This window comes from Triticum aestivum, chromosome 7D (assembly GCF_018294505.1).
Source record: "Triticum aestivum cultivar Chinese Spring chromosome 7D, IWGSC CS RefSeq v2.1, whole genome shotgun sequence".
Taxonomy (NCBI): Eukaryota; Viridiplantae; Streptophyta; class Magnoliopsida; order Poales; family Poaceae; genus Triticum; species Triticum aestivum.
Window position 1 is genome coordinate 585,236,262 of NC_057814.1, and position 72,089 is coordinate 585,308,350.

Here is a 72,089-nt window from a genome sequence, read left to right on the forward strand (position 1 = left end):
ACGATCTCACGATCGTCCAGTGGTTCTACACCCGCATCACCACCGAGATCTTCAACATGCTCGATCACGACGGCGCCACCGCTGCCAACATCTGGCACTCCCTCTGTCAGCTCTTCCAAAGCAACACCGACGCTCGGAAAAACGCTCTCCACACCGAGCTTCGCAATATGGTGCAAGGAGACGCCCCGGTGAACCTGTTCTACCAGCGCGTTAAGACCATTGGTGATGAGCTCCGCGAACTCGGCGATATAGTTAGCGACTCGCAGCTAATCAATATCGTCGTCGGCGGCCTCAGCGAAGACTTTGACAAGCAAGCCTCGTTCATACCGATGATACGGCCCCCTCCTACCTTCGCTGAAGTTCGTTCCTTGCTACAACTCGCGGCGGAAACACAAGCTCGCAAGGACTCTCGCCCCAAGGTCTTTCATGCTGCGGCTCGTCCTCCTCTGTCGTCTACACCAGCGCCGCCTTCCATGCCGGCTCCTGCCGCTGGGCCGTCCGCATCGTCATCTGTTCAACCGCCCCAGGCTGGCGTCCTAGTCCGAACTACCGCGGCAAAAACCCTATCTACAGGCCGCCGTCGACTCGTTCGGTTCCGCCTACGACATCACCAGCACCGAGTCCTGCACCACCCACCAGTGCTCCATCTGCGGTTGCATGGCGGCCTCCTCATGATCCTTGGACGGGGCTTGTTCAAGCATGGCCCATGCCCTGGTCCGCTCCATCCACCCTCGGTGCTCCGCCGGCATACTCAGGTGCCTGGCAACCCGGCCTATCACGCCGCCCCGACGTATGCTCCTTATGTTCATTATAGCACCGACGGCGGCGCCTACTACACACCTCAGCCGGCCCTGCTCCCGACGCCACCCCCACCACAGCCGGTCAATGCCTACTACACTCCCCAGCCGGCCCTACTGCCTTCACCATCGTATCCGCCGGCACTGCTTCCGACGCCACCCTCACCTGCGACGCCGAGCTGGAATCAAGCTGCCTTTCTCCAGGCCATGAATAACTTTGCTGCACAAGGAAACTCAGGTACGGATTGGATCTTTGATTCAGGGGCCTCTAGTCATATGTCTGCATCTAGTAATTGGTTATCTTCTTGCACTAAATCTCCTTTCCCTTCCATTATCCTTGGAGATGGATCATCTATTCCTATATATTGTGTTGGTCAGGCTCAACTTCCCTCTTCCACCAAACCTCTTTTACTTCGCGATGTTCTAGTCGCACCCGCCCTCATTAAAAATCTTATCTCTGTTCGCCAATTTACTTGCGACAATCTAGTTTCGGCTGAATTTGACCCTTTTGGTTTATCTGTGAAGGATTACCTGACCAAGGCCGAGATCGCTCGCTTCAATAGCTCCGGTGATCTTTATTCTCTTAATGGAGTTCCTGCCGCCACCCCTCCAACATCCATGCTGGCCTCCGTCAATCTCTGGCATCGTCGCTTGGGCCATCCCAACCCCGCCGTCTTAGCTTCTATGCTTAGTGAATTTACCATACCATGTAATAGGGACTCTCATAATTCTGTGTTTTGCGAGTCTTGTCAATTAGGCAAACATGTGCGTCTTCCCTTTAGTTCCTCTAGTTCTTGTAGCACTTATCCCTTTGAATTAATACATTGTGATTTATGGACCTCTCCCATTGCAAGTGTTTCGGGTTTTAAATACTACCTTGTTATCCTAGATGATTTCACCCACTTTGTCTGGACTTTTCCTCTACGCAACAAATCCGAGGTCCATTCTCTTTTCCTTAATTTTCAACGATATGTGTCTGTTCACTTCTTCCTCCCAATTCGCTTTATCCAATGTGACAATGGTCGCGAGTTTGATAACATTAAAAATCGTACTTTCTTCTTACAACATGGCATCCTGCTTAGGTTCTCATGTCCCTACACCTCCCCTCAAAATGGTAAAGCAGAACGCTCTCTTCGCACCCTCAATGATATAGTTCGCACTCTCCTCATTCAATCATCTATGCCTCCCAAGTTTTGGGCTGAAGCCCTACACATGGCCACCTTCCTTCTAAATATTCGACCTTCTAAAACTAAACCCAACACTACTCCCTATTATTCCCTCTTTCTTTCCCACCCCGACTACTCCGCGGTTCGTGTTTTCGGCTGTCTCTGTTTTCCCAATGCCTACGCCACTTCTGCAAATAAATTGTCACCACGCTCTATCCCATGTGCTTTTCTTGGCTTCTCTGACGAGCACAAAGGCTATCGCTGTCTCGACCTTCACACCGGACACGTTCATGTCTCTCGTCATGTCACGTTTGCTGAGCACATTTTTCCTTTCTCACAACGCACTACTACACCATCCAACACCCCTAGCTCCGCAAACACCCCCTCTCCCCGTCCTTTCCAACTATATACTCCCCTACCTGCCGAACACAACTTATCACCACCACCATTAACACCCACCATAGCCAATCCCAACCATACACTCACCCCACCCGAGACGTCCCCAACACCCCCGACCCCTGCTCCCTCCCCAACACCCCCGGCCCCTACTCCCACTCCACCACCCAGCCCTGCTCCCACTCCACCACCCAGCCCTACTCCTTTGTCCGACTCTTCCGCTGCGCCGGACTCACCAGTACCCACCTTACCCCCTCGTGCTATTCCTACAGCAGCCACGATTAATGATCATCGCATGCGTACTAGGGCCAAATCAGGATTTCATCAACCCCAAGACCGCCTAAACCTTCATACCTCCGTATCTCTCACTTCTCTTCCAAAGAATTACAAAACTGCTCTACTTGATCCCAATTGGGCCGCTGCCATGCAAGAAGAATATAATGCTTTACTTCAAAACAACACCTGGCAACTTGTTCCTCGTCCTCCCAATACAAATATTGTTTCTGCCAAATGGATTTTTCGCCAAAAGTTCCACTCCGATGGGAGCCTCTCACAATATAAAGCCAGGTGGGTTTGTCGTGGCTTTTCTCAGCAACAAGGAATTGATTACAAAGAAACCTTCTCTCCTGTTGTTAAACCTAGCACCATTCGCACCGTTCTTAGTGTTGCTGTCTCCTCTTCATGGCCGATTCACCAACTTGATGTTAAAAATGCTTTCCTCCATGGTTCCCTTCAAGAAACTGTCTACTGCCAGCAACCTCTGGGTTTTGAAAATCCATCCTTTCCAACTCATGTATGTCTTCTTCAGAAATCTCTCTACGGTCTTAAACAGGCCCCACGAGCTTGGTTTCAACGCTTCTCCTCCTTCATTCAAACAATAGGCTTCACTCCATCTCTCTCCGACACCTCTCTTTTTGTGTATCATCAAACTTCTGACACTGCCTATTTACTTCTCTATGTAGATGATATCATTCTTACCACCTCCTCTCAAAAGTTCTTAGATCATATTGTCTCTCTTCTTAGATCTGAATTTTCTATGACTGACCTAGGACTCCTTCATCATTTCTTAGGCATTGCTGTTGTTCGAGATTCCTCCAGCCTTTTTCTTTCCCAACGCTAGTATATTCTTGATCTTCTTAATCGTGCTGGTATGCTTGACTGTCAATCATCTCGCACTCCTGTGATACTAGTTTTAAACTTTCGGCTACCGGTGAACCCTTTTCCGATCCTACTCTCTATCGTAGCCTAACAGGTGCTCTCCAATATCTCACCATTACTCGTCCTGAAATCTCTTTTGCTGTTCAACAAGCATGTCTCTATATGCATGATCCCCGGGTTCCTCACTATAATCATGTTAAACGCATTCTTCGGTATTTAAAAGGAACTCTCAATCATGGTCTCCACCTCAATAATTCTTCTCCAAACTCGCTTACCGCATACTCTGATGCAGACTGGGCTGGTTGTCCTGACACTCGAAGGTCCACTTCCGCTTTTTGTGTTTTTCTTGGTAACAATTTGATTTCTTGGTCTTCGAAAAGACAGGTTACAGTCTCACGTTCGTCGGCCGAGGCTGAGTATCGCGCTGTGGCACATGCCGTTGCAGATACAATCTGGATTCGGCAGTTACTCTCCGAGCTACACAGGCCTATTGAGCAGGCCACTATTGTCTACTGTGACAACATATCAGCAGTCTACATGACCAGCAATCCAGTTCAACACCGACGCACAAAGCATATTGAGATTGATATTCATTTTGTTCGTGAAAAGGTTGCTCTTGGTCAGGTTCGGGTGCTTCATGTTCCCTCTACGGCTCAGTTTGCTGACATTTTCACCAAGGCACTGCCTACTAAGCCGTTTCAAGATATCTGTTTTAGTCTCAACGTCGTCGAGCCTGCCGTTGATACTGCGGGGGGATGTTAGAGTAGTCATTATGGTATACGACTTCTAGTCCAAGTCAGTTTTCTACCCCTACCCCAAGTCGGTTTGTACCCTCTTATATACTCTTGTATGCCGCACCAAATCATCAATAAGCAACAGTTTTATTCAGCTTTCAGTCCCCTACGTGGTGCCCCTTGCCGGCCTCGCTCTGCTCCGGCCGAGTGCCCCCAACTGCATCGACGTGTCGTCCATAGAATTACTAGGAATTTATCAGCCACCGTCACTGTTGTACAATGTCCAGCTACACGAGTAGCCATGAGCAAATGGATTGTTGCCTTCTATGATGGGGCCAAGCGACGCGGCGTGGCTAGGGGTGCAAAGCGGCCTTCCGCTAAGACCCGCCAAATTGCTGAATTAGTACAACTTAGCCTAGCAGCACCACATCGTAGCTAGAACTAACTTTTTTAATGGACGGCGATAACTGCCACACGTGTGGCATATTCGATATGCGCCCACACACCGTGTGTGATGTGAGCAGGAGGCAGCCCACACGGGCTGTGTGTGGGCGCACATTAGAATTGCCCACACGTGTGGGCGCGGCTACTTCGTGCCACACGCCCAACAAGTACTACTCATCTCCACCCCGTGCGTGTGCCACGAAGCAAAAATGCCCACACGTCCTGGCGCAGCTACGTTAGGTACCCCGCGGGATGACGATTTAGTTGCCATCATGGTTGGCAGATGTAGTTATCCGGGATGGCAAATGTAGTTGTAAAAGCATGGCAACTCTATCTGTTTTGGTTAACTATAGTTGCCATGTCTAATTTATGGTACTTGCCGCGTGTAATCAAACCGTAGTTGCCGTGTGTGATTAACTACTTGCCACATATGGTCAAAACAGTAGTTGCCATGTGTGTTTACCTAGTTGCCACGTGTGGTCCAACCATAGTTGACATGTATTGTTAATCACAGTTGTCATGTGTGTTTATCTGGTTGCCACGTACGCGCAACTGCAGTTGCCGTGTAGCAAAGAATCACAGTTGTCATGTGTGTGTACCGAGTTGCCACGTTCGCGTAACTGCAGTTGCCGAGTAGCAAAGAATCACAGTTGCCATGTGTGTGTACCGAGTTGCCACATTTGCGTAGCTGCAGCTGCCGTGTAGCAAAGAATTACAATTGCCATGTGTGTGTACCGAGTTGCCACGTTCGCGTAACTGCAGTTGCCATCCACAAGGTAGGAGTGTCGTGTGGGCGAAAAGTAGTTCGCCCACATGCGCATGACCTAGGTGGTGGCTGTGTGGGCGAAAAGCAGTTCGCCCACACAGCGCAGCTGGCAAACAGCGTGGTGCGGGTGTGTGAGCAAACTCTTCAACGCCCACACACCAGCCCCGTTCTATGTGGCACACCAAATCCACCTTTTCGTGTCAAGATTCGTGCAAAAGACAGTGAACAACAATCCAGACGTGTGGGCGAGTTGGGTAACGCCCACACGTGTGAGCGTTAGTGTTTCTGTTTTTAATTTGTATACGTAGCGGGCTGGGATTCGACCTCGCCCTGCATCCCTAGGCGTGGCGCCTCCGCTCGCGCCCAACACCCTCCTATAGTCAGGGTGTGGAATGCGGCTCCCTGGTCAAACCTAGACACCTCAAGAGAAAAAAAAGTCAAGCCTAGAAAGTCGGGAACCTGCCTAGTTCTCGCATAAATCCATTTTCTGTTTTAAGTCGAGGGAGTCTAAGATTTGACAAGGTTTGCCAATTTTTTATATTTAAATCTTGCCCAGTTTTAGGTAAAACTGTGGTCTGGGGCGTGCCTGGTCATATGTGTTTATGAATTAATTAAGTGTAACCCGCAAAAAAAAAAGAATTAATTAAGTGTAACTGATTCAGATAATCACCTCTTTGTAATTGACACACATGGTAACCGTCCCATCCCCTAATTTCACCTCTTGTAAGCGTCGTGGCGACGCTTAGGGCATGTCCAATGCGGCGCTTAAACACAGGCGTTAGGGTCTAAATCCCGGCCAATTAGCGGTTACTTTCTTTAATCCTGGTGTCAGGTGAAGCGTCGACGCAAAAGTGTGCATCGAGCGTCAGGCACTTTTCCTTCCTGCTGTAAGCGCCAAGGCTGTTTGATTAGTCCATGTAATTAGCATCTGCCGTTGTAAGCCCGGGCGCTTAGATGTGTTTTTATTTTTTTCATCTTTATTTTTTCCTTCATTAGCATCTATACAAGCGGCTCCCATTGGAGATGCCCTTACAAGATGTGGAATCCTAATTCGCGCTCCGTGTACCCCCTCCTTAGTGCCGCTACGTACAGTGTTTTTTCTCATTTTTCTATTCTTTTTCCTGGTTTGTTTTCTTATTTCACATCCACAAATATATTTTCAATTTCACAAATAAACTTGAATTCACAAAAAAAGCAATTTTCTTCAGAAATAAATTATATATTTTTTTCAATTTCATGAACATTTTTTAACCAGAGGATATGTTTTAAAATTTGTGTGCATGTTTTAAATTCACAAACTGTTTTTCAAATTAAAGAACATTATTTCAATTTCATGGACATTTTAGAACTTGCAAACATATTGTTCAAATTTGTGAACATGTTTTAAATTCGCAAATTGTTTTTCAGTTTCACAATTTGTTTTTAAAAATCATGATTTTTTTCTAATTTTATGATAATTTTTTGAATTCACATTTTTTTCAATTTCAAGTATTTTCCCAGAATTCTTGGGTATTTTTCAATTTTGTGAACATTTTTAGCTCGCAAACATTTTTAAATTGATGAAACAATTTTTGAAACTGTGGTTGGATAGTTAGAAGGGCAGTGATATCACCGGCCCACCAGGATTCAAGTCCTAGACTTAACACTGGTGCTCGCACTTTTTTCGATTTATTTCAGGCATTTCGGCGATGTGCGTTCAGTGGAAGGAGACGTTCCCGTCGACTATGAAGATGTATGCAGCGACTTTGTCAATCTCAAGGTGATGTCGGCTCAGTCTCTGGCGGTGCTCATTGGGTAGGGTGTACGTGCGTGCGTTCATAGGGGTGAGTGTACGTGCGTATGTATGAGCGTCCGCAACCCCTGTGTACTTTTTTTTTCAAAAAATGAATTTGTGAACTTTTTCATATCACAACATTTTTCAAGTTCGTGAACATTTTTTAGTCACAAACAATTTTTGAATTCATGGACATTATCAAAATTCAAAACATTGTTTGAAAAAAAGACAAAAATCAAAAGGAAAAGGGAGAAATTTAGAAAAGTATAATCGCACCTAATCCCAGCCCTGTCACGCATTTGGAGATTTTGGCCGTCAGATAAAATCTGGGTCATCCTGACCTTATGATTTCAACGTCTCGCTAAGTGGGCGGCTGTCCTAAGGGGCAGCTATTCTGGTGGAAAATTCGGTGCACCCTATTAACTGGACATGGTCGCCACACAAAGCCCACTAAGATGCGCAGCCGAATTTGATCTGTTGAAAAGGGCAGCGGCGGTGCTAGTCCTGTCGTGAAACCTAAGAGCAACTCCAAAAGGCCCGACCCATTTCGTCTGTCTGCGTCCGTTTGGATTGGTGCGGACAAAAGTGACGGCCCAACGCGCCAACCCAAACCTAAATCACGTCCGCGTCGCGTCCGCCGACGCATTTGCAGCCTAAATTTGCGCCCCAAATGCGTCGGCGCGGATGCCGAACGGACGCTTCGCGCGCCTTCTCGCTATCCGCCGCGTTCCCACATGGCGGCCGTCCAACTACCCGCTGCCCATGCGGTCAGCTTAATTTATGACGACGGGCCCACGCGTCAGCGACGGCGCTCGTCCTTTTTTAAGCCGACCGTGCGGCGGGGGCGTCCTCATCCAAACTCACCGTCCACATCTGCCAACCTCTGCTCCCTCGTCGCCGGCAAACCCTAGCCACCACAACCACAGCGAGATGGGCTTCTTCTCCGGCGCCAGCGGCAGCAAGGCCAAGGGCAAGTCCCCCGCCACCCCTTTCCCCTCAGAGTTCCTCCCGCCGGCGCCTCGCCGGCAGAGGCATCGCGTGAACGTGCCAGTGCACCAGGCGGAGTGGCACTGGCAGCACCGCCAGCCTCTGCCGTATCCCGACGTGACATTGCCGCACGACTGGCATCTGGATCCAGATAGGATCCCAGTGCCGGCGGCGCCGCGGACGGCTCGTGCTCACGCGGAGGAGGTGCGGCGCCGGCGGGCGCTGCTGACGCCGGAGCAGCGCCGCGACCCCGCCTACGCAACCGACTCGCCCAAATGGGCGAGGTGGTTCGAGCACGAGGAGGCGGGGCGACGGGGCGTGCGCGAGGTCGACCGGAGGTCGCCGCCACCGGCGCTCGCCGTCCGCGAGGAGGACCAGGCGGCGGAGGACGCCTACCAGGCGGCTCTTGCGGCCATCTACCGGGAGAGCGAGGAGGACGAGCGGCACAGGGCGGAGGCGGCGGAGGCGGAAGAGGAGGCTCGGTACGAGGCGGCAATGGCGCAGGCCCTTGCCCTCTCCGCGGCGGGCGACAGCGTGGTGCCGCCAGTGGCCCCGCCGTCCCCCATCAAGCCGGAGCCAGAGCGGGAGTCGTCCCCCATCGAGCGCTACTCCTGGACGGGAGTAGTGCACGAGTGGGTACGCGCGCCGCCGGTCTGGATGGGAGCGACGCCGGCGCAGGAGCAGCCGTACCTCGAGCACTGGCGCACGATCAGGGTGGCCGAGGAGCGCCGCTGTTGGGGATATTACTACTGGGCGTAAACCGGCCAGGAGAGGCCGGGTTAACCCCATAGTGGTTCACTATATCTGAAGCCCATGAAGACAAAGACGGTGACGCTTTGTGAAGGCCCAGGGCCCAAAGCCGGTTTAAGGCCTGTAGACATAAACCGGCATTGATATGTAAACTTGTGTTGTAATATAGAAAGAGCAGAGACCGAGCCGGACACGTTTATGAGCCGGCCTCGGGATTCTGTAAACTGACGGGTGTCAACCCATGTATATAAAGGGACGACCCAACGGCGGTTCAAGACAAGAAACGACAGATCGAGAGCCAGGCAAAGTGTATTCGCTCCCTGGTCATCGAAATCCTAGTAATTCCACCTCAACTGGATTAGGCTTTTACCTTCACCGCAAGGGGCCGAACCTCAACTGGATTAGGATGCCCTCTAAGAACTCCTTGCGTCCTTTGTCCCGCTTTAACCCCTTTAAGCTAACCCGTCGCGATGGCTCCATGACTAAGTATTCACGCTAGGACATCCTGCCGTGACAAAACCACGACAGTTGGCGCCCACCGTGGGCTATCACATGATGGTTTCGAGTTCTTAGAGGGCAGCTTTGAAGGGCTTAAGGGATACGCTGTAGGCGAATGACCAAGAGTCGTCGCGGCAAGCTCTACATCGACGATGCAGGCTGGGGCCCCGAGGCTGGCTCAATTGAGTATGGGTACCGGGTCCCCTTCGGCGGTATTCACGTCTTCATTGGCAAGATTGGCGAACCGGGCCCTGAGCCGGACATCTGCATCCTTATCGTCGAAACGGCTCAGCGTGCGAGATCCGCCCGGGTTCAGCCTGTCATGAAGCGTGCCTTCGTGGGAGTCATCCACGTAGCGGAATCTAAGGATAGATCGGCATCTGGTGGTGAAACCGTCATTTACTCTGATGACGAGTCATCTACCGGAGAGGACCGAGTCATTGTACCAACTGCAAGACGGCCAGCTTGAGGGCTGTTCCGATGGCGACAGTATTCCGGACCCCTTCAATCCGCCGAGTCGGGTTGTGATTTTCATGGCCGGTACACAACCAGTGCAGCACTCTTCGACTGCAGCGGCGATGATCTCCGGGTCAGCAGCGGTGACAGCAGCTGGGGCAGAAGGCCCTGCGCGACCGCCGGCTCAGGTTTTGTCCGACTTATTTGACGCTTTGGCAACGCTACTGGCGGCAGAAGTTAACCCGGCGAATCAGGATGAGCATAACATGGAAGTTGCGAAAGTGAAGGATCATATAGATCAAGCCAAGGCAGACCTGGCAGCTGAGGACACCAGGATGGCTGCAGAGCTGGCCGAGTTGGATGCACAGGCTTACCGGCTTATGTTGGATCAGAACGCGTCAAATGAAGTCATGAGGAGAAGGTACCGGTCTCACCTGCCTCCGGTTTATGAGGCAAGGAATCTCTTTAGCACGCGAGGAGCAGGGACCAGCAACCAGCCAGTGGTAAACCGGCTGGAGGCACCTGGAATGGGGGCGCCAGTTCAGCTGCGCACGATGGATCCGCCTCGTTAGAACAATGTCCTATCACAACACATATCAACGCCTCCGGGTCATTACTCTAACCCTTTGGATAACATAGTCGCCGCCGCTTCACGATTGGCGGCTCTCCCAGTCAAAGGCGAGTCCCCTGTAGCGGTTGAGACACGACGGGCTAGAGAGCTCCTTCAGACAGCCTTGACTCAGCAGCAGGCTTATTCGTACAGCCGTGAGAGGATTCATTCCACCCACCGCCCAAGCCGGAGTTACAACAGGCATATTGATGAACCGGCTGTGTCAAGCAGTGCGCGGAACCGTAACCCGCCTCGAGGGCATAACCCGGCGGGCGGTGGTGCTAACGCCCAAGACATGGTGGATCATGGTAGGGCACGTCAGATTACCCCGGTTCGTCCAACGACTTTAGTAGAACCAGGTGTTGCTTTCAGTTCATTGGGGGGTACCGTGTCTCATCCCGGCTCTACGTAATGTGTGGCTACCAAGGATTTGAAAGGTCCTCGCAAAGTGCCCAATTACACTGCCGACTTACCCCCCGAATCATGGATTGAGAGCTATGAGATGGCAATGGAAATGTTGGACGTTAACGATGGTGCATGTGCTAATATTTCACCATGATGTTGGAAGGAACATCTTGTACTTGGCTGAGAAGTTTGCCAGCTAATTCCATTGGATCATGGGCCGAGTTAAAGGCCCGGTTTATCCAGAATTTCAAAGACACGTGCAAGCAGCCCATGTCAATTGTGGACTTAGCCGCCTGTATCCAAGAAGAAGGTGAATCGACAACCCATTGGGTGCGCCGGGTCTCAGCGATCCTGCATTCGTCGGACCGCATCAACGCCGATTCAGCAGTCTTAACATTGGAAGGCAATTGCTGGTTCACGCCTCTGAAGCTGAAGTTAGGGCGGGCTCAAGAATCACTGCAATGACATGGGGACACTTATGGCGGCTCTGGTTAAATATGCTGACTCTGATGGTACCAAGGACCCTGAGTCTGACGATGAAAAGCCGAGGAAGGGAAAGAAGAGCAGCGGCACCAGAGGGCAACAGCATAACCCGGCAGGCCATGGAAACAACGATAAGTGCAAAGCGGATAACAGTTTGGATTTTGGGGCTACCACCAACACACAGAACAATGGTCAGCGTCGTAAGGGTAAACCGCCCCCGCGGAGTGGAGGATCAGGTATCAATCTTGAGCACCTGTTAAACCAGCCTTGCCCAAGACACGGGACGCGAGAGAGGCCGGCTACGCACCTTTGGAAGGATTGCTTTATCACGAGGGAGTTCAAAAACTCAAATCTTTTCCAAGATGGTCATGGTCCGGGGTGGCGGTTCAGGACCTGGTTTTCATGGACCGGGTTACGGTGGAGGCGGTTCTGGCTTAGGATTTCAAGGCAATCAAGGCAATCACGACAACCAAGGTGGTCATAATCAGCAGCATCATCAGGGGAGTCAACAACAGCAACAGTAGGGTTATCAGAGCAACCCGAAGTAGTTGAATAGTGGGCAGTATCATGTTTTCACCACTAGCCTATGCAAGCGCGACCATAAGCTTCATAAGAGAGCAGTGAACTCCGTTGAACCGGCAATTCCCCGTTATTTGTGCTGGTCTGAGCAGCCCATTGTATGGAGTCGGGAAGACCACCCGCCCCGGGTTGATAATCCGGGTCACCTGGTGCTGGTGGTGGCACCTCAGGTTGGAGGGTATAAGTTTACCAAGGTACTCATGGACGGGGGAGCAGCATCAATATTCTTTATTATGAAACCTTCCGTCGCATGGGGTTGACAGATAAGAATCTTAAACCATCGAACACTATTTTTCATGGTGTGGTGCCTGGTAAGTCGGCGTATCCGGTCGGTAAGATAGCCCTAGAGGTTGCTTTTGGAGATGATCACGACTCTAGATCAGAGACATTGACATTTGAAGTGGTGAAAATCAAGAGCCCTTATCATGCCTTGTTTGGACGACCGGCTTATGCTAAGTTCATGGCAAGGCCCTGTTATGTTTATCTGCAGCTCATAATGCCGGGTCATAAGGGGACTATCACGGTACATGGGGGCCGTAGGATTTCTTTGGACAATGTTGATCCGGCGGATATGACTTCTTTGAAAAAGCCAACTACAGAGCATGATCCGGCCTTGAAGTTTAAATCGGCTGATGAGACTAAGCTAGTTGACTTCGTTCCTGGCAATTCATCCAAGTAGTTCAGCATCAGTGCTAATCTGGATCCGAAATAGGAAGGCACGCTCATCGAGTTCATCCATGAGAACCAGGACATCTTCGCATGGAAACCTTCTGACATGCCGGGTGTACCGAGGGAACTCGCTGAGCACACTCTTAACATCGATTCCAAGTTTAAACCGGTCAAGCATTTTCTCCGCCGCTTCAATGAAGAAAGGCGTAAAGCTATTGGTGAGGAGGTAGCCCGGCTCTTGGCGGCCGGGTTTATCATTGAAGTATTTCATCCTGAGTGGTTGGCTAACCCGGTGCTGGTACTTAAAAAGAATGGCACCTGGCGCATGTGTGTGGACTACACGGATTTAAACAAGGCTTGTCCGGCTGATCCTTTTGCTCTTCCTCGTATTGATCAGATTATTGATGCGACGGCGGGTTGTGAGCGTCTGAGCTTTCTGGATGCTTATTATGGTTATCATCAGATCAAGATGGCAGTTAAGGACCAGGAGAAGACACCTTTTATAACTCCCTTTGGAGCCTTCTGCTATGTGTCTATGCCTTTTGGGCTCAAGAGTGCCCAGGCGACTTATCAGCGCTGTGTGCAGAATTGTCTTCATAATCAGATTGGGCGCAATGTTCATGCTTATGTGGATGATAGTGTGGTGAAGTCCAGGAAGGAGGAGACATTAATAGATGATTTGAAGGAAACTTTTGATAATCTCTGGGTTTATAAGATGATGCTTAATCCGGCCAAATGTGTTTTTGGTGTACCGGCAGGCAAGGTCTTTGGTTTTCTGGTGTCTAACAGGGGCATTGAAGCTAATCCGAAAAAGATCAAAGCTATTACGTCTCTGGCTAAACCGGCGTGTATCAACGATGTTCAGTGTCTGGCGGGTCGTATTGCAGCGCTGAGCCGGTTTATCAGCCGGTTGGGAGAGAAAGCTATCCCTCTATATCAGATGATGAAAAAGACAGACAATTTTGTTTGGAGTGATGCTGCTAATGCGGCGTTTGAGGACTTGAAGAAGCAGTTAGCTGAGCCACATGTCCTTGCTGCTCCGGTTGATAAAGAGCCGCTGTTGTTATATGTGGCTGCCAATGCCTGGGCTGTCAGTGTGGCCATTGTGGTAGAACGTAAGGAGGATGGCTAGGAGTATCCGGTTCAACGGCCGGTTTATTATATCAGTGAGGTGCTTATTGAGTCCAAGAAGAGGTACCCACATTGGCAGAAGCTGGTGTATGGAGTTTTCATGGCAAGCCGGAAGCTTAAGCAGTATTTTCAGGGTCATCCCATCACTGTGGTCAGTTCTGCCCCTTTGGGAGATATAATCCAAAACAGGGAAGCGACTGGCCGGGTTGCTAAGTGGGCCATTGAGCTTGGACCTCACGGGTTAACGTATATGCCTCGTACGGCAATCAAGTCCCAAGCGCTGGTGGATTTCATCAATGACTGGACGGAGTTGCAGGCGCCGGAAGAAAAGCCGGATAATACTTATTGGACTATTCATTTTGATGGGTCCAGGCAATTGGAGGGCTCGGGGGCTGGAGTCGTGTTAACTTCCCCACGAGATGAATTTAAGCCGGGTTAAGTGCTTTGGTGACTCGGACCTGGTAGCTCAACAAGTGTCTGGTACTTGGGATTCCAAGGATCCGCTCATGGCAGCGTATCGAAGAGAGGTGGATATGGTTGCTGGGCACTTCAAAGGTTATCAGGTTGATCATGTGGACCAGCGCAAGAACGAAGCGGCGGACGCTTTAAGCCGTTTGGGTCCCCAATGTAAACCGGTGCCGCCGAATGTTTTTCTGGATGTCTTGCATAACCCGTCGGTCAAGCTATCTACAGAGGAGGATTTGGCTATTCCTGACCCAGAGGCTCAGTTGGTGGCGGCTCTTCATGTTATCCTAGATTGGACAGTCCCATATTTGGCGTATATGAACCGGGGCGAGTTACCTGAGGATGAAACTTTGGCCACGCAGATAATCCGGCGATCCAAGTCAATGACCACTGTCAACGGAGAGTTGCATCATTGCAGTGTAACAGGGGCGTTTCAGCGTTGCGTATCTCCTGAAGAAGGCTGTGAGATTTTGCGTGAGATCCACGAAGGAGATTGTGGTCACCACGTCGGTTCAAAGTCCCTGGTAGCCAAGGCTTTTCATCACGGCTTCTATTGGCTGACGGCTCATGCTGATGCTGAAGACTTGGTCAAAAAGTGTGATGGTTGTCAGAAGTTTTCACGTCGAGCTCATGTTCCGGCTCAGGAATTGAGGATGATTCCAATCACTTGGCCGTTTATAACTTGGGGGCTGGATATGGTTGGACCCTTTAAGAGGTCCAAGGATCAAAAGACCCACCTTTTGGTGGCGGTTGATAAGTTCACTAAGTGAGTGGAGGCAGAGCCAGTCAGTAACTGTGATGCAGCTACGGCGGTTCAATTCATCAAAAAGGTGATATTCCGGTTTGGCTTTCCACACAGCATTATAACAGATAATGGTACCAATCTGTCAAAAGGTGCCATGAAGGAATTCTGCCAACGTGAGCACATCCGTCTTGACGTATCATCAGTGGCTCACCCCCAGTCCAATGGTCAAGCGGAGAGGGCCAACCAAGAGATCCTGAGAGGCATCAAACCCCGGCTTATGGTTCCTTTGCAACGGACGCTGGATTGTTGGGTTGAGGAGTTGCCTTCTGTGTTATGGAGCATCAATACCACACCCAACAGATCGACGGGGTACACGCCTTTTTTCATGGTTTATGGAGCGGAGGCGGTTCTTCCTAGTGACATCCGTCATGACTCGCCCCGTGTGGCGGCATATGTCGAAGCTGACAATGAGAAGGCGCGGCAGGAAGCTCTCGACCTGTTAGATGAGGAGCGTGACATGGCAGCAGCCCGTTCGGCAATTTACCAGCAAGATCTGCGTCGTTATCACAGCCGCCGGGTTAGAACCAGAACCTTTCAAGAAGGTGATTTGGTACTCCGACTCATCCAGGATCAGACAGATGTGCACAAGTTATCACCCCCTTGGGAAGGACCCTTTGTGGTCAGCAAGAATCTACACAACGGGTCATACTACCTAATCGATGTTCGAGAGCGCAAAGACTCACGTAAATCGGAGGAGGAGACCCACCGGCCGTGGAATATCGCTCATCTTCGGCCTACTATACTTCAGCCATAGGCTCTGCTTTTTGTACATAGTTATGACAATGTATATATTATGATCAATAAAATAAACCGGAACCTCAGCTAAAGCGGGGTATCTGTTGTTTTTCTTACATCATGTGTGGTTACATGGGGCTCCTGTTTATAAAGCGGCGTCCGGTTTATCCCTTGATTCAACTTATAAAAGCTTTATACAATATCACTTGGGGGCTTAGTCGTATCCGAACCATAGCTACACCTCTTGATCGGCGCAATGCCACAACGTCACTTGGGGGCTTGGTCGTATCCGAACCATAGTCAAACCTGTTGATCGGCTCAAAGCCAAATTACTCCGGGGCCAAAAAGAGTGTTGTAAAACAACAACTCAAACATAGGCACCCACTGAGCACAGCTCAAAATGTTACTTGGGTATTCTTTGCTATCGCAATGAACAAAGAATCTACACTTGTAACAGGCTATCAAGCTATGGCTTGGAAGCCTGGTGTATACACCTTAAACCCCGGGTTAGCCTGCCTTTTTAAGTAAGTCACTCCGCCCAGGTAAACCTGGTATGACCTATCGAACTTTGACAAGTTACTCTGATAAGACCCTGAACTTATCAAGTTAAATTGATGATTGGTTAAGGATTGAGGACCATCTTAAAAGGCTTTGTAAAATGGTTTAACTTAGTGGCCTGGCAGCCCATGAAAAGCCTCGAGATGCTCGAGCGCGACCTCGAGGAGGAGCAGCGCGAGGCCGAGGAGGAGGCGCGGCTGCACAGGCGGCCGCACACCCACCCCCCCCCACCCCCCCGCGCGCCGGCACTGCCTGCGCCGGCACAGCGCGACATGACGGCGCTCTGGAACACGGCGTTCGCCTGGGACGGGCCGGGGCCGACGCTCATCGACCTCACGGACCCCGAGGACGATGACGACGACGCCTAGGGCAGCGCGCCGCCTCGTAGTTTAGGTTGTTTTTATTTTTTTAAATGCAAATGTGGACGCGTGGACTCTCGCCGGCCTTCGTGGCCGGCTTTAATGTTTTCTCTTTTTAAATATGCATGCGTTCATTTTTTGCGCCGTCAAAATGGGTTCAGGCTAGCGTTGGGCGCACGCGCCGACCCAAATGCGGAAGCGGACATCCGTGTCCGTCTGGCCGACCCAAACGGACAAAAGGCGGATGAAATCGCCGTCCGTTTGGGTCGGCCCGTTGGAGTTGCTCTAAGGCACACCTCCGCCGCCACCACCACTCACCTGTCACCTCCTCTGTCGATCTCTTATTCCTTTTAGTGTCGACGCAACTGAGGGCCATGACCCGCACACAGCAACTCAATACACCATGGTGGTCTGGAGGCATCAACACAGTAGACGAAAAAATGTGCTGGTGAAATTCTGCTGCGCTTCACCTTCCTCCACGCCCGCCCCTTCTTGCATCTCCTTTGTAGCTTTATCTTGCGTGTCAAACTATTCCTCTCTATTTGTTTGATTTGATGGTATCATGGATGGGGTGCCCCACGCCCCCGCTTTGGGCCGCCCCGCATGGGGTTATGTGTTATGTGCTGCAGATGCAGGGCAAACTCATAGGGCGTGTTTGGTTGCCGGCATCGAGCCCAACCAGGCCCGCGCGGGAAGGAATAAGCCTGTTTGGTTGCCTGGTTTCACTATTGGGCCTGCATCACACGCTTCTCAAAGCAATCCAGAGCCTGGCTCGCTGGAAACGCTCGGATCGGTAGTTTCTCGCGAGCCAGGCTGAGTGCGGCGCGAGGTCGTACGGGCGGGGTGCGACGCGAGGGCGAGGGGGATGGCGGGAGATGAAAATCTGGTGCGCCGTCCCGGCGCCAAATCTAGCTTCACCCCCCTTTCACTCGCTCACCCATAGCCACTACCCCCCTTTCTTCCCTACTGCCTCACCACCGGCAGCGGCGGTTAAGGCGGAAGAGGCGGCGGCGTTTGCGGCGGATCTAGTGCTCCCCTTGCTGTTGGCCACCGTCTGGTCGATCTTGTCTGTGCCATGGCTCCCCCTACACCGTCCTCGTCTCCGATGCCGGTAAGCAACACCCCCTCCCCCCTTTGTTAGGTCGGTGGTTAGGCCGTTAGGCAAGGTGTAGGATCGATTTCCCACTGAACAACCGTCGATGTCGACTAGGTTATGGACGCACGGATGAGGCTGATAATTCAGGCAGCAGCACTGATTCGTGTGATTCAGGCACGGGTCATGTTCATGCACCAGAGAGCTGCTCGTCGTGCTGGGAGACCTTTGATCTGTAGGAGATATGCCCTAGAGGCAATAATAAATGTTATTGATTATCTCCCTGTTCATAATTATGTTTATGTTCCATGCTATAACTGCTGTGGTTCCCGAGCCCGTATATCCATAAAGGCTCTGGGGAGAACCCATATGCACGTGTGGAATAATAAACGGTAAAATGTATTCCTAGTCGTGCCTCTAAGACTAGCTCAAGTGTTGCATGATGATTATGTTTTCCCAATCATGGGTATGTCTATGCCAAGCAACTTTGAGGGCACAATGTCAGGAAGGACATTTGTGTTGAATCGACCCGAATTGATGTTATGCTATGAGATACATTCATCACAAGTTAATGGTTTATAACACAGAGATAGTTAATGTTTGCATAATTCCTTAGACCATGAGAGTATCGAGTTTCTTCATGCTTGCTTCATGAACTTTGGGGTTTGTTAAACGTCATCCGTAACTGGATGGCTATTACGGCGGCTTACGGGTTCATGGGAAAGTGTGTCAAGTAACTTGACAGCTCGAGATTGGGATTTGCTCCTCCGACGATGGAGAGATATACTCGGGCCCTCTCGGTGTTACGGTATCCATCATCGTCTGGCCAGACACTTTGTGATTTGATCACGGGGATGCCGGAACACGATAACGAGAAAAGAGAACAATACCGGTAACGAGGTAACTAGCATAGTGGACAAGTTGTTGATCCACGGGAATGCCAACATGTCTCACCTCGGGTATTTGTAACATATCGCGAAGCAACAGGAATAGCACACGGCAACTGGAGGTTCACTCGAATATTTATTCGTGTGGGTATAGGGGTCAATATGGGTGTCCACGGCTCCGATGTTGATCATTGATCGGAAGGGGTTCCGGGTCATGTCTATACTTCACCGAACCTATAGGGTCACACGCTTAAGGGTCATCTATCTGCTGAATACTAGACAGGGAGTCTGAGAGAAAATCACCGAAAAAGTTTCGGACACCGAAAAGTTTCGGACAGCGGAATCGTACCGCAGAGAGAGGTCATCGGATAAGTTTCAATGATACCGAAAAGTTGTTTCGGGATACACCATTAAGTCAAATTGGTTTCGGCACATGCCTGATAATTCTTGGAGGATGCCAGAATCATTCTGGAAGCTTTTTGGAATTTTCTGAGATAAAAACCGGAAATGTTCCGGAGCTGCCGGAGCCACTTCAGATGCGTTTCGCAGATGAAAATCACTAAAACCGGAATTGTTTCGGAACGCGTTGAAAATCATTTTAGTGGGTACTGGAAATGTTCTTAGCCCACATAAATATTTTCAGTTCGATCAGACGCTGAAAAATGTCGTCGTGAATAGTGAAAATCAGCTTTATGGTTACTTTATGGAAAGCCACCTTTTGGGGCTTTGCTCCAAAAGATCTTGGGGATGACATGGATGGATAGGAGCCATTTTTTGGGCCCCTCATGGGGGTGTGGCCGGCCACATGGGGTATCCCCCTTGGGGACCCTCTTGTTCCTTGGTTTCACTCCTAGGTCCTTGTGGAAGGACTTCATTCATGTGCATTTTGGGTTTTTATTGAAACTACCCTACCCCCTTGGGATTTCCTATAAATAGAGGTGGAGGGGCAGCCCTCCACACTCATCCCTTGCTCTCATACACATGCCATGCATTATCTGGCTTCTTCTCTCCCTCCCACGAAAAGAGTTTCGTAGAGCCGTAAGGCTGTCTGGGTTCCGGCAGGAACTAGTTCTGGACGGTGAAGCCCTGCCGGATAGATGACACCGTATGTGTGCAACTCTGTAGAGAGATCGTAGTTTCGGTCTTAGTTCGTGAGTGCCTCCCGAAGGGCTGTCCGTGTGACCGTCCGAGTTTCGAAGGTCCTCCCGAAGGGCTGTCCGAGTGACCGTTCGAGTTTCGAAGGTCCTCCCGAAGGGCTGTCCGCGACACCGTCCGGGGGGCTGTTCGACCGCCTCCCGGAGGGCTGTCTGAGGAGCAGATGAGGGTATACATCCTCGCGGTTGGGAGGTTGTAAATCCTAGCTGCGGGGATCTGCACCGCCGATCGTCATCGACTCTACTTCCCGCTGCGCTACGAGTCGGTAACGAAAAAGATCAAACCATGTATGCAGTCTCCATAGTGGTCCTGGGCTGGTGCGTAGGTCGGAAATTTTTGTTTTCTGCTGCGTTCCCCTACAGTGGCATCAAGAGCCGTGCTATGCGTAGATGCAGGTTTCGATCTAGAATACATGGAGATGTATGGGTATTGCATAATATAATTAGGTAGTAGATGAGATCTATTGCTGAAAATTATTTATGCGGGTGACAGATGAAATCTGTTACCCGAGGTTCTTGTTGCTTCCCTAGAATTTGCGTTTGCTCAATCTCGAGACAGCATGGTGGAATTTGACAAAGTTCTGGCAATCCGTGATCCTGATTGATCATGGAAGTGCTATCAGTTCTTTGGGTTCTGCCGTAGTCAAAAGAAAGATGAAATTCGCAGATGAAAGGGCATTGCAGATATGATCTGCACGGGGGTCATGCGTATGACGAAGTTTAGTATGGGGCTCGAGATTTAGTTATCTCGTGTTTCATACACCCCAAGATGTTAATCTAGCAACTTGAATAATCATACTTGATGATAAAACGTTGGTAGCTGCGGTTTAAGTCAAAACCTTAGAAGCCACGTAAAATAAATTTTTGCATAAACCGATTAGAGGCGTCTAACTTGGTTTTGCAGGATGTGCATGTGATGTGGTATAGCAGTGCTCATACTAATTCGATTATGTATGAGATGACTATATGATGTAATTTGATTAACATGACCTGCGTGTCATGATTCGGCATGATGGCTGGAGCCATATGATTGCACTTTAATGACCTGCATGTCAACCTTGTTGTAATGCATTATTTTGTTAGCTATAGAGATAGCAATATTATCTGGTGCATCGACAAGGTGGTGGCAATCTTCGCGAAGGTGAACACCGACGCGAATGCCGAAGACGAAGAAATGAAATACTTCTCCGTCAGAAAGGGCTATACCATATCATGCTATTATGAATTGCCTGAGATGTTTATCCCTTATGATGCACCCTTCTTGATTGCGCGGTAGTCGCTTTTATTAGGGTGATCTCTCACTTAAAATATCAAGTAGTTAGTGTTCTCCCAAGTGTAGCACCGTCACGGCACCTATCTTTTCGGGGTGCGCCATGGATGCATGGGTACGAACGATTAGAGAAGTGTGAGGCGGGTGAGGTCAGACCTCGCAGCAAGATCACTTGGTTGTCTTGACGTTCATGGCAGGATCGTCCTGAGCTCGGAACACACGCATCGAAAGATGAGCAAGAGTCACATAGAGATGTGATCGGCAAGTTGGCCTACCGATTAAAATTCCCGTTATGAGATGATGATTCTATGGCGATGAATTGAAGTCTGGATCTTGTATCACTCAAAATTAATTGTGAGAGATATTGATTTGAGTGGGAGCGCACTGTTGAATTAACATGTTTAATTCTCAGTGCAATTAATTATGAACACTGTCTAAGTGTTTCTTGCATAATAGTTGTAGAATAATGGCTCGCATTTCCACCTTCCCTATTAAAATTGAATAGCTGTTAAATATCTGGTTAAAACTTTACGATTGGTAACGTAATATGAGGATTGTCCTCAAAAGTGCCGAGAAGGACTTTGTCCTATCGCATGCTTTCCGTATCCTCCCGCTAATGCTATGGATCATGTGACTCTCGTCCTTCGATCCAAAAGCTAGAATTCTGTTACGGTCAAGTGGAATATGTTTGCTTCCATGAAACCCAAACTTCGAAAGTTGGGATAGTTATATGATATTCATGGAACTGAAAATTATTTTCAGATACAAACAAAGCAATGTTTGTTTGCAAGTATTAGTAAAAGTGTTTACTATGCATTTGACTGTTGGGAAAGGGATCCAGAAGAACGCCTGTCATATAATGAAAGGTGAATAAAACAACAACTTAAAGAGAAAGGAAGTGTCCAAAGGGTGTTAGTATGACTTACACGCCTAGGAAGTCCGGGGCTAATGCCACTCTTAAGTTGGGTGCTTCTTCTGAGAGTAGGAGAAATACTAAAAGTTAAACTGCTAGAAGTATAAAGGCAAAAGGAAAGAAGACTGGAATATCCAGCTCATGTATGAATGTCATACAAGTTTTTGATGTATAGAAGGCTGGTCAAAGATATAGTTCTTGCGAATTATGGTTAAACATGTTAATCACTAATTCTTGGGTATTGTGAGTTCATCACAAAAATGCCCGCTCGATTGCATTCTGTTGCAACTCGATGTAAGAACTACTATGGCCTGAAAGACTAGCTAGAAATGAGGTTAAGGTATACACAGGGAACATAGTAAATGTTACTATACCTTCCATCGGTGTATTGCCGTCTGTATTTATTTTCATAATTCATTTAGAGTTTTACAAACTCTATCCCATTGCATAAGGTATCTTGCAAGAAGGTTGTTCATAAGAGAACTTTTTATGTTCGATGTTATGAATAACACAAGGGCCATACTTTCATTATGAATGAGATGTATGTTATGAATATTGATAATAATACAATACCTCTGGGTTTACTTTCATAATTCATTTTAGAGTTTCATACACTCTAGCCCATTGCACAATGTTTGTTGCAAAAGAGTTGTTCATAAAAACAACAATTGTTGTTAAGTATTATGAATAACATAAGGGCCATACTTCCATCATCGATGGGACGTATGTTATGAATATTGAGGGTAATATGATACATCCATAACACTGACGCTAAATGTCGCAAGACTAAAAGAATACCACACAAGTGTGGCACTACATTTGGTCACATTGGAGAAACCCGCATGGAAAATTCCATTATGATGGATTTTGAAGTCTTTTTGATTTTGAATCATCTGACACTTGCAACTTTCCTCTGAAAAGTGAAGTGACTAAAATACCGTTCACAGGCCATAAGGAACGAACAACAAACTTATTAGTGATCATACATTTGATGTGTGTAGTCCGATAAGTGTTGTTAGTGGTGGATTTATTTATCTTCAGAAATGACTCAAGTAGATATATGGATATTTACTTGATGAGACGTAAGTCTGGATCTTTTGAAATCATTCGAAAGGTTCTCAAAAATGAAGTAGAAGTTATTGTAACAAGAAAATTATGTTTCTGCAATTTGATTGCACAAAGGAATATTTGAGTTACATGTTTAGCGAATGTCTGATGAGTTGTGAAAGGGGTTTCATAACTTGCACCTCCCGGAACACCACTGCAAGTGGAAAGTCCGTGGAGATGTAATCAAACCATTTATGACATGGTAAGGTCAAAGATGACATAAATAAATTTGCCATTATCCCTTTTAAAGTGATGCTTTAGAGACTGCGGCTTTTACACTGAAAAGAGCTACATCGGGTCTGTTGAAATGAAGCCATGGTATGGTACGCCCAACCATGTTATATCTTTTCTTAACATTTGGAATATGGGGCTTGTGTAAAAGGTTACAAACCTATTCCAAATCAGACAAGTGCTACTTTGTAGGTTATACCAAATGTTGGGTATTCCTCCCTCACTATACCGAGGCAAATAGTTTTGCCGCGAAACGGTGTGCTTTTAAAGAGAATGGTTCTTTCAAAAAGGTGAGTGGGAGAATAGTGCAACTCGACGAGATAAACAGTATCTACGTCATCAGATCAAAGGAAAGAGACCTTGGAAGTAATTCCAGAGTTTCCTACTGCGACTGATACGGAAGTCTCTACAATAAAATGTATGAACTTCGGTCGAACTTGCAGCTGAACCACGTAGGCAAGGCTCGTGCAAACCTCTCAGGTGCGCAAACGAGATATTGTTGTTAGACAACATTATACCTACGATACACAAGGAAGCGTTGATGGGCCCTGACTCCGGAATTGGCTAAATGCCAATACAACCCGAGTTAGTTTCCATATAAATGATTCAAGATTAAAACCTTGATACACCTTTCGGAAGACTTAGAGTCTAACGAATATTTATGGAACTTAAAACTGATACGGATAAAATGTTTTATCCATAAAGCTCGACTTGTTGAAATAACAAGTTCAAGAGTTGACTACGATGAGGTTGTTTTCATCGTAGCGATGCTTAAAGTCGGTTCGGGTTGAACTAGCAATTAATACATATTTCAATCATGAGATATGAAATATGGATGATAAAAGGATTTCCATCTGATGGAAATGAAAGCCAGGACTTGTATATGATACAATCCAAAGTAATTTGTCGATCCAGAGGATGCTAGTAGGTATGCAAACTTCAGAGTTCCAGCAATGGACAGAAGAGAGCAAAATGGAGTTGGAATCTTCGTGTTTTGATGAAATGGTCAAAGGGGTTTTGACTTCATCAATGGGTAACGAAGATGCTTGTAATTCAAGAAAGTAAGTGGGAGCGTAATAATATTTCTAAAAACCTTATGTGCTTGGCACATTGGTAATTGTAAATAAATTTCTTGACACAAATTAGGACTTCATTTGAAAATAGTTTTTCAATGAAGTGCTTAGGCTAAATAGCCTCAATATTAGGCATGATGATCTATGGAGATAGATTTACCTAATGAGGCTAAGCCATGAATACATATTGACAAGATGCTAAAACCTTTTAGCATTTAAAACGCCAAGGAGTGATTCTTGCCAAAGTCACATGGAAAGAGTTTTTGCAAGACTCGGTGTCCCAAAACACTGATGAGTAAAATACATGATGCAGATTCCACACACTTTTGTGTTTGGATTAATCATGTATTCCATGGTATGTAAAACAACTAGATATGTCCGATACTCCCAAGGTGTTGCGAGTATGGATACCAAAGTGATCAAATTACTGATCATGGGACAACAGTAAAAGATGTCACATAGTACTAGAGTAAGTACTGATGACATGGTTTTCTCACAAGCAGAGATCATGAAGAGTTCGTTGTAAAATGTTACATCGATACAGTCTTCATCTTTTCTCCATGCGATTTTCGATTTAAATTAAGGGTTTTGTGTAACACACAATGTGGTGGCACAGTTAGTTGGAATTTGTTCAAACTAGTTACTGTGGCGAATTCTATAACAAGGGCTAAGTATGTTGACGCTTTAGAAGCGACAAAGAAGATGTTGAATCATATAGTTCATTCATGAACTTAGTATAGTTCCAAGATGGCTTTTGACAATGGGACACTACTGCAGGTAGTTGCTCCATAACTCAGTCTGAGGAATCCAGGTTCGACCTGTGATTCACATACATACAAAGCCAAGTCCACACAAAATATGAATTTTGTGAAAACGTGGAAACGCGAGGACATGCAAAGATACACACGGAACTGAAGTCGTCAGATCCGTTGGACATCAGGCTATACCACAAGCGAAGCATATTTACACCGGTGTGCCACAGGTGTGAAGTGCATTAGCATAAGCTAGATTATTGTCTCTAGTGCAAGTGGGAGTCTGTAGGAGATATGCCCTAGAGGCAATAATAAATGTTATTGATTATCTCCCTGTTCATAATTATGTTTATGTTCCATGCTATAACTGCTGTGGTTCCCGAGCCCGTATATCCATAAAGGCTCTGGGGAGAACCCATATGCACGTGTGGAATAATAAACGGTAAAATGTATTCCTAGTCGTGCCTCTAAGACTAGCTCAAGTGTTGCATGATGATTATGTTTTCCCAATCATGGGTATGTCTATGCCAAGCAACTTTGAGGGCACAATGTCAGGAAGGACATTTGTGTTGAATCGACCCGAATTGATGTTATGCTATGAGATACATTCATCACAAGTTAATGGTTTATAACACAGAGATAGTTAATGTTTGCATAATTCCTTAGACCATGAGAGTATCGAGTTTCTTCATGCTTGCTTCATGAACTTTGGGGTTTGTTAAACGTCATCCGTAACTGGATGGCTATTAGGGCGGCTTACGGGTTCATGGGAAAGTATGTTAAGTAACTTGACAGCTCGAGATTGGGATTTGCTCCTCCGACGATTGAGAGATATACTCGGGCCCTCTCGGTGTTACGGTATCCATCATCGTCTGGCCAGACACTTTGTGATTTGATCACGGGGATGCCGGAACACGATAACGAGAAAAGAGAACAATACCGGTAACGAGGTAACTAGCATAGTGGACAAGTTGTTGATCCACGGGAATGCCAACATGTCTCACCTCGGGTATTTGTAACATATCGCGAAGCAACAAGAATAGCACACGGCAACTGGAGGTTCACTCGAATATTTATTTGTGTGGGTATAGGGGTCAATATGGGTGTCCACGGCTCCGATGTTGATCATTGATCGGAAGGGGTTCCGGGTCATGTCTATACTTCACCGAACCTATAGGGTCACACGCTTAAGGGTCATCTATCTGCTGAATACTAGACAGGGAGTCTGAGAGAAAATCACCGAAAAAGTTCCGGACACCGAAAAGTTTCGGACAGCGGAATCGTACCGCAGAGAGAGGTCATCGGATAAGTTTCAATGATACCGAAAAGTTGTTTCGGGATACACCATTAAGTCAAATTGGTTTCGGCACATGCCTGATAATTCTTGGAGATGCCAGAATCATTCTGGAAGCTTTTTGGAATTTTCTGAGATAAAAACCGGAAATGTTCCGGAGCTGCCGGAGCCACTTCAGATGCGTTTCGCAGATGAAAATCACTAAAACCGGAATTGTTTCGGAACGCGTTGAAAATCATTTTAGTGGGTACTGGAAATGTTCTTAGCCCACATAAATATTTTCAGTTCGATCAGACGCTGAAAAATGTCGTCGTGAATAGTGAAAATCAGCTTTATGGTTACTTTATGGAAAGCCACCTTTTGGGGCTTTGCTCCAAAAGATCTTGGGGATGACATGGATGGATAGGAGCCATTTTTTGGGCCCCTCATGGGGGTGTGGCCGGCCACATGGGGTATCCCCCTTGGGGACCCTCTTGTTCCTTGGTTTCACTCCTAGGTCCTTGTGGAAGGACTTCATTCATGTGCATTTTGGGTTTTTGTGAAACTACCCTACCCCCTTGGGATTTCCTATAAATAGAGGTGGAGGGGCAGCCCTCCACACTCATCCCTTGCTCTCATACACATGCCATGCATTATCTGGCTTCTTCTCTCCCTCCCACGAAAAGAGTTTCGTAGAGCCGTAAGGCTGTCTGGTTCCGGCAGGAACTAGTTCTGGACGGCGAAGCCCTGCCGGATAGATGACACCGTATGTGTGCAACTCTGTAGAGAGATCGTAGTTTCGGTCTTAGTTCGTGAGTGCCTCCCGAAGGGCTGTCCGTGTGACCGTCCGAGTTTCGAAGGTCCTCCCGAAGGGCTGTCCGAGTGACCGTTCGAGTTTCGAAGGTCCTCCCGAAGGGCTGTCCGTGACACCGTCCGGGGGGCTGTTCGACCGCCTCCCGGAGGGCTGTCTGAGGGGCAGATGAGGGTATATATCCTCGCTGTTGGGAGGTTGTAAATCCTAGCTGCGGGGATCTGCACCACCGATCGTCATCGACTCTACTTCCCGCTGCGCTACGAGTCGGTAACGAAAAAGATCAAACCTTGTATGCAGTCTCCATAGTGGTCCTGGGCTGGTGCGTAGGTCGGAAAATTTTTGTTTTCTGCTGCGTTCCCCTACATGATCCGCTATGGTCCATTGTTTATCCGGGAACAGGAGAGGATCCAAAATCTGAACTACATCTACAACTGCAATGACGTCGAGGCTATGTGGATGATTCGAATAAAAAGAGCACCATTTGCCAGGCTTGTCGAGACCTTCAGGAGCAGGGGGCTGCTACAAGATAACATCAACACGAGTGTGGAAGAGCAAGTGGCCATGTTCCTCCATGTTGTTGGCCATAACCAGAGGTTCAGGGTCATTCACAACACGTTCAGGAGATCAATGAAGACCATCTCTAGGTAGTTCAAGCAAGTACTTTTTGCTGTTGGGGAGCTTAGAGGAGAGATGACCAGGAGACCATCTGGCCAGGCTCCACCCAAGATTCGCGGAATCCCAAGATGGCATCCATACTTCAAGGTGAGCATTGGCAATATACATTTTTCATGGCTTGGTATGCTTGTATTGTTCAAGTTTAGCACTAACGCAGGCTTGTGATGCCATTTTCAGGATTGCATTGGGGCAATAGATGGTACTTATGTCACTGCCAGAGTTCTTAGGTCACAGTCTGCAGCATACAGGGGGAGGAAGCACTACACAAGCCAGAATGTGCTTGCTGTTATTGACTTTGATCTGAAGTTCACATATGTGCTGGCTGGCTGGGAGGGGTCAGCGCATGATGCTAACATTTTCAGTGACAGCATGAGTCGACCTGATGGGATCAACATCCCCGACGGCAAGTTCTACCTTGAAGATGCTGGCTATGCATGTCGGCAAGGTATTCTTCTACCCTTCAGGAAAACCAGGTACCATCTCAACGAGTTCTCTGGTAGGAACTATCCTAGGACCGCACAGGAGCTATCTAATCTCAAACACTCCAGCCTTAGAGTAACTGTTGAGAGGGCATTTGGAGCTCTGAAGAATATGTTTAAGATCCTGGATCAGAAGCCGTTCAACCCATACTCCACTCAGGTTAAGCTTGTTCTTGCTTGTTGCATTCTGCATAACTGGATACTCCGGTGGGGCTTTGATGAACACGTGCCTGAGGAGGAAGAGGTCGAGCCTGACGATGTTGTTAGCTCCGGCCATGATGTGGAGGCATTTGACAATGACGCTTGGAAGAACAAAAGGTTGGAGTGGGCAGAGGCAATGTGGCTTAACAGAGGTCAGTGCAGGATTTGAAGAAGAGGAGAAAGAAGAAGAAGCAGCATCAGAAGCAGAGGAAGATGAAGAGTAAGATCTGGTAGCAGCAACCCCGACGAATTATCCCCTATTTAGCCAATGGCTCTTAATAATTTGAACTGTCATTTGATAGTAGTTAGGATGAACTGTCATTTGTTTAACTAGCTGGCACTACATGTTTAGATTGTGTGGTAAGCTCACCACTAGTTAGAAATAGTGACAACACCTTATGCAGATTGCAACACCATATCATATATGCGCCTAATGCAACGCGGGGAACCAAACGTGGGGTCAAAAATGGTTGCTCATGCAACTAGGTACATGCAGGCAACCAAACTATATGCATCTGGGGTCTTTGTGCCTGCATCCCCTCAAACCGGCTCACTAGAGTCAGGCCAGGCTCGATTGGCAATGTAACCAAACATGCCCATATTAATTCTGCCTGTCCTTGAAGCAAACAGATGAATGTAGCCAAGGGATTCCTCTCACATTGTTGTTGAAATGCTTTGAACCAATGTGGTAGCAGCTTAAACACGTTGGTGAAAAATTCGCCATGTGACAGTGCAGTTTGGTTTTATGTCTGAACGGTTCACAGGAAAGCCCGGTTTGCTACGACTCTATCTTAGAAAATCAACACAGTTGTAGCCTTACTCAAAGGATGTAATCGTATTGCTAAACAAACAAAGTGGACAAAAATGATATCAGAACATAATCTGCACCACACAGCATCAGATAAACAGATTTATCTTCAGGCATGCAGCCTTTTCCTTTTTTGATTGACAGCCAAGTGCATGGTAATAATAACATTACCGATTAGATTTGACAACTAAGGTTACTAGAAGGTGCAACCTTTAGGTACATCTTGCAGGTTCTACCAACAGGTAAGCTTAACAGCTGACAGTCCAGGGGTGGGGGTGAGTGACAACAGCTACAAAGTCACTGTTCAGTTCTCCCCAGGATTAGGTCACTACACATACAACGTGCTAACACAGGAAAGGAAGGTCTCACAGATTTACATACTAGGGGCTCGAGGCCCAACATAGCTCGATAACATCATATCGAGTGGCATCGAGGAGGGGTTTCGCAACTCTGGTGGTCATCGAAGATCTTCGCCTTGGCTATTGGAGAGAGGATCTTGTAAAGGACATAATGTGTCTCCCAACAATGTTGCTGATAGGAAGAGGTCCCCTGTCACCAGAAGCTTCACAATGGTTAGTACTAGTTCCCAAACGATTTCTAGGAAAGAACAATTGGAAGTAGTCATACAGCCAAAATAAACATAAACAAGCAACCAAAAGTCTGAACTGATGGAATGGGCTAGGCAATCCACATATATACTTCAACATAAGCAAGCAAATTTTCCTAGCAACTAAAAACATATTTGGGCATTCTAATCGTCATTACAGATTGTATGTTCATCACGGAAAATGCATCTCCAACCATACTGGATCTCTGGTCCAAAAGAACAGATTTAATATGAATAGCACAAGATTTCCTCAATCGTAAAGCCATAGTAAAGCAACTGCAACTGAGCAAATACTTGAGAGTGCATTCTGGCAGCTCAAACACATGTGCATTGACTGCATTCTACTTCTACGTTGTTACAGATCGAATGACTATTATGGCCATGCAAATCTGCAGTCATGCTGGACCTAGTCCAAAGCAGATATCTAAAATAGGACTGATATCAGATTTCGTCGACAGTTGAAACATTTAATCTAGGATAATCTTGGCATGAGCATTCAGTTATAATGCATGTACAAGAGGATTGGCCTAGCGTCGGAATGGATGTGTTCACTTACCAGGCACGAGAATCGCAGCTGTTATTGCGGTTATCACCCATGACGAATACATGGTCTTCAGGGAGGCGCTGCAGGACGATGGATTGTTTTAGTATCAGATTGATCCGGGAATAGGTCGATCAGATAACAGGGATGGGATGGGAGGGAGAGATCATCCACCATCTGAGGCCCGTCATCTCGAAAGAATAACAGGGCAGTCAAGAAGTCAACAACACGGAGCAGCCATGCCACTTTTGGTCCTCCTCTTGCAATGGTAAAGTCATTTGTTTGTGTAGTAGTGACCCATAGGAGTTTGGGTATACAAGTATCTCTGGACCTGGCAATAGCAACTCCTCAATGTTGTTCAAGCAGACTATGCTCACAGATAGAAAGAGATTCAACAAACCATGGCTTCCATCATGTACGACCCACCATGGGGTGCGGTGTAATGTTCATTCTGTGCAACACCATTAACAATAAGCTGGCCTTGTCGGACCTGTAAAAATAAAATGTCTGTGCGTAAGCATCGGCATCCGGATTTAGGGAGAATGTATAACGCATCTTGATATATATTTGGCCATTGCTGAAGCAGCATATATGTCAATCGGCAGGGTGAACAAATCAAAGAATCACAGTACTTTGCATGCATCTGAAGATATGTGTTGTCTGAATTTGTTGAAGCAGCATATATCAATCAGTAGGATGAATGAATGATACTAGCAATATTGTGGGTGGAAGCAAGGCAACGTTAGCATCGCCTTTGCTCAATTGGCAGCATGAATAAATGATAGTAGTACTACAGCAGATTTAGTAGTATTTATTTATTACCTCGATGAAATCTCCAGGGGTGGCAACAACCCTCTTAATAAATACAACATCTTTATTTATGCCGCAATTCTGTAATAAGAAGTGGCAAAAACAGTGCAATGCAGCATCAGATTGTGAAGCCGAGAGATGTTAAAAATGGAAGGGGAAAAGCAGAGCTACGTACCTGCAGGGCGGCGGGCACCCTGAAGAAGACTATGTCCCCGGCAGATGGCTTCCGGAACATGTAGGTGACCTGAGCAAAATCAAAGCATTCCCCATTTTTGGTTAACGAACGAATCATGGCAGATCCAAGACGGGCAGGCATAATGCAAGAGAGAAGCGAGCGGAATGGAAGAGATCTACTACATAGCAGCTAGGTTAGGGAGGGGGAGGGGGAGGAGGGGAGGCGATTTACTTTTTCTGCGACGGCGCGGTCGCCCGGGCGGAGGGTGGGGGCCATGGAGGCGGAGGCGACGAAGCGGACCTCGGCGAGGGCGGCGGAGAAGAGGAGCAGGACGAGGAAGAGCTTGAATCCGTCGGAGCAGGAGGGGCAGCGGAGGCGCGCGAGCGAGGGGAGCCACCAGCGGTGCAGGAGCGAGGCGGACGAGGCCAGCAGCTGCAGGTGGCAGGGCAGCCAGTCGGCCGGCGACATCGGCGCGATGAGGCCCCGCAGCAGACGCGGCGGCGCCATCGCCATCGGACGGAGTGGATCCCCCTCCTTGGCCTCTCTCTCTCTCTGTCCGCCAATAGAGGGAGGAGTGGGGGTCCGGAATGGGGTGGGGTGGGGTGTGGAGGAAGACTGGCTGGCTACTTGACCAGTAGGAGTAATGGCTTCCTTCCACAGCAAGACTCCACCTTGGCCTCCACCGGTGTAGTAACCGAGGAAGAAAGACCAGACCGGTCGTGTACACACACTGTAGTGGGCGCTCTTCGGGTTAGGGAGGGAAATGACAGATCTGCCCCCCGCATACACAAAATTTGACAGTTTTTGAAAATTTGAAGACAAAGAACATTCATGCTGTATGGAGGGATAGTATATTGAGTCAACTGGTATAACGCGCACTATTATTTGTCGAGAACCAACATGTGGTTCAAACCACTTGTTTGAAGCTTTGGTGTCTGATAGGGCCATAGGGGCGGAATGTTCTTTGAGTGGGAGTCGATGTTCCTATCAACAGTGAGCCACCTGTGATGACTTCGTCAATCTCAAAACCCACCAGCCCAGTCTCTCGAAAGTGATCATATAGCTAGGATGTGCGTGTGTACGTTAATGGAGTGAATGTATGTACATGTTTGTGTCTGTGTTGTGTTTCTAAAAAATTAAATTGTCTACATGGTATAATTGGGAGCAACTTTTCAGAGTCGTCACATCGGGGATCGTCATCCGTCGAATGGATATGAAGGTCGTGACTGTTGTATGCAAACATAGAGTCTCCATAATACGACATTCATATCTTTTTATTTTCATTTTCTAAAAAACGTAGGGGCAATTTAAGCTCGGATTAGACATGTCAAACACATGTTTGAACACAATAAAATAATAAAAATTATAACAACGGCCAAAATATGTCGCTTTATATGTTATTAGCAACTATACATGATGGTTAACGACATTTTTAAAATAAGCAATGTCGCTAGCGACATTGCAACCTAGACTATCTACACTACTTGGTGGTCGGCATTGTCTAGTCGTGCCCTCGTCGCCGTCCACGTCAGCATAGGTGTCCTCCTCTTCCTCTTAGGACGAGATGTCCTTGAGGTAGGCATGGTGGTCGGACTCACAAGCGACAGTCACGATTTGTCGGTGCTCCTCTTGTCGGTGAGTGTGGGGTCGTACTCACAGATGATGCACGCATGTGCGAGCTTGAATAAGTTACTTTAGCAAGTATAAATTTTTTTCATGTTCTTTAGCCTCCTTAGTTTAGTTCGATACAAATAAATTGGTGATTAAAGGAACCATTCCAAGTTCCCATGCTGATTTGCTATTATAATTGTTAAAAAACACTTGAATACAAACAAACACCCTTAGATAAACTTAGATGTAGTATATTTCTCTGCTTGTCGGACTCAGGGGTTGCATCACGCATCGTGGACCTCTCTGCGGTCGACACAAAGGCTGCATTGTGCGCTCATTCTATTTGTCTAGAATCGAAGTTGTTTCGCTCTTAGGGCATGGCCAATGCTCCAGCTTGGACCAGTGCCCCGCAGGCACACGTCGCTTGCAGAGGGAGACGAGCTCTTGCAGAAGAGTCTGCTTCCTCACTGTAATAAACTGTTAAAAGGGCAAAAAAGGGGAAGGAAAGGATGAAAGAGAAGGACAAGACTGTGTACAGGTGAGAAAAGCAAGGGTTGTGGGAAAGATGCGGGGCCCTGAGGAGACGCTGCTTCCGTTGGATAGGTAATTGCATATACGGTGGTCTCGCAGAAAAAAAATCATACGTGGAGGTTGAAACCACACCATACCAGCGCCACCATAGTGAAGGAAATATGTGCTAGAGGCAATAATAAAGTTGTTATTTTATATTTCTTTATATCACGATAAATGTTTATTATCCATGCTAGAATTGTATTAACCGGAAACTTGATACATGTGTGAATACATAGATAAAACACCGTGTCCCTAGTAAGCCTCTACTAGACTAGCTCGTTAATCAAAGATGGTTAAGTTTCCTAACCATGGACATGTGTTGTCATTTGATGAACGGGATCCCATCATTAGGAGAATGATGTGATGGACAAGACCCATCCGTTAGCATAGCATATTGATCGTTCAGTTTTATTGCTATTGCTTTCTTCATGACATATACATATTCCTTTGGCTATGAGATTATGCAACTCCCGGATACCGGAGGAATACCTTGTGTGCTATCAAACGTCACAATGTAACTGGGTGATTATAAAGATGCTCTACAGGTATCTCCGAAGGTGTTTGTTGGGTTGGCATAGATCGAGATTAGGATTTGTCACTCCGAGTATCGGAGAGGTATCTCTGGGCCCTCTCGGTAATACACATCATAATAAGCCTTGCAAGCAATGTGACTAATGAGTTAGTTGCAGGATGATGTATTACGGAACGAGTAAAGAGACTTGCCGGTAACGAGATTGAACTAGGTATGAAGATACCGACGATCAAATCTCGGGCAAGTAACATACCGATGACAAAGGGAACAACGTATGTTGTCATTATGGTACGACCGATAAAGATCTTCATAGAATATGTAGGAACCAATATGAGCATCCAGGTTCCGCTGTTGGTTATTGACCAGAGAGGTGTCTCGGTCATTCAACATAGTTCTCGAACCCGTAGGGTCCGCATGCTTAACGTTCGATGATGATTTTGTATTATATGAGTTATGTGATTTGGTGACCGAATGTTGTTCGGAGTCCCGGATAACATCACGGACATGAAGAGGAGTCTCGAAATGGTCGAGAGGTAAAGATTGATATATAGGACGATGGTATTCGGACACCGGAAGTGTTCTGGAGGGTACTGGGTACATATCGGGTCACCGGAAGGGGTTTCGGGCACCCCCGGCAAAAGATATGGGCCTTATGGGCCAAGAGGGGAAACACACCAGCCACAAAGGGGCTGGTGTGCCCCCCATATGGGCTGGCAAAATTGGAGTAGAAAAGGGGAAGGAGGAAAGGAAAAAAGGGAATAGGATTCCCCCTTCCCCCTCTTCCCTTCCTACTCCGAATAGGAATAGGAAAGGGGGGAGGCCGAATTGGGAGGACCCCAAGTAGGATTCCTCCTACTTGGGGCGCCCCCTTGTCTGCCTCTCCTCCCCTCTAACATATATATGAGGGGGGGGCACCGCTAGAACACACACCAACAATTGTTAGCCGTGTGCGGCGCCCCCCTCCATAGTTTACGCCTCCGGTCATATTCACGTAGTGCTTAGGCGAAGCCTTGCGCGGATCACTTCACCATCACCGTCACCACACCATCGTGCTGACGTAACTCTCCCTCGACACTTTGCTGGATCAAGAGTTCGAGGGACATCATCGAGCTGAACGTGTGCAGAACTCAGGGGTGTCGTACGTTCGGTGCTTGATCGGTACGAACGAGAAGAAGTTCGACTACATCAACCGCGTTAACAAACGCTTCCGCTTTCGGTCTATGAGGGTACATGGACACACGCTCCCCCTCTCATTGCTATGCATCTTTGTCGTGGAATTGTCACGGCAGATGTCCTAGCAGAAGGACTTAGTCGTGGAGCCATCGCACTAGGTTAGCTTAAAGGGGTTAAACGGGACAAAGGACACAGGAATTTATACTGGTTCGGCCCCTTGCTGTGAAGGTAAAAGCCTAATCCAGTTTGAGGTGGTATTGCTTGGGTTTCGATTACCAGGGAGTGAATACGCTTGACCTAGTTCTCGATCTGTTCTTTCTTGTCCCTAAACCGCCGCCGGGTCGTCCCTTTATATACACAGGTTGACGCCCAACGGCTTACAGAGTCCCGGCCGGCTCATAAACAACGTGTCCGGCTCGGTGACTAACTACGCTTGCCTTACGATGCAAGTCATATATATGGATGGCGGTTTACACCTATGGGCCTTAAGCCACCCTTGGGCTTTGGGCCCTTTAGTAAGTCTGCCTCATGAACCGCCATCTTCAACATCTTCATGGGCTTCGTCTTGACGAATCACCATTGGTACAACCCGGCCTTTCCTGGGTGGGCCATACCCAATAGTTATATCCCCAACATTAGGCCCCAGGTTGATTTGAACTTGTTCATGTCAATCTTCAACACTTAGAAAAAAATCCTTCTTCACTTGTTCTTGCAAGATATTGTAACCCACCATGACGTCGTCTCCTGGAATTATGGAAACCCGGCATGACGTCATCTGTCATTAGTTTCGCACAATGCCCAGCATATCTTAATAGATCCTTATCTTTAATAACCATCCCGAAGATCGAGGCGTCCGAGCAGCTAGATAATCATTCTTTGGCCTCCTCGATTTTCACGCCCACCTGTTACCTCTTTCCTTATAAATAGGGTCAGGCAGTCTTTTCATTTCCCCCCATCTCCTCTTCATCTCTTTCTTCTTCCTTGCGTCGACTCAGCGCCCGAGCTCTGCCGCCGTCGTCAACCTTCGCCACTACCTCAACAACGGCCGCTGCATCAACCTGACTTGACCAGAATTCATCCGCACTTCTCCGCTGTTCAACAGCTCCGGTACATTCTCCTCTTCCCTTTTCCCACAGATCTCGTTAGGGTTTCAAACGAGTTCGTCGGAGTTCATCTCTGCTCCTGTGATCTTGTGATTTGATTCAACTTGAAGCTTCTCCTGCACTACGGTGGTAGTTGTAGCACTTATTTTTGTTACTAGGGCATCCCCTTTCACATAAAAAATCCGATCTGGATATATGAACTGCTCAAACACCGTCATTTAGGTCTAGATATTTTCCATTATCTGAAGTGCCACATATCCCAAATTATAGTATCAATCTGCAAAACCTGTTTTTCAACACTTAGCAATTTTCCCTTTCTCTGATATGTACTCTAATGACTGTGTGGGCGACTTAACGTCAAAAAAACCGTAACCCGCCAGGTACCATTAGTCCCCTCTTAAGCCGCCAACAGTTCATGTTTATACCTTAATGCTGTCCCCCGGCTTAGAACTTACGCATGCTTCATTGTCATTCACCCTTTAACTCACCAGCCGGCTTAACCATATAATCTTAAACCGGCCAATGTTCTTTCTTTTAGGCTTTCTCCTCTACGATGCCGAAGGTAGTTACTTCGTGTAATTGGGTTCCTTCCATTGTCACCGAAGACATGCTCAAAGATTTTGTCAAAATCGGCTATTTACCAGCAAAAAATATCATGCATTGGCGCGCCCCCAAACCAGGTGAAGAAAGACCTCAGCCAAAGGATGTCGAGGTCATTGTTTTTAATGATCACATGAATCGGGGCTTCTCACCGCCCTGATCCAAATTTTTCTGAGATGTTCTGCACTTCTTTCAACTCCATCCTCAAGACATCGGACCCAATTCCGTGTCAAACATCTGCAATTTTCAAGTTTCCTATGAAGTGTACCTTAACCCAGTGTTGAACTCTTCAGAGTATATTTTTATCTGAACCGGCAAAACGAGTTTACTAACGGACCCAGTTTAGAACTTGGCGGGGTCTCAATTCAACGAAGAAGAGATGCTATCTTCCCCTATGCTCGTCTGCCGAGTCACCCGAAAGATTGGAACCAAACATGGTTCTATTGTAAAGATACTTCTCCGGCTGATGAAAATCCACTGCCGGGTTATCGTGTCCAGCGGCTCGACTCAAAGCATCATCTTCCCGAAAAGCTTGCCACTGCTGAATGTGCAAAGCTTGCACCTACTATTGCAAAGGTCAAGGCCCTGCTGGGAAATGGGTTAACCGATATTGACTTGGTTCGGTGTTGGGTTTCTTGGCGAATCATACCCCCGAGCCGCCGATCCGGCTTAATGTGCACTTACACGGGTGGTGCAAAAGATCCACTGCACCACAGCTCTGTGCGCCTAACTGATAATGCAGTCAATGAAATGACAAAGACCCTTCTGAACGAGAGCCTGGAAAGCTGCAGCAAAGTGGGACTGAACCCTTTCTGCAAACTTAACCCGCCACGAGATGTGAGTCTCCAAATTATTCATTTTACCTTATCATTCAAATGTTTCGTTAACTCCACTTTGATATCTTTCATAGGCTGAATCCGCTTTTTGGAGCAAGGAGTATGACCACGAAGCTGCTAAGAAAGCCAGGGCCAGAAAACGAAAGCCGCCAAGAAGAATAAGAAGAAATTAACTGCTTCCGAGATGTTTAAACTGGACGACAGTTCTGAGTCGGAGGTAGCCCTTGACTCCCTTGGCTCCTTTTTCAATCATCTTATTGACAATGATTATCATCAGGATGATACGGGGGCCAGCCAAGCGGTTGAAGAAGAGGTAACTATTATTTCCTCCGACTCAGCGCCTTTGCCAAGACAGAAAATTCGACGAGTAACCCGGAAAGTAAGCTTTTCACACCCCTTAGCTCATTTAGATCCTCACTTTCTTTTGAAGCAACAACAACACGAGAGCCGGCGACAAACCCGGAGCAGCGGAGGTGAAGAGTTATCCTCCGGCTTACCATATACTCCAGCTCCACGGAAACGTCAAAACGAGGTCCTTCCAAATTTAAACTCTTTTTATCAACTGGCGGGTCTCATTTGTTAGCCGCTTAATTCTTCCGATTCAAACTATCAGGAGGCTTCTCGCTCTTCTTCCGGCGACTCATCACAGACCCAGCTGCCGGCTTTCAAAACTGCCCCTGGGTAACAACAATTACTTTTTATTCTCTACCTCCTTATGCTCTTATATTTGTACTGACCTCTCATAATCCATGGAGTGGAAAAGCAAAGCCTAGCAAGAAGCCAAAGGTGATCAAGCCGGCTGAAGACCCCAAAGTCCATGAACTGGAACAGCAAATTCCAGCATCTGACACCTCCGTGCCACAACCCGAAGAGCCTGTTCATGATGTTTCACCAGAAATTCCTGAGCTCCCCAGTGACCATACAAACCTCAATCCTTTGAGCACTGAATCATCAATCCCAATTAAACCGTCAGGAACACATGCCGACGATGTTGTGATCACTGGCACCGGCTTCAAAGATCCTGGACAACTTACTTTCTTGGCCAAGCACTCCGCCAAAGAGGAGTTCATTGAAAGGCGGAAAGTGAGATTTGATATCGCCAATTATTCTCAATTAAACATCAGTGAAGTACTCTCTGGTTATCTCAACCAAGTGCATACCAGCCGTGATCTTGAAATTGACATGGTGAAGCAGATGCATCAGAAATATGAGGCATGAACTCCGGCTTGATACATTATGCATATCTTGTCAGCCCCCAAGTCTACTTTGTATGATAAGATTGAATCTGTTGTAGACCTAGAATAACTATGAGTATAAAAATCATCTTTGGTAGGATCCTTCAAAGGCCGGCTTTCACCTTCAGAGTTAAACCGGGTCTTGAACAATTAACATTGCATCCGTAGCCCCCAAGGACCGGTTTAATCATCATGAATGAACCGGTACTATTCACCATTGTTTATAAATGAATGCTTACTTGTGTAGCCCCCATGGGCCGGTTGTGTTGTTTATAGCACAACCGGGTGCTACCTCTTGAGCATGCATTGGTTTTCCCTTGAAGAGGAAAGGGTGATGCAACAAAGTAGCGTAAGTATTTCCCTCAGTTTTTGAGAACCAAGGTATCAATCCAGTAGGAGACTACACGCAAGTCCCTCGTACCTGCACAAACAATCAAGAACCTTGCAACCAACACGATAAAGGGGTTGTCAATCCCTTCACAGCCACTTGCAAAAGTGAGATCTGATAAAGATAATAAGATAAATATTTTTGGTATTTTTTTGTATAGATTGGAAAGTAAAGATTGCAAAATAAACGGCGGCAAAAATAGCTAGTTGACGGGAGATTAATATGATGGAAAATAGACCCGGGGGCCATAGGTTTCACTAGTGGCTTCTCTCAAGATAGCATGTATTACGGTGGGTGAACAAATTACTGTCGAGCAATTGATAGAAAAGCGCATAGTTATGAGAATATCTAGGCATGCTCATGTATATAGGCATCACGTCCACGACAAGTAGACCGAAACGATTCTGCATCTACTACTATTACTCCACACATCGACCACTATCCAGCATGCATCTAGAGTATTAAGTTCATAAGAACAGAGTAACGCATTAGGCAAGATGACATGATGTAGAGGGATAAACTCAAGCAATATGACATAAAACCCATCTTTTTATCCTCGATGGCAACAATACAATACGTGCCTTGCTGCCCCTGCTGTCACTAGGAAAGGACACTGCAAGATTCAACCCAAAGCTAAGCACTTCTCGCATTGCAAGAAAGGTCAATCTAGTAGGCCAAACCAAACTGATAATTCGAAGAGACTTGCAAAGATATTTAAATCATGCATATAAGAATTCAGAGAAGAATCAAATATTGTTCATAGATAATCTTGATCATAAACCCACAATTCATCGGATCTCGACAAACACACCGCAAAAAGAGTTACATCGAATAGATCTCCAAGAAGACCGAGGAGAACTTTGTATTGAGATCCAAAGGGAGAGAAGAAGCCATCTAGCTAATAACTATGGACCCGAAGGCTGTGGTAAACTACTCACACATCATCGGAGAGGCTATGGTGTTGATGTAGAAGCCCTCCGTGATCGACTCCCTCTCCGGCGGAGCGCCGGAAAAGGCCCAAAGATGGGATCTCACGGGTACAGAAGGTTGCGGAAGTGGAAATAGGGTTTCGTGGTGCTCCTGGATGTTTTCAGGGTATATGAGTATATATAGGCGAAGGAAGTAGGTCGGTGGAGCCACGAGGGGCCCATGAGGGTGGGGGGCACGCCTACCCCCTGGGCGCGCCTCCCTACCTCGTGGCCGACTCGTTGCTTCCTTGACGTCCACTTCAAGTCTCCTGGATTGCGTTTGTTCCAAAAACGATCCTCGCGAAGGTTTCATTCCGTTTGGATTCCGTTTGATATTCCTTTTCTGCGAAACACTGAAATAGGCAAAAAAACAGCAATTTGCACTGGGCCTTCGGTTAATAGGTTAGTCCCAAAAATAATATAAAAGTGCATACTAAAGCCCATTAAACATCCAAAAGAGATAATATAATAGCATGGAACAATAAAAAATTATAGATACGTTGGAGACGTATCAAGCATCCCCAAGCTTAATTCCTGCTCGTCCTCGAGTAGGTAAATGATAAAAAACTGAATTTTTGATGTGGAATGCTACCTAGCATAATTCTCAATGTAACTTTCTTTATTGTGGCATGAATGTTCAGATCGGAAAGATTCAAGATAAAAGTTTAATATTGACATAAAAATAATAATACTTCAAGCATACTAACAAAGCAATCATGTCTTCTCAAAATAACATGGCCAAAGAAAGTTATCCCTACAAAACCATATAGTCTGGCTATGCTCTATCTTCATCACACAAAATATTTAAATCATGCACAACCCCGATGACAAGCCAAGCAATTGTTTCATACTTTTGATGTTCTCAAACTTTTTCAATTTTCATGCAATACATGAGCGTGAGCCATGGACATAGCACTATATGTGGAATAGAATGGTGGTTGTGGAGAAGACAAAAAGGAGAAGATAGTCTCACATCAACTAGGCGTATCAACGGGCTATGGAGATGCCCATCAATAGATATCAATGTGAGTGAGTAGGGATTTCCATGCAACAGACGCACTAGATCTATAAGTGTATGAAAGATCAAAAAAAGAAACTAAGTGGGTGTGCATCCAACTTGCTTGCTCACGAAGACCTAGGGCATTTTGAGGAAGCCCATCATTGGAATATACAAGCCAAGTTCTATAGTGTAAAATTAACACTAGTATATGAAAGTGACAACATAGGAGACTCTCTATCATGAAGATCACGGTGCTACTTTGAAGCACAAGTGTGGAAAAAGGATAGTAACATTGTCCCTTCTCTCTTTTTCTCTCATTTTTTTGTTTGGGCCTTTTTCTCTCTTTTTTATGGCCTCTTTTTTTCGTCCGAAGTCTCATCCCGACTTGTGGGGGAATCATAGTCTCCATCATCCTTTCCTCACTTGGGACAATGCTCTAATAATGATGATCATCACACTTTTATTTACTTACAACTCAAGAATTACAACTCAATACTTAGAACAAAATATGACTCTATGTGAATGCCTCCGGCGGTGTACCGAGATATGCAATGAATCAAGAGTGACATGTATGAAATAATTATGAAGGTGGCCTTGCCACAAATACGATGTCAACTACATGATCATGCAAAGAAATATGACAACGATGGAGCACGCCATAATAAACGGAACAGTGGAAAGTTGCATGGCAATATATCTCGGAATGGCTATGGAAATGCCATAATAGGTAGGTATGCTGGCTGTTTTGAGGAAGGTATATGGTGGGTGTATGATACCGGCGAAAGGTGCGCGGTATTACAGAGGCTAGCAATGGTGGAAGGATGAGAGTGCGTATAATCCATGGACTCAACATTAGTCATAAAGAACTCACATACTTATTGCAAAAATCTATTAGTTATCGAAACGAAGTACTACACGCATGCTCCTAGGGGGATAGATTGGTAGGAATAAAACACCATCGCTCGTCCCCGACCACCACTCATAAGGAAGAAAATTAATAAATAAATCATGCTCCGACTTCATCACATAACGGTTCACCATACGTGCATGTTACGGGAATCACAAACTTTAACACAAGTATTTCTCAAATTCACAACTACTCAACTAGGATGACTCTAATATCACCATCTTCATATCTCAAAACAATCATAAAGAATCAAACTTCTCATAGTATTCAATGCACTTTATATGATAGTTTTCATTATACCTATCTTGGATGCTCATCATATTAGGACTAATTTTATAGCCAAAGCAAACTACCATGCTGTTATAAAAGACTCTCAAAATAATATAAGTGAAGCATGAGAGATCAATAATTTCTATAAGATAAAACCACCACCGTGCTCTAAAAGATAGAAGTGAAGCCCTAGAGCAAAATTATCTAGCTCAAAAGATATAAGTGAAGAACATAGAGTATTCTAATAAATTCCGATTCATGTGTGTCTCTCTCAAAAGGTGTGTACAACAAGGATGATTGTGGTAAACTAACAAGCAAAGACTCATATCATACAAGACACTCCAAGCAAAACACATATCATGTGGTGAATAAAAATATAGCCTCAAGTAAAGTTACCGATGGACGAAGATGAAAGAGGGGATGCCTTCCGGGGCATCCGCAAGCTTAGGCTTTTTGTTGTCCTTGAATTTCACCTTGGGGTGCCTTGGGCATCCCCTAGCTTAGGCTCTTGCCACTCCTTATTCCAAAATCCATCAAAACTTTACCCAAAACTTGAAAACTTAACAACACACACTACAAAAAAAAGACACATCTGTGACATTTTGGGCCGAACGAATTTTTTTATGTCATACTTATGACACTTCTATGACGATAATTGTGACAAAACCCGGTATCATCGTAGATGTGGTGGGGTCCTACTTCTATGACAAAAAATAATGACAGAAAATGGGCTTTTCGTCCTGGGTGGGCCGGAGACGCAGCTGCATGACATTCTTTGGGCCGTCCATGATGGGAAAAACCATGGTAGAAGCGAGGGCGAGGAAAATATCGGGGTGTTCCCGGTTACGGTGGGTGGTCGGGGCCGAGCGATGCACGTTTCTCTCGTACACGCACGCGCGTGGGTGCGAGGCGTTGGGCTCTAACTGAACCCGAGCGAGGCATTGGGCTCTAACTGAACCCGAGCGATTGCACTGCAGGCTATGCGTTACTGAACCCGAGCGATCGATCGATGGCTGTTAACTGAACCCGATTGAGCGATTCCTTCGCTACTACTACTAACTGAAGCCGATCGATGCTGCCTCTGGATGAACAGTGAGCGTTGCTGGGGGGGGGGGTTGGATGAACAGTTCCCAATGGGGGTGGATGAACAGGACCCCGTGGTGTTGCCTCTGGATGAACAGGACCCTGATCGATCGAGCCGGTTGGGGCTGGATGAACAGGACCCCATGGAGGGCTAGATGAACAGGACCACCCCGTGGAGGGCTGGATGAACAGTAGACGGTGGAGGGCTGGATGAACAGTAGCCCATGGAGGGGTGGTTGAACAGGAGCCCGTGGAGAGGGCTGGTTGAACAGTAGCCGGTGAGTAGCGCGCGGTGGAGGCTGGATGAACAGGAGCCCGTGGATGAACAGTCGCTGGTGGAGGCTGGAGGAGGTCGACGGTGGATGAACAGTAGCCCGTGGAGGCTGGAGGGGGTCGACGGTGGAGATGAACAGTATCCCATGGAGTCCCGTTTTGTGGTACGCCACACCCCTCCCGATGAACAGGACCCCCGTTTCAACCGTAGCACTCCAACACAAGTCCGTTTCCTCCGTTTTGCGGTACGCCACACCCCTCACGATCAACAGGACCCCCGTTTCGACCGTAGGAGGTCCGTTTCCTCCGTTTTGCGGTACGCTAGACCCCTCCCGATGAACAGGATCCCGTTTCGACCGTGGCCGGTCGAACACAAGGCCATTTTCTCTGTTCTGCGGTACGCGAGGCCTCGTTTCCATCGGCTGTTCCATCCAAGCCCTCCCGATGAACATAACGACGCATTCCGTTCCGACCCAGTCGGTTGGCTCCCCATGAACACGACGACGACGCAGTTTCTCTGTTCCGACCCAGCCATGTACACGAGCCCTGGCTGTACGTATGCGCGAGTAGGCGTTCGAGACCCTGCCCATATGTACGTACGTGGCCGTATTTTCTTTCTTGCACACTGGCCGCTGTACGTACGTGTACATGCTACGTGCGCGCCTCTACTATGACATGCGCGCGCCTCTACATCGGCCAGTATGTACGTACACGTTTTCGCGACCAGAATGACAACGCTACGTACGCTTCAACCAGGTGGGTCCCGACTGTCAGGCACTTCCTTGCGTGCGAAGATGTAGGTGGTGGGTCCCAGCAGTCAGGGGGGCGAATCGTTTTTTTTTCGGACGCACTTCCTTGCGTGCGAAGATGTAGCTGGTGAGTCCCAGGAGTCAGGGGGAAACGTTTTTTTCGTGAAATACGGTGGCCCGTCCGGTGGGTCCCCGCTGTCAGGTGGAGGAATAATTATTTTGCGCGTAATAAGGAGGCACTTCCTTACTGCGGCTGTGGACCCAGCTGTCAGCCTCTCCACATACAGTACTCTTCCGATGGAAGTCGTTCCTTGACCACGTTGACCACGCCGCGCCGAGAGCACCAGGGCGGTGGACGACGGCTAGGCCTAGGAAGGGGACGACGCGGAGCCGGGGAAGACGCGGCAGTGGAAGCCCACGCGGAGAGGAGTACGAGGGTTCACTGGTTCGGCTACGGTGTGAGGCTGCCATCGCCGAAGGGCCTGGCCAACGGTGGGAATAGTAGGGGCGGTGAGGCCTCCACGGCAGCACAGCCTGCCACGGGAGGCAGGAGCATGCGGCACGACCGGCGCTGCTTTGGGCGGCTGGAGCAAGAAGACCAGAGGTTGAAGAAGCACTACGGCCGTTGGATGGACTTCGTACGGTTACTTGAGCTAGAATCGTTCATTTTGAATAAGTTGACAAACCACTCCATCCTCATCAACTTAGTAGGCCCACAAGTCAGCCACCCACCAAGGTGGGTCCCAACTAGCAGGGGGAGTATTCATTTTTTTGTGTAATAAGGAGGCACTTCCGGTGGGTCTGAGCTGACAACGGGGGGAACGTTTTTTTCTCGAAATACGGTGGCCCGTCCAGTGGGTCCCAGCAGTCTGGGGGGAACGTTTTTTTCGCCAAATACGGTGGCCCGTCCGGTGGGTCCCTGCTGTCAGGTGGAGGAATAATTATTTTCCGCGTAATAAGGAGGCACTTCCTTGTAGCTGCCGTGGACCCAGCTGTCAGTCTCTCCACGTACAATACTCTTCTGATGGAAGTCGTTCCTTGACCACGTTGACCAAGCCGCGTCGAGAGCACCAGGGCGGTGGACGACGGCGAGGCCTAGGAAGGGGACGACGCGGAGCCGGGGAAGATGCGACAGTGGATGCCCACGCGTAGAGGAGTATGAGGGTTCACTGGTTCGCTGCAGTGTGAGGCTGCCATCGCCGTAGAATAACAGGGGGTGTGGGTGAGTAGAGGGATGGCCTGGCCAGCGGTGGGAGTAGTAGGGGCGGTGAGGCCTCCGCCGCATCGCAGCCGGCCACGGGAGGCAGGAGCACGAGGCACGACTGGCGCTGGTTTGGGCGGCTGGAGCAAGAAGACCAGAGGTTGAAGAAGCACTACGACCGTTGGATGGACATCGTACGGTCACTGGAGCTAGAATCGTGCAGATTGACTAAGTTGACAAAGCGGTGGGAGTAGTAGGGAGCTGTCAGGTGGAGGAATAATTATACGAAATTTTGCATATTTTGGTGCGGTCCGAACTGTTTTTAATCCCGAAATTTCGAGTCACATTCAAACTGATTTTAAAAATAAATGTATATCAATATAAAATCCAACAAATTGTCCATGCATAAAAATTAATGCAATTTAAAATCTCGAAATGAAGAAAAGAAATTTGAAACTAATTGCCGGTTTGATGTGTTTTAAAAATGTACAACCCATTTCTCATTACCGATTGGCCATTTTCTCGGCCAGCCGAATGAAGCTCTCCTCGTCTTGAAAGATTTGCAGCCCAACAGGCCTGACAAAGCGACTTACTTGGCAAATCACAAAAAAACCGGGCTAGCCATTTTCAGAAAGAAAAAAAAACTACTGGGCTGGTCTGTGGTAAACATAAAAGAGAAGGCTGTCTAGACAGGCCAGAGTGCCCCGCACAGCCCAGTTGACACCCTGCTTCCGTCTCAAAAACAAATTAGATAAATGCCACTCCAATTATGGCGATTCATAAAAATGCCACTGCAATTTCCAAACTTTGAAAAATGCCACTGCAATTTTTGCAAACTTTGGAAAACGCCACTGCAATTTGCAAACTTTGAAAAACGCTAGTCCAGACTTGGAAAAATGCCACTGGAAATGGCATGAAATGGCATTTTTCAAAATTTCGAAATTGCAGTGGCATTTCTCAGAAACACCAGATTTGGAGTGGCATTTATCAAATTAACCCAAAACAAAAATAACTGGGCGAGCTGCTGGGTCCCTGGTGTCAGCCGCTCATTGTGCAATTCTCTCGTTTACTGACTACATTGACAATGGCATGGGACCCAGATGTCAGAAATCCATTAGGAGGAGCAATTTTTTATTGGCTTGAAATAAGGAGGCACTTTCTTGCGTACTGCCATGACCTTGGAGGGTCCCTGCTGTCATCCTCTCCACGTACAATCATCTCCTGATTGTGTACGCGTCAACTTGGTAGGCCCACAAGTCAGCCTCTAAACCCGTGGAGGACAAATACAACCCATTTAAAAAAATAACAGCCCATTCCATATGTTCAAACAGAAAGTTCAACATTCAGAGCAAAGTAACAGGTCTGATCCACATATATAGTACTGAACTTCCATGTTGACAACCATCATAGATACTCTAGTAGCGTACAAGTACTAACTTACTCTTAGCTAACTAGACGATGCCGGCCGCCATCTGCGGTACATGCTAAACGCCGGCACCGGTGTCCTCCGCCTCGCCTCAGACTTGCCAGAGGTGCGATAGGGCGTGTTGCTCGCGCGCGTTGGCCCTTTCCATGCCGGCGTGGTCCACCGAAGCTTCGGCTTCTAAGGGGGAAACCCACTTGACGAGATGGTAGTAAAAATTGGCGTCGTGAACGCGTGCGTGCCCGACACCCTCCAGGGCTATTTGCCGGGCGCCGGCCTCCACGTAGTCGGCCCAGTTGTGGGCGCTCTGCTTGCGACTCAGAGCGTCGGTGCGTTGCTGCTCCATGTCCCGCTGGCGGCGCAAATCGGCGATACGTTGCTCCTCCGCCAAGCGGTCGCGCTCCAACAACTCCTGCTCCTCCACCAGGCGGTCGCGCTCCAACAAGTCCTTGATCTCTGCATTGCCATCCAAAGACCGATAGAATGCCTCCTCCCTCCGTCTGCCTTCCGATGAAAAACCAAACACTAGTTCCGGCGGTGACCGCCTCCGGCCTCGCCTATCGCGGATGGGCGGGGGCATGGAGGACGTGGCGAGAGCGAGGATAAGTGGCGAGCGACGTCGGGCCAGTGGGGGCTTATGAGGATAGGGCGAGTTGGGTCACGGTGCCACCATAGAAGTCCGGGAAACAGTACTTATAGGCGGAAGGTAGCGCGACGGTCATCGGAATTCAATGGATAATTAAGCAGGCATGGCTTAGCGCGCCAGCTTGCCGTGGAAAACTAGAGAAACTGAAATTATGACTGTGACGTCCCGTCCCGTCTGTGCTGGGTCGCACGCCGGCATGACGGTCAAACGAGTGCACTCGAATCATCTCCCTCCTTGTCAATAATGATTCCATGGATTTAAAAGGCCCGCAACAATTAAAGCGCATCTTTTTCGCATCAGTTAGCTGCCTTAATTACGGCCAGCTACATGCAGGCACTCAAAATTGCTCGCAGCCAGTACGCGGAGCAGCATGCAACGAGTCGTAGCCGAGGGCATTAGTTGATGAACTTTAGCTGGGAGATAAGGTATTTGCGAACGTTTTCGCTGGCAGTTTCTTCAGATTCGCATGGCATTTTCTTCAGAGCAGCTTGTCAGTTTCTTCAGAGGTAGGCATTTTTATTCAAAAAACTGCCACTTCGGATCTTGCGTCGCAACTAAAACTGCCAGGAGCGCATTAGTAGGCTAGCTAGTGATCGATCAGTAACTTGTAAACACTGAGCGAACAGAAATAAGGAACTGTTAATGCATCTCAATGATTCACAGATCATATACAAATATGTAGCTCCAAAAGCAAAGATCAGCCACTTCGGATCTTGCGTCGCAACTAAAACCAACTAGTACGATTCCCATACATAAGATCAACATGTTAATGCATCTCAATGATTCACAGATCATATACAAATATGTGGCTCCAAAAGCAAAGATCTAGAAAAAACATCTGTTCTGCCTACTAACATGGATGCTTCTCTTGGCACATTCAGTACAGACTGAAAGACAAATTTGTTTGTGAAGTCTACAATTCCTCTTGCAAACGTAAGTGGTTTCACCAACAGCTGGAACCATGAGAATGAACCACACATGATGGAGGAACATCCACTGCAATATGGTTTGGTCTTCTCTCGATCACACGGCGAGACTATTTTCGGAATACAAACTTTAACTTAGGCAAAATGATGCCCATTGTATAATCAGACCAAAGCAATGAAGCACCTAGTGTTGGCCAATAAATAGTACAGTACTACTTTTCTGCAGTCCATGAAGTGACTATCCAATCTTTCTGTGTCTATTTTCAAATGGCACTGCATGCAGTGACTATACTATTCTCTTGTGCAGTTCAACCAAAATTGCGGTCACTTTGTGTGTTTGCCAAATAGCAACGGGCAGACATCTCTGTCTGCACAAATATCAAGCAGCTAGTAAACATATACCCCACCTTGTATTTTCGGTTTAAACATGTCTCTTCCGCTTAGCATCTGTCATGTTTTGCACTGGACAATTTGATACAGTCATGTTTTGCCCTGGACAATTTCATACTGAATTGATTTGCTGGTTCAGAGCAGAAATATAGCGCCTATTCTTCATCAGACCAAGGATATCCATGTTCGCAGTGATGGAAGAGGTGAAATCGATACAACCGAAATTGAGCATCCAATCATTGAATCCTGTCCTGCACCTCCAATGTAGGTCCACCCTGCCAATAAATTCACATGCAAACCACTAGTATTACTATCTAATGACAGTACAAAAAGAGTAGCAAGATAGTAGCAAACCATGTACCTTCGTAATGAACAGCTCATAGTGCCACCAATTGGATATAAAGGTTTGGAAGAAAACATGCTCCTAATGTTGAACCAGTTGGACTTTTTGTGCAGTTCCACTAAAATCGAGCATCCCTGTTTGCATAGATATTGAAAGTGTGATTACTATAAAAGTGGCACTAGTTGAAGCATAGACTCACAAATATAAGCATTCCAATTTCTTAATGGGAAAAGGTAGCAAGACTGTTTCTAACCACCTGTTTGAAGGAATAAATAAGGCAACAACGGCTGATGTCAGAAAGGCATATATAGTTCTTTCTGAAAGAATGATCGATTCCTGACCTTTCCTCTTCTTTTAAGCATATTTTGTGCAGTTCAACTAAAATAAAATGCCATCACCGCCTTGACAATTCAGTGACACTGTACAAAAGGAAATGACTTAACATTACATCATGATGTCAGGTATGTAGTCGACAGGCATTAGAGACAAACTTACAGACCTCCTCCGATAACATAATGAACATTAATTTTAACAAAGGTGTGACTAGCTTTACCGGGATAATTTGAGTGAACTCTACACCCTCTGTTCCTTAATATAAGACGTTTTCGCGGTTCAATTTAAAGTACCCAAACGTCTAGTATTTAGAAAAACAGGTAGTAGTTTTCTTGAGCACATATCTGGGAAAGCTTGCCACACTTTATTTATGTCCATACGCTAATGCAACACCATTCGAAATTTCGAATACTACAAATATACACTAATCCAGTGGCTAGTGCAACAGTAGAGTAGTTATTTTATTACAGGGTACAGTACAATGGTTTTACTGAACAGATTTCAATAAACTCTAGCACTGGAAGATTTCTATAAGAATTAACAATACAAAATGTAAAGGTAACACGTTTCAGCATTGGTATACTAGCTGTGCATGAGCATTAAACCAAATACAAAAGTCTGAAGGTAACTAGCATTATTAACTAATGACAGTATAAAAAATTGCAAACCATGTACCTCCAAGGTAAATATCATTTCGAACTCGGGGGGACCTTAAAAATTGCTATCCCAATCTTGATAATCGATCAAACATAAAAACTTGATCGAACGAATCAAGAGAACAGCCGGAGGAGGAGGTGCCCACTCTTGACCTTTCCTCTTGTCTTCATAATTTTTTGTGCAGTTTAACCAAAATAAAATGACATCAGTGCCTTGGCATTTTGGTGACACTGTACAAAAAAATTAACTTATCTCATGAAAGTGAGGTATGTAATCTATAAGCATTAACCGTGCAAAAATCTGAAGGTAGTAACAAGTTTCATCGTTGGTATATTGGCTGTGCAACAGCATTAGAATGCCTTAGCTGAAAAATCTTTAATACATCCACAATCAACAGCTAACCCTGAAATAATCCAGTGACATTAAATGGCATTGCTTAAATTTATCGGTGGCATTAGACTGAGTGCGACATTAGTCAAATGTGGCATCACTTTAGCAGTAGCATTGCTTGACTTGACTGCTGGCGTTATACTAACAGCAAAAAGTGACAATAAGAGCATGGGAGGCCCATACGGACAGTGGGCGCACCAGTACGATGTACCTCCACGGACGCATAGAGTGGTGAGGGAGGTATGGTTGCCCAGAGCAACAAATATCCAGGTAGCATATGTGGATTACGTCCCATTTTTGTTCTGTTTAGCCACCTTTTTCCTATGTGAGGACAACAAACAGATCGACCTAGTCATTCTCTATTGCGTTGTCATGCCTTTCTACCCTTCTTCAACCAAGAGACACGAGACTCGTTCCTTAGCTACTGGTTTTCCCCTTTTCAACCTAGATGCGGGTTCTATGCCTACTCTCTTGGACACTACAGTCTCCCTTCCTTTCCTTATTCAACCCAGACATGGATTAGTCTGCATGAAGTAGGGTTTCCTTTAATAGTGCAAATTAAGGTTTTCGTCTGCGTGACCAGCAGAGCAGAGGATAGCAAATTGGGAAGATGGTGGAGTGGAAAAAGATCCACATGCAGCGACGTGGCAGATGGGGCAATAGAACAAGGGTATGGTTCGAAAAGAGGTAGCATACCTGAGGGTCGGCGGGAAGTGGCTTCGCTCGTGGTCGTCGTCCTCCGCATGCACTACGGCAGCGAGCTTGGGGACGGAGGCCATCCCGCGCGGGCGCTAGGTCTGAGAGGACGGCCTTGTCGTCAGTGCGTGACCTCGCTCGCCGACGACGAGTGCGTCAACGCTGCACGTCCTTTTCTTCCCCGGCGGATCTGTGACCACCGGTGAGGAGGGAGAGAGAGGCCGTCTTTTTTAGATCTGGAGAGAGGGTGATAGTGTGAGAAGCAAGTGGGCAGCCCTTAGCAAGAAAGCTCTGAAGCTCCAGCCTATATATCTTTTTTATACTACTAGTACTAGAGGTGGAGTAGTGGTAGAGTAGTTTATATTTTCTCTGCAAACAGTACCAGTTAGTCGTGCTTCAAAACTGAACGGCACGCCATTAAAAAAATAAAGGTCGATAACTAATGCGGCACCTCGGGCCAACGCGGCCAGATCGCATTTTGCACGAGAAATTACACACCATGTTTCGTTGACATGTGGTCCCGTTCCAACATGTCAGTGAGACGACGGCGAGTCCTTTTGTACAATTTCGAAAGGACGTGTAGGCCGGGGCGCCTCTTCGTGTACCGTGGCAAACTGGCAACCGTCCACCGACTCTTCGCCTTTCCCTCTCGATTTGGAACTGCTGTCGCACGCTCTTCCTCCCTCCTCCATTTGCCTTCACCCTTCCTTCTGCCATTGTTCGATCGTCTTCTCCATGGAGGGAACAAGCCAGAAACGACCCCGTTATTCTTGCCCCGATCTGAAAGATGACGTGGTGGGGGAACTCATTGATCGGTGCGACGTCATCACCTCGGCTAGCATGGCAGGTTCGTTCAAGACCATTCTCGACTCAACTAATAACATCATTACAAGGAACCCAAGGGTCCAGGAGCGGTTTGATCTCCCTTATCTTCTTCGCTATAAGCCTGTTCGCATGGGCGCGGACGACGGAGGCCTCGCCTTGTGCAAGTTGATGCCGCTTGATAACGATACGTGTGATGTCAAGATGCCATCGCTTCAGGGTAAGGCCTGGGCTGGCGCAAATGGAGATTGGGTTGTTTATATTGGGTACAATTGCGAGTGGGAACTTGTGAATGTGTACACTCGTCAGCGGATTCCACTTCCAAAAATCTCCGAGTGCCCTGAGGTTGAGCACACAGATGATCTACGTACGTTCAAATACGATCATGGTGACTGTCGTCTACGGAAGATAGCAATTTCTCGAGTTCCCAACCGCTCTTGGAATTACGAGAACTATCAAGTTGTTGCTATCTTCGACAAGCTTGTTGCCGTCGTTACTGATTCCACGGTTCGTCCATGGATATTGCTCAAAAATCAGTTTCTGTACACGGATGAGTACTGTGATGCAATTGAATACGAGGATCTTGTGTTTGCTGCCACCACTCGTGGCACTGTTTTTGCATGGGATCCTCGTAGTTTCGGTACGTTTGTCTTCCACCGTAATTATAATTGTTTCAGCCACATGCATGCGGGTTAGCAAGTTTCCCTTTACTAATTAACCTTCTTCTTGTGTTTCCAAGGTCCTGTGAACATTCCACCACCTATACTTGAAAATTTTTATAACCAAGGGGGAGATGACGATGGTGATGATCACGAGCATGAGGACGAGCAGAACTTATATACTCAGTGGCGCCTGGCAACTAATTCCGATGGATCACCTCTTCTTGTCTGTATACAGTGCACTGTGATTGTTACTACTGAGGTAGCAGGTGTTGTCTCCCATGGTCGCCCTCTCCGGACCTATTCCAACACCCGTTGCAGGGTATTCGGGATGGATACTAGTGTGCTAGCGCCAACACCTTCTCCCTGGTACAGTATTGGTAGTCTTGGAGCAAACTCGCTCTTCCTTGGACCAAACTATCCAATGATGGTTAAAGGCGATCCAGCTGCTGTTGACACAGCGTTACTACCATTTATGAGAAGCAACTGTATCTATACCTCGGACATTGCGGTGGTTCCCTACCCTGCTCCTGATATATGCCGCTTCAGCCTGGATGATCAGTCCTGCGTTGCTCTCGATATTGACAATAGCTGGCCCTTCCCAGAGCACCTATGGTTCAAAGCAAGCGTTTCCAACGCCAAGGATTGGTTGAGTTGAAGTTCATTTCATTGCTTGTTATTTGTTGTGTGATGAAAACTTCAGTATTTACTGGAATGTTTTGTTGGAAATAATCTATAATCCAACATGTATCATCGTTGTCGTTGTGTGTTGATGACTTGTTGTATGTAATGAATGGTACATTTGCAAATGCGTGTCATAGACTCAATTTATGAATGGTTTTCGAGTCACTTCTTGGAGTGTGAGTACCGTAGTAGTATAGCCAGCATCCGGTTAGTATATGAAGTTGCCACATCACATAGAGCCAACCTAAAATTGGAGTACCAGATCTGAGATGCCACGTGTACCAGATGAATGACTCCAAGTTCGACCACCGTGATGCTAGGTGCGAGCCGAGGAACACTGTTGGAGAGACCCCCCTCATAATTTTCCTACATTGGTCGTTTGATTCATAGGATAGAATGCTATAGGATTTTTTCCCTATGTAATCATGTTTTAATTGGCAATCTAGCATCCACTCCAACTTTTGTTTCACTTCCTTTGATCCTACGAAGAGAGTACTTGCTCTAAATGATGTGCCGCTGCAAGAGCCGCCTATATTAATTAACCATGCTCTAAAAAGGTGGACCAGCTTTGGCTGTAGTAGTACTGTACTAGGTTAGTAGGTGACCTTGCGCTTGGCTCTTCTCCTCTTCCGGAAGTCGAACAATAATGATGGTACTGTACTACTTCTGGCAATCTGACACCAAATGAACTGCTGCACGTCCACCGCTTGTAAGCAAAAGTTTCTCCTCGTGCTGCGAGCCACCGCGCACGCGTTGGCGAGGGAGAAGGCGTAGTAAGCAAGCTTCTCGTCGTTCTGCGAGTTGACGGGACACATCAAAGTTACGTATTTATTAGTACTCTCTTCAAAAAGGGCCGGCCATGTCCATGGCTACCATCCCGTGCTCTGTCATTGAGTACGTGCACTATTCACGTGCCATCGAGGAGAAAAAATATTGCGTAGTACTAGGTGCCATCGAAGTGCACGACTCACTTACGCACTGCATATCTCCATTTTCTTGCATGACACGCCACCTTGATGCTAGATGTCCCGCGTGTCATGGAGGCATATAGTATGATTTTGTAAAATGGAGGCATATAGATGTCCCGCGTGTCGGCAACAGGATGAACAAAGCTCATGTCTTAAACGAAAGAGTGGAAGAACATAGATTCCCGACGACCGAGAAGGAGCTACAAACCTCGGGGTGGAGCATCTGCACTCATAATATTTTATATTATTCAGCGATATAAAATCAACCAAATCTCTCCATGTTCCTATACCATTCTATAGTATGAGAATAACTTTGAACGTAAGCCATTGATTCACTCTATCCAATGGTCATAGTTGGAAAATCCAAACAAAACCAAGCATTGGATCAACTCTTTTTTCGAGATCAACTCTTTTAGCACTTAGATTGTTGCCGCCTGCCCACCTAGCCCACCTATATATCCGCTCATGTGTGATGACCACAGGAGCTATCCACTCAGATTGAACGTTAAAAAAAAAGGTCGATAACTAATGCGGCACCTCAGGCCAACGCGGCCAGATCGCATTTTGCACGAGAAATTACACACCATGTTTTGTTGACATGTGGTCCCGTTCCAACATGTCAGTGAGATGACGGCGAGTCCTTTTGTACAATTTCCGAAAGGACGTGTAGGCCGGGGCGCCTCTTCGTGTACCGTGGCAAACTAGCAACCGTCCACCGACTCTTCGCCTTTCCCTCTCGATTTGGAACTGATGTCGCACGCTCTTCCTCCCTCCTCCCTCCTCCATTTGCCTTCACCCTTCCTTATGCCATTGTTCGATCGTCTTCTCCATGGAGGGAACAAGCTGGAAACGACCCCGTTATTCTTGCCCCGATCTGAAAGATGACGTGGTGGGGGAACTCATTGATCGGTACGACGTCATCACCTCAGCTAGCATGGCAGGTTCATTCAAGACCATTCTCGACTCAACTAATAACATCATTACAAGGAACCCAAGGGTCCAGGAGCGGTTTGATCTCCCTTATCTTCTTCGCTATAAGCCTGTTCACATGGGCGCGGACGACGGAGGCCTCGCCTTGTGCAAGTTGATGCCGCTTGATAACGATACGTGTGATGTCAAGATGCCATCGCTTTAGGGTAAGGCCTGGGCTGGCGCAAATGGAGATTGGGTTGTTTATATTGGGTACAATTGCAAGTGGGAACTTGTGAATGCGTACACTCGTCAGCGGATTCCATTTCCAAAAATCTCTGAGTGCCCTGAGGTTGAGCACACAAATGATCTACGTACATTCAAATATGATCATGGTGACTGTCGTCTACGGAAGATAGCAATTTCTCGAGTTCCCAACCGCTCTTGGAATTACAAGAACTATCAAGTTGTTGCTATCTTCGACAACTTGTTGCCGTCCTTCATGGTTCGACTGGATGGATATTGCTCAAAAATCAGTTTCTATACACGGATGTGTACTGTGATGCAATTGAATACGAGGGTCTTGTGTTTGCTGCCACCACTCGTGGCACTGTTTCTGCATGGGATCCTCGTAGTTTCGGTACGTTTGTCTTCCACCGTAATTATAATTGTTTCATCCACATGCATGCGAGTTAGCAAGTTTCCCTTCTCTACTAATTAACCTTCTTCTTGTGTTTCCAAGGTCTTGTGAACATTCCAACACCTATACTTGAAAAATTTTGTAACCAAGGGGGAGATGACGATGGTGATGATCACGAGCATGAGGACGAGCAGGGCCCATATGCTCACTGGCAGCTGGCAACTAATTCCAATGGATCACCACTTCTTGTCTGTATACAGCCCACTCCTGATGTTACTACTGAGGGAGCAGGTGTTTCTCCCATGGTGGCACTCTCCGGACCTATTCCAACACCCGTTGCATGGTATTCGGGATGGATACTAGTGTGCTAGCGCCAATACCTTCTCCCTGGTACAGTATTGATAGTCTTGGAGCAAACTCGCTCTTCCTTGGACAAAACTATCCAATAATGGTGAAAGGCGATCCAACTGCTGTTGACACAACGTTACTACCATTTATGAGAAGCAACTGTATCTATACGTCGGACATTGCAGTGGTTCCCTACCCTGGTCGTGATATAGTAGGCCGCTTCAGCCTGGATGATCAGTCCTGCGTTGGTCTCGAGATTGACAGTAGCTGGCTCTTCCCAAAGAATCGCTTGTGGTTCAAAGCAAGCGTTTCCAACACCGAGGATTGGTTGAGTTGAAGTTCATTTCATTGCTTGTTATTTGTTGTGTGATGAAAACTTTAGTATTTATAATGTATCCTTGTTGTCGTTGTGGGTTGATGACTTGTTGTATGTAATAAAATGATATGCCTGTGATAAACTTACTAAATTTATGAATGGCTTTCGAGTCGCTTCTCTGAGTGGGTGCTGCGACGAGGCAAAAAAATATTTTCTGAATACATAATTGTACGTGCATTGCAACAGGTTATTGGATGAGGCCAATCAACAATAGTACACTATTTGTACTAGCTTCACATGCTGCACTATCTCTACATCTACGTACGTAATACAACAAGTTTTAAACTTGAGACCAGCCACCCATCCTCACAAAGAACACTTTTTAACCTAGCACAGACTCCAGGAAATTTGGCCACAGTGTGAGGTGGGCCATATGTTAATGTGTTCGCTGTACGTAACCAGCACCTCGAATCCTCGGTACTACTACTATAAGTAGTACTCCCTCCGTTTCTTTTTAGTCTGCATATAAGGTTTGGTCAAAGTCAAGCTTTGTAGGGTTTACTAACTTTATATTAAAAAAATATAAACACACATTATGAAATCAATATTATCAGATGCACCATGAAACGTACGTTCATACTATATAGTTTTAGTATTGTAGATGTTCATATTTTTTATATAAATTTGGTCAAACTTTGTGCAGTTTGACTTTGACCAAATCTTATATGCGGAGTAAAAAGAAATGGAGGGAGTAGGAGTAGTAGGGTGGCATGGACCAGAACAAGCATTCACGTCCAGGAGTACGGCACACACCACCAGCACAACTTCCATCTGACACCATATTTCTTGGAGTCCGTGCTACAACAATCTCTTCAACCTCGTCATTTCTCTAACTCAGCCATCGCGCGGCGGGCGAGGTGGGGGTTTGCCGATAGTCGGTTTCCTCAACTGTGGTCCCAGTTGTAAGGCCAACTCCAACGCACGACCCCAAACGGACCTCCGTTTTGCCCGGATTTTGTCCGTTTGGGTAGTGCAATGGGGTCATGTCCGGGCCATTTCTCGGATGCAGTGGCCGTGCGCCGAACGCGTGGACGCATCCCGGCCGCGTACATTTTTCTTTGCAAACACATATCTTTTTTTCATCATTGATTTTTTGGTACATGAAAATACATCACCAAAATTTTGACTAGAAAAGCAAGACCAAAGAAAACAAGAACCACAAGAATACATTTTAGAAGATATCCAACTTCCATAACTGCTCCTATAAGTTGGATTAGTGCCTTCTCGATGCATTCATTGTTGATCTGCGGAGGCTCGATCTTGCATGCTTCTTTCTTCTTCGAGTGTAAAGAAGTAGACGTGTCTAGCCTCTATTCTATCAACAAGTGCACTAGTCTCATCTCTAGCCTCTATGCTAGCTAAAAGTGCTAGAACATCTACTAAATTGCGCTCTATCAATATATCGTTGTACTCTTCTTTCCAATACCAAAAATTGCATCCATTCTACACAATAAAATTTTAAGTTAGCATAACTAGTCTAATCCGAGAGCACAACCAAAGATTTGGTCGAGTTCTTCCTCCTTTTGCCGACACGTGGGACATCCATCATCCAGGTCGTGTCATGCAAGAAAATAGAGTGGTAGTTGAAGCCACGTGATGTGCATCTTGGATTAAACTGTAAATAGAATCTTACTACTCTTGAGTAACTCCAAAAGCGTCCACCGAAGATCTTTATTGGATTTTTTTTCATCACCAGCATGTCGAGGTGAAAGATGTGCAGGTTCAGTGGGTCCTCTTGCATTTTCACTGACATGTGGGACCGCATATGAGCAAACAGACGATGGGCTCCGCGCGTCTGCTGGCTGGCTGAGAAGAGAGATAGAGGACGGCTGAGCACGGACTCCAGGAAATTGTTCTACGTAACCAACACCTCGATATAGTGGGATGGCATGGGCCATAACTAGCATTCATGTCTAGCAGTACGGCACACGCCACCCACACGAGTCCCATCCGACACCAATTTTCTTGGATTCTGTGCTACAACCATCTCTTCTCCCTCCTCTTTTCTCAGCCATCACGCGGTGGGCGGGGTGGGGGTTTGCCGATAGTCGGTTTGCTCAACTGTGGTCCCACTTGTAAGTGAAAATGCAACACAGCACGCATCCCCCCTTGAGCAATGTGCCGGACCAACTGTGTGGGGGTGCGACGCGAACACGGCAGGCTTTTCCTTTTGGACTTGTAACTTGTAAAATTTGGTTCTGCTCCATGGCGCGACCGATAGATAGAAATAATGATTTTCCCTAGAGTAATGAGAAGTTTGGTTCTGGCGCGGTTCATGCATGGAGTACGTAGGAAAATTATGAAGTTGATGCGAAAGGTAAGATAATTACTACTAGTACCATATACTACTACATGGATTTGACAGAAAGATAAAGATACATACGGATCCATCAACGACATCCTCACGCCCTAGTGCACCGGGTCACCAACCGACGTGTGAGGAGCACCGGCGTTGGCGGCAAGCTCAACGTGCTTCTGAACAATGCCGTCCAAGGTTGCCCTGCGGTCCAAGAAGGCCAGCGTCCTATCGTCCTCCTCTTGCATGTAATAGTCCTTGTGGATGATTTGCGCGTAGACGTGGGTGATTATGTCGATGGTGTCTTGCTGCGCCAGGTGCTGCGCGGTGAGCGCGACCTCGAGGTGGACATTCTCTGGCGCGACGGCGGGCAGTCATAGGGCTACCAGTGGATCGAAGAGGTTGTCACCATAGAGGCCGTTGAGGGTGGCAGGCATCACAGAGCCTGGGCGTGTGGGCTGGAGGCATACGTCAAGGTCGTCCCCGAGCTTCTTGACGACAGTGAACTTGTCGACGAAGCCGACGAGGACCTCGTCGAACAAGGAGACGAAGCTGTCGTCCAAGCGGCCCCACGCCCTGGCGGCCTCAAGCACTACCTGGAGACATTCCTCGATACCGGGCCGCAGGCTGGAGTCGTGGATCATCTGGCATAGCCGGCTGATGCTCGCGCTCATCGCCTCCATGGGTCTAGCTTCTAGTCGACTGATCTTGCGATTGGAGTGATCACTCTTGCCCTTGGGTGCGTAGGTGCGTAGGATTTCGTAGATTGGACTGGCGGGAGCCTTTATATGAGAAGTGCAGACTGCGTTGAATTCACGTGCGTGTTGGCCATCTACTCCTCGCCCCTCTACTGCACCTGCCTTTGGCTGTATGACAGGTTGGCCAGCCACCCGTTGGGCCCACGTGTCATACACCCAAAGGCAGGTGAAGTAAGTCAATGAAGCTGCGTCCCCCTCCATGCCCGTGCATGCTTTCAATGACTTGAGACTACCAAACATCACATGCAGTGGTTAGTTCATTGCATGTAATCCTATTAAGTAGCAAAAAGACATTAAGTTGTCTTGCCGATAGGAAGAAAACAATACACCATGTATTTATTTACAAAGGGAGTAGTACATTTTTTGTGACATTCATTACTAGATATTGCTAGTCAAATACTAAATCCAGATGGACATGGTAGTACTACTAAATCCAGATGGTGGTGCTAGTACTACTACTAGTAGTACTACCAATGTAGTAGCACTGTACTACCCGTTGGTAAAATTATTACGTGCTGCTCCTCACAGTGAGGTGACAAGACCCTACGCCGGAGATGACACCTGAGTATAGGCGTCGTGTTCGGCATACCATAGTCAGCCTCACTGTCTGCACTCACTATCATCATGGCTGTAGACCTAGCCTGCTTACAACTAGCCGTGTTCGACATAATTTCCCGTGCGTAGATGCCCGTGCATTGCACGGAATACCAAGATTGGGGGGTGGACGGCGTCTGCAGCGGCCATCGCACCAGATTTTTCCATGGCCTTCTAGATGTGGTGGGGAGGAGATAAGGCTGATTGTGAGAGACAAGGAGTTGTTTGTAAATAGGGAACAAGTGCGGGCATCTTTTTGCAAAACTGGAGAAGTTTGGTTTGTATGCGTCAGATCTAGATCCGACGGCTATTGGTGAAAGATGGCAGGCACAACATCATCACCAACTCAGGACCTGTTTGATTCGCAGGATTTTGAAAATGCAGGAAGAGGACACGGCAATATTACAAGTTTCAAACTGATATTACAAATGTTAGGAGTAATGCTGCACCTACGAAGAGGGAATTACTAGGAAGTTTACGTAAAAACTTTCGTTACTTTAGGTGGATGCAGCATTATCGTACAAACTAACATCCACCGTCCTGACAAGTCACTAATGGGCAAATAAGTTTTCGAGTCTCTGGCCACTTGATGTTTCAAAAACAAATTCACCTTCTGCGTAGACTTTGTCATTTAGGCATAGACGCTTGCTGTGATCAGCACGCCATTCATTGTTGCGCCAGAGAACGCCAAACCTCATTACCTTGAGCACACTTGCCTCCAGAACAAAGAACCTAGCAAATTTAATCTCAGATATGCTGCCTCGGTAGTCGATCAAATCAATTTCTGTAAGATGGAGATCAAGGCATTTGATGAGATTGTTATAGTGCAGCACATTTTTCACTTTCGGGTCTTTTTTTATCTGCAAAAGAAGAGAACATATTAGAGCAGCTGGCTGTATAAGATTGCCGTGTCATCAAGAGGTACCAATATCATTCGCTCATACGATAGGGTTGGCTGGCTAGTGATATTTTTCACTCTCTCTCTCTCTCTCTCTCTCTCTTTCCTCTCATTTACCTAGGAGTACGTGTAGAGTTTGGGCATTTGTTGCCTTCCACTATGTGGCCGATGCCATATTTCGCAAAAGTATGCCACATAATACGCATCGATGTCAAATCAAAAGATTTTGGCACCGCTCTCGCGATGTGAGAGAGTTGGCACCGCTGTGCACACAGACCCACATGTATAAACAAATCAATCAAACCAACTACACCAACCTCTCACTCTCCCAAACAAGTGTTTTTTGTTGCCTCGGTCCTCTCTCTCTCCCACGCAAGTGTTTTTTCATTACGTGAGTTAATTTGGCACCGGAGCAAAGTAGGTGATCCAGATTGGGGCACTAGGTGAGCAATGGAGGGGCATCGATGCCAAATGCATCACAAGTGAATTTGGCATTTTTCAGTTGAATCTATGGTCAAATTTTGATACTACAAAATAGGAAGAGTAAACCAGGACGAAGGTAGTACTTGCTCTTAGGGTAACCATAGAGTTACTGGAGTAGTCTAAGTTACTTTCCACTATGACTAGCCTAGGCTACTATAGTAGTACAACAGAAAAAACGATGCAGGTGATCACGTGAGAAAAAATACTAAAAACATTTCTTTCGGTGCAGTGCGTAGATGCAGTTTTGAACACTACACTTGTCATCATAATTTGGGAAATTTATGAAAAACTTGAGCTACTTGTGATTACCGTTTACTAATAGGAAAGAAGTTTCACCTTGATGAGTAGCTTCTCCGTGCATGGAAAGCATGTAAGGAATCCAACAACTTGATCCAGATTGGGCCCAATAGATTTTATTGCCAAGATCTTCACTGTGCGCATAGACTGGGTCAAGCTTGTGGGAATTATTTTCTGGAAGACGGTCATAAATACATCAAGAAGAAATTTAAAAATGTGAATTTCAAGAAGACGGAGAAGAAGATGAGTGCTGTACCTGAACGATTACAGATCCAATAAATAGTTTGGAGAATTTGGCAGACGAGTGCACCAACGCTGTCAATTTCGGCACGTCAATGACCCTGATTTTTGTTGGACCTTCTAGATCCGATACAAGCAATCTCTCAAGGAAAGGCGCATTCTCAATGACCATAACGTGGAACAGCTGGAGTGATCTCTTCCCAATTGATGTCTTGTTACGGGGCCAGCAAGACACATAAATCCATCGGAGATTCGTCGAGGCAATGTAGAGGCTAATGAACCCGTGGATCTGCTCAAGACGAAGGTACTCGAGCATAGTACAACTGCGGAGCAGGTGCTCCATAGCCTTCTTCGAGATGACAACGTCGAAGAGGTCGAGCTGCTTGAGTTGAGGGAGAAGAAGGGCGGGCGCAACATTAATCTGGGGAAGATAGCAGGAGCTGAAGCTGGCGCGGCGTAGCGTTGGCGCGAGGCGGAGCGCGGACGGCGGCAGAGAGCGACATCGTCCAGCTTCAAAGCTGTGCTCCTCGAGCTGATCTAGGGCGGGGGATAAGAACCTCTCGTCGAACTTGGGTTGGACCTTGCAGTTGGTACTGAACATGCAGATGTCAAGGCATCTGGCTGGCCCAGGGTGCGATGAAAGGATCTTGGAGACTGCGGCCATGCGTCTGCAATTCCCGTCGCAGAGGCAGCTGCCGACGGTGAGGTTGAGGGGGACGCGGCGCCAGAGAGGGCGCCACCGCCGAGAGAGCAGGGCGGTCCGCACGGAAGATTTGGTGGGGAGGAGGCCGATGATGACGAGCAGCATGTCGTCGGGGAGGCTGCTGATGAAGTCCAGGCTCGCCGGATGCGGTTTTGGCTCGAGCCGCCTTCGCTTGTTGGCTGCCTCGCCATCCATCTCAACTGGCAGCGACGCCGGTGTACACGTGTGCTGGTGTGTGTTGTGTGCTGGGTGTGCGCGAGTGCGTCCTTCTGTGCATGTCGCCGCGCAGTGGTGAATTGTGCGCGAGTGCGTCCTCCACGCGGAAGAAGTGTGTCCTCAATGCGCCCTCAATTTACTAGCGTGCGGGGTGCTACCCCGAGTGGTTTCAACTTTGTTTACTTCACCGCGTGTCAGATGGGCGTCTAGTTTACTTATTTTCACCCACTGCCACATGGGCCAGCGCACGAAGATACAGAACACGAGCTGACAAGGCAGCATGTGGACTGGTTGACCGGTCAACTAAACAATATACGGAGCTATACGCTGACACAGTGAGCATATAATCCGTCGGTATAGAGTGTTCGTGTGAGAGGGGAGGCCCGTGAGAGATAGCAGAGAGAGAGAGAGAAAGAGCTACTCCCTCCGTTCGATAATGTAGTTCCAACATTTTTTTAAAAGTCAAACTTTTGAAACTTTGACCAAGTTTATAAAGAAATTACTTATATCTACAATACCAAAGATAAATTATAGTATGAAGTGTACATGTTGTGATGAATCTAATGATCTTTCCATATGTAAATGTTTTTCTCCACATATACCTGGTCAAACTTTTCTAAGGTTTGACTTTTCAAAACATCCATATGCTTATGGACGTGAGAGAGTCTCTAACTAGAGAGAGAGAGAGAGTGAAATAGAAAGAGTGAGTGAAAAAAGTGTGTGTGCGTGTGTGAAAGAGACATGGACAACACTCGATAAAAGTCGAGAAAAAACGTGTGTGTCTTATGCAAACATATCACACATGCATCTTTGACAACGGAAGCAAGGTGAGGAGATAGTGTGTGGTTGTTTGCAACCAAGAGAGCAAGACCCCTAGCACGTGGCCAAGAGGGGTCTGACAAACAAGGGAGAGAGGTCGAGAGAGACGTACGGAGAAAATGCAGACATGGGGAGGAGAGAGTGTATGTTTGTCATAGAGAGATCCCCTGGAGATCGTGATGGGACTACATGGGTGGGAGATCGAGTGACAAGGTGTGTGCGTGATGGAAGATACCCCGAGAGATATCGAGATAGACGTATGGATGGAAGGAGACAATACGTGTGTTCCTGATGGCTAGTGAGAGATAATCATACTTAGGGGGGGGAGTGCTTGTGCCTGTGATGGAGTGAGGGATTATGGTACTTATTAGGGGGGTGCATGTCACATAGAGAGAGAACAAGGGAGGAGAGTGTTGGATGGGTCTATATGTATAGCACGAGGGAGACATGTGTATGTGTGAACCAGGGAGATATAAAGTTTGAGAGAGATTGAGGAGCCCCGATAAGGCTGAGTGGTGCATCAGATAGCTGAGAGGGGGAAAGAGATATTCCATCCGCTCGATAATGCAGTGCATGTAATTTTTTTAGAAGTCAAACTTTGGAAAATTTGATCAGGTTTACACAAATGTTATTTATATCTTCAATACCAAAGATACATCATACGAAACTACATCTCATGGTGAATCTAATGGTATATGTTTGCCGTTCTCACTACAAAAAAATGACACATCCGTGACATTTTGGGCCGAACGAAATTTTTTTCTGTCATACATATGACACTTCTATGACGATAATTGTGACAAAACCCGGAATCATCATAGATGTGGTGGGCTCCTACTTCTATGACAAAAAATCAAGACAGAAAATGGGCTTTTCGTCCTGGGCGGGCCGGACACGCAGCTGCATGACATTCTTTGGGCCGTCCATGATGGAAAAAACCGTGGTAGAAGCGAGGGCGAGGAAAATTTCGGGGAGTTCCCGGTTACGGTGGGAGGTCGGGGGCCGAGCGATGCGCGTTTCTCTCGTACACGTACGCGCGTGTGTGCGAGGCGTTGGCTCTAACTGAACCCGAGCGAGGCGTTGGGCTCTAACTGAACCCGAGCGATTGCACTGCAGGCTACGCGTTACTGAACCCGAGCGATCGATCGATGGCTGTTAACTGAACCCGATCGAGCGATTCCTTCGCTACTGCTGCTAACTGAAGCCGATCGATGCTGCCTCTGGATGAACAGTGAGCATTGCTGGGGGGGGGGGTTTGGATGAACAGTTCCTGATGGGGATGGATGAACAGGACCCCGTGGTGTTACCTCTGGATGAACAGGACCCCGATCGATTGAGCCGGTTGGGGCTAGATGAACAGGACCCCGTGGAGGGTTGGATGAAGAGGACCACCCCGTGGAGGGCAGAATGAATAGTAGACGGTGGAGGGATGGATGAACAGTAGCCCGTGGAGGGGAGGTTGAACAGGAGCCCGTGGAGAGGGCTTGTTGAATAGTAGCCGGTGGAGTAGCGTGTGGTAGAGGCTGGATGAACAGGAGCCCATGGATGAACAGTCGCGGGTGGAGGCTGGAGGAGGTCGACGGTGGATGAACAGTAGCCCGTGGAGGCTGGAGGGGGTCGACGGTGGAGATGAACAGTGTCCCGTGGAGTCCCGTTTTGCGGTACGCCACACCCCTCCCAATGAACAGGACCCCAGTTTCGACCGTAGCGCTCCAACACAAGTCCGTTTCCTCCGTTTTGCGGTACGCCACACCCCTCCCGATCAACAGGACCCCCGTTTCGACCGTTGGAGGTCCGTTTCCTCCGTTTTGCAGTACACCAGACCCCTCCCGATGAACAGGATCCCGTTTCAAACGTGGCCGGTCGAACACAAGGCCGTTTCATCCGTTCTGCGGTACGCCAGGCCTCGTTTCCATCGGCTGTTCCGTCCAAGCCCTCCCGATGAACACGACGACGCATTCCGTTCCGACCCAGCCGGTTGGCTCCCCATGAACACGACGACGACGCTGTTTCTCCGTTCTGACCCAGCCATGTACACGAGCCCTGGCCGTACGTATGCGCGAGTAGGCGTTCGAGACCCTGCCCATATGTACGTACGTGGCCGTATTTTCTTTCTTGCACACTGGCCGCTGTACGTACGTGTACATGCTACGTGCGCGCCTCTACTACGACACGTGCGCGCCTCTACATCGACCAGTATGTACGTACACGTTCGCGACCAGAATGACCATGCTACGTACGCTTCGACCAGGTGGGTCCCGACTGTCATGCACTTCCTTGCCTGCGAAGATGTAGCTCGTGGCTCCCAGCAGTCAGGGGGGCGAATCGTTTTTTTTGCCCGGACGCACTTCCTTGCGTGCGAAGATGTAGCTGGTGGGTCCCCGCAATCAGGGGGAAATATTTTTTTTCACGAAATACGGTGGCCCGTCCGGTGGGTCCCCATTGTCAGGTGGAGGAATCATTATTTTCCGCATAATAAGGAGGCACTTCCTACTGCGGCCGTGGACCCAGCTGTCAGCCTCTCCACGTACAGTCCACGTCCGATGGAAGTCCTTCCTTGACCACGTTGACCACGCCGCGCCGAGAGCACCAGGGCGGTGGACGACGACGAGGCCTAGGAAGGGGACGACAGGGAGCCGGGGAAGACGCGACAGTGGAAGCCCGCACGGAGAGGAGTACGAGGGTTCACTGGTTCGGCTGCGGTGTGAGGCTGCCGTCGCCACAGGGCCTGGCCAGCGGTGGGAATAGTAGGGGGCGGTGAGGCCTCCACGGCAGCACAGCCGGCCATGGGAGGCAGGAGCATGCGGCACGACCGGCGCTGCTTTGGGCGGCTGGAGCAAGAAGACCAGAGGTTGAAGAAGCACTACGGCCATCGGATGGACATCGTACGGTCACTGGAGCTAGAATCGTTCATATTGACTAAAGTTGACAAAGGCCCCCGTCCCAGTCAACTTAGTAGGCCCACAAGTCAGCCTCCCACCATGGTGGGTCCCAGCTAGCAGGGGGAGTATTCATTTTTTTGTGCGTAATAAGGAGGCACTTCCGGTGGGTCCGAGCTGACAGCGGGGGGAACGTTTTTTTCGTGAAATACGCTGGCCCGTCCGGTGGGTCCCAGCAGTCAGGGGGAAATGTTTTGTTCACGAAATAAGGTGGCCCGTCCGGTGGGTCCCTGCTGTCAGGTGGAGGAATAATTATTTTGAGCGTAATAAGGAGGCACTTCCTTGCGGCCGCCTGGACCCAGATGTCAGCCTCTCCACGTACAGTACTCTTCCGATGGAAGTCGGTCGTTGACCACGTTGACAACGCCGTGCCGAGAGCACCAGGGCGGTGGTCTGGACGATTGCGAGGCCTAGGAAGGGGACGACGCGGAGCCGGGGAAGACGCTGCAGTGGAAGCCCGCGTGGAGAGGAGTACGAGGGTTCACTGGTTCGGCTACGGTGTGAGGCTGCCGTCGCCGCAGAATAACAGGGGGTGTGGGTGAGTAGTGGGATGGCCTTGCCAGCGGTGGGAGTAGTACGGGGCGGTGAGGCCTCCACGGCATCACAGCCGGCCACGGGAGGCAGGAGCACGCGACACGACCGGCGCTGCTTTGGGCGGCTGGAGCAAGAAGACCAGAGGTTGAAGAAGCACTACGGCCGTTGGATGGACATCGTACGATCACTGCAGCTAGAATCGTTTATATTGACTAAGTTGACAAAGCCCTTGGTACGCGTCAACTTAGTAGGCCCACAGCTCGGATTTGGTAGAGAACATATAGCCCATTTGCGATTTGTAAGAATGTACAGCCCATTTTTAATTCTAATGGAATTTACTACAGCCCATTTACAGTTTGTTAAAAGTACAGCCCAACTTCTAGCTAGGACAACGATTAATAATTTCAAACAACCGCTCAAAACAGATTTCAAAAAAAATTCCCACATTTTGATGGGATCCGAAATATTTTTATCCGAAATTTCTAGTCAGGTTAAATATAATTTCAAAATAAAGTTGTATTACGTTAAAATCCAATGAAATATTGCGCGCGCAACAAGTAATGAAATTAAAATTTTCAAATTCCAAAAATAATATATTTTTCAAACTAATTACGTGTTTGGTGCATAGTAACTGTCCAGTTATTATAATTACATCCCATTTATTATTTCTTAAAGTCCATTTTCTTGTTAAGCCTAATGCATACCTCCTAGGAAAGTTTGCAGCCCAGCGGGGCGGAGAATAACAAGTTGACCCGGATATTGTGTACAACTGTCGGCCCAGTTGCATTGCTGATGTTGAAAAAAAGGCCTGTGTAGTACAGTACAACCTCACATGGTTACTCAGCCCACATTCAGCGACGCTGGAAAGGCCCAAACAAGGCTTCTGTACAACTTTTTGAAGTCACTGAGCTTAATTAATAACTTAAGAAAAAAGTTAGATTACAGTGGAACCTAATTAAAAGCTGTCACGAGCAAATAAATAATTCAACATGTCCCACTTGTGCGTGTGCACGTGTGTGTGCGTGTGTGTGTGTGTGTGTGTGAGAGAGAGATAGAGAGAGAGACCCATCGGTCGATGCTCGTAAATACATCTTTGAGCCATATGCATTGCTGATGCTCAGTAAAAACTTATATAGTTGACACAATCATATAGAACATCATAGCACACTGAACTTGCATACAAAAATTTTACGCAGGCGGCACAATCAGGATGGAAGCAGTGGATCGCTACGGGAAGGGCTATGTTGAAACCAACGAAGTCGTACATAACGGTTCATTGTCTTTATCAATGACGGGGAAATATCTTGAATGTTGTGCAAAGAAAACAGACAGACAACACAATAAGTTCTGCTAGCACATTAAGTTGACGTACAACCCTTTCTAAAAAAAGTTCAGGTACAAAATTAGAACAGGTCACAATCAAATGTACTGGCATATCAGTGCTTCACACCCATAGCTTGGATTTAACTAGTATCTGACAAGATTCAGTTGTTACCTCAAATTAGAGCACATCCAGGCAGCCAGCCCTTCTGGTCAGTCAAGTGATGGTCTTTAAGCCTCCTTCTTTGCTTCTTTTCTTGATATGTAAGATTTGCTCACACATCTGTTCAATTGCTTGTTTGCATCAGCCAGCCATACTAGGACTGTTTGCTTTGATTACTTGCTGTTCTTGACCTAACACTCTAACAGAGCTTGTCAACGATTTAAAAACTAAGGGCTGCTGTAGTGGGGCCTTGTCTAACTCATAGGTGACATAAAGGTTTGGCTGTACACTACAGTAGGCTCTCCAAGAGTACCTGGAGATCCAGTTCGAAGGTATGCCTAGTTTTTACATAGTGCAGACATAGTAAATGCTCATTTCATTGTGTGCAAGTGCAAGAGATGCGACATGTTTCATTATGTGGTGTTGTTTTGTTATAATCTCATCCTTTTGTGTTCACAGACTGGAAAGTATGCATATTTATCTTCCAAGGAGACGAGTAACTAGTTTGTGTCACCTTGCAGAGGGGGTGCAATGAAGATAAGATTGAGGATTTCCAAGTACAAGATGTTAGGAAGGAGCCTTGCAAGAGAAGTAGGAGCTGCGCTGAGCCTCTTCAACCTGCTAAGGCAAGTCACTGTATGCAACTCAACAGTTCAATTCCTTGTTTGTTTCAGGCATAGTTAATTTTCTCTTTTCAATTGCTTTATTTGTCCTCAGTTAATGAGATGCCAAAATAATCATGCCTGATGTTCGGTACTTGTATCACTATTAGTTGACATAATTAAAGGCCTTACCATTTAATTACTCTGCTGAAGTGTTCCTGAAGCTTTGAAGTCTATTAACCAACTATTATTGCATGAGGCCCACAATCTAGTTTATACTACGCTAATGATTGCATAGTTTTGCCTGTTGTAGTATGTTTGTATGAAACCCTCTGCTGTTCATGATGCTCCCTAAGACTTTAATTGAGGCACAGAATGGCCAACTGCTTGCTTACTTATACGCAACGTGCTGTCTAAATTTGTAACTTGTCTGTGTTTTCGATTGGGCCCCAACATCATGCTCCTCTGGTGAGCTAAGAGGGATTTCTGTATGCAGGCTGCACAGACTATCTTTTTTATAATTTTTAAAATATCACCTGCTTATGCTTCATGACGTGTAACATTTGTTTTTGAAAGTGACGTGTAACATTATTGTTAGTCCTGTTTTGCCATGTAGTACAAAATAGTGTCTTGTTCGCTTCACTATTGTAACTATATTTTTGCCCTAGTCATGTGTACTTACAGAAACATTTCATGATGAAGTGACATCAACACAAAGATCTGCGAGCAGTGCGGCATGGCCGTTACCGAATGATTATGGATTGGAATTGGAATGTGCTGATGTTCTCGAGCATCAACTAGAGGTGGCAAGACAATGTGTACATGATTGTCAACGTATAATCAACAAGTTGAGACTGGACATGCAGGTATTAGATGCAGGAGTCAAAAAAATGAAACAAGACACTGAGGTAACCATGAAGGAATTGGAGATTTTGCAGACTGAAATTTGTGCTATCTGAATCCGGCCAATCCTATTTTCTGAAGAGATTATAGTTCAAATGGAGTTAAGTTGATGTGCGTCCATGATGTATGAGCTGTATCTGCCCAGTGTATGTAATTTGCTGTTTGTGTATGCTTTATTATCACCTGTGCCGAACCATAATGCCCAGTGGGTATAATCGATTGTAATTTCTTTATTGTATAGTGTAGGATTATTCTACCTTTCTATGCCTTGATCTCTTTGTTGTATAGTGTTGAGTAGGATAATTCTTTGAATATGCTATATCGTTCAAACAGGGGCCAACTCGCCCGACCATGGCCCCTCACGGGCCGTCGGATCCATGGGCCTTCTATGTCTCATAGGATGCATGGGCCTTCTACGTCTCGTAGGATCCATGGGCCTTCTACGTCTCGTAGGATCCATGGGCCTTCTACATCTTGTAGGATCCATGGGCCTTCTACGTCTCGTAGGATCCATGGGCCGCCGACTCATTTATGGGTATTGTACGGGCCTTTAATGGGCCGTAGACGGGCCTTTAATGGAAATCGTACGTTTTATGGGCTGACCATAATGGGTCGTTAATAGGCCGTATTTGGTGATGCTATGAAAATGGCCCAACAGACTAACGGTCCACAAACGGGCCGACTGTAACGACGGGCTGAATTTGGCCCACAAGCAGAAAATGACAGTAACGGGCCGTAAGTAACCGAATGCTGCAAATGAGCCCAAGAATAAATGGGCCCTCAGAAGGCCGAAAGTTAACTTGGGCTAGAAACGGCCCAACGGAATAACGGGCCGTTAATGGGTATAAAGTGATACACTGTTCATTACGGGCCAGTTTCACCACAGGCCGTTAATGGGTGTAAAGTAATACACTATTCATTACAGGCCAGTTTCAGCACGGGCCGCTAATGGGCCAAGAGTTACAAAGTGCCTCATATGGGCCGAAAGACGTCATGGGCTATACATGGGCCAGAAGTGAGAATG

At 47.2% G+C, this 72,089-nt stretch overlaps 1 protein-coding gene across 4 annotated transcripts; it reads right to left on the reverse strand.

Annotated features, from left to right (window-relative positions):
• Positions 1–29,544: 29,544 nt before the first annotated feature.
• Positions 29,545–32,261, reverse strand: LOC123167995 (chloroplast processing peptidase). 4 transcript variants are annotated; one of them, XR_006484177.1, is made up of 7 exons: positions 31,820–32,259; positions 31,589–31,657; positions 31,426–31,494; positions 31,004–31,093; positions 30,778–30,934; positions 30,619–30,686; positions 29,545–30,004 (listed from the first exon to the last, which is right to left on the reverse strand). XR_006484177.1 is itself a non-coding variant. In XM_044585859.1 (6 exons), the coding sequence occupies exons 1-6, from the start codon at positions 32,099–32,101 to the stop codon at positions 30,008–30,010; spliced, it is 588 nt and encodes a 195-aa protein (XP_044441794.1). In that variant the 5' UTR covers positions 32,102–32,261; the 3' UTR covers positions 29,545–30,007. The 4 variants fall into 4 exon arrangements, 2 of the variants coding, with proteins under 2 accessions (XP_044441794.1, XP_044441793.1); XR_006484178.1 differs by having other exon boundaries at positions 29,934–30,017; positions 31,820–32,260; XM_044585859.1 differs by lacking the exon at positions 30,778–30,934 and having other exon boundaries at positions 29,545–30,017; positions 31,820–32,261.
• Between the last annotated feature and the right edge of the window lie 39,828 nt (positions 32,262–72,089).

Bases quoted from the DNA above. Each gene is read 5' to 3' on its own strand.
- LOC123167995 (XM_044585858.1), bottom strand. From the start codon at position 32,101: ATGGCGATGGCGCCGCCGCGTCTGCTGCGGGGCCTCATCGCGCCGATG. The intron at 30,687-31,003 runs GTTTGTTGAATC...ATCGTCCTGCAG, and splicing joins CGTACATGATGGAAGCCATG to CGCCTCCCTGAAGACCATGT. The intron at 30,005-30,618 runs GTAAGTGAACAC...TTCTGGTGACAG, and splicing joins AGCTGCGATTCTCGTGCCTG to GGGACCTCTTCCTATCAGCA.